This window comes from Gymnoscopelus braueri (assembly GCF_963280865.1).
Source record: "Gymnoscopelus braueri genome assembly, chromosome: 24".
In the NCBI taxonomy this organism is placed as follows: Eukaryota; Metazoa; Chordata; class Actinopteri; order Myctophiformes; family Myctophidae; genus Gymnoscopelus; species Gymnoscopelus braueri.
In genome coordinates, this window is record NC_137626.1 from 22,344,983 (window position 1) to 22,417,071 (window position 72,089).

General features: G+C 41.3%; 3 protein-coding genes across 5 annotated transcripts in view; 2 read left to right on the forward strand and 1 right to left on the reverse strand.

The window, feature by feature from the left end:
- LOC308080910 (protein unc-50 homolog) overlaps nucleotides 1–2,429 on the forward strand; it is a 6,254-nt gene extending 3,825 nt beyond the window's left edge. Inside the window, exons 3-6 of the mRNA XM_080423006.1 lie at nucleotides 310–430; nucleotides 812–951; nucleotides 1,468–1,575; nucleotides 1,795–2,429. Of these exons, the coding sequence (XP_080279132.1) occupies nucleotides 310–430; nucleotides 812–951; nucleotides 1,468–1,575; nucleotides 1,795–1,931 (506 nt within the window). The 3' untranslated portion in view covers nucleotides 1,932–2,429. The remainder of the gene's footprint in view (nucleotides 1–309; nucleotides 431–811; nucleotides 952–1,467; nucleotides 1,576–1,794) is intronic.
- Nucleotides 2,430–9,111: 6,682 nt separating this feature from the next.
- On the reverse strand, nucleotides 9,112–17,133 carry LOC308080909 (inosine-uridine preferring nucleoside hydrolase-like). 3 transcript variants are annotated; one of them, XM_080423003.1, is made up of 10 exons: nucleotides 17,032–17,133; nucleotides 16,646–16,684; nucleotides 14,377–14,469; nucleotides 14,055–14,239; nucleotides 13,259–13,462; nucleotides 13,021–13,132; nucleotides 12,658–12,794; nucleotides 11,405–11,482; nucleotides 10,894–11,010; nucleotides 9,112–10,064 (listed from the first exon to the last, which is right to left on the reverse strand). In XM_080423003.1, the coding sequence occupies exons 4-10, from the start codon at nucleotides 14,232–14,234 to the stop codon at nucleotides 9,912–9,914; spliced, it is 981 nt and encodes a 326-aa protein (XP_080279129.1). In that variant the 5' UTR covers nucleotides 14,235–14,239; nucleotides 14,377–14,469; nucleotides 16,646–16,684; nucleotides 17,032–17,133; the 3' UTR covers nucleotides 9,112–9,911. The 3 variants fall into 3 exon arrangements, with proteins under 3 accessions (XP_080279129.1, XP_080279130.1, XP_080279131.1); XM_080423005.1 differs by having other exon boundaries at nucleotides 9,158–10,064; nucleotides 13,259–13,438; XM_080423004.1 differs by lacking the exons at nucleotides 16,646–16,684; nucleotides 17,032–17,133 and having other exon boundaries at nucleotides 14,377–14,597.
- arhgap1 (Rho GTPase activating protein 1) lies at nucleotides 13,333–52,804 on the forward strand. The gene is made up of 15 exons (XM_080423001.1): nucleotides 13,333–13,426; nucleotides 24,274–24,410; nucleotides 25,036–25,207; nucleotides 36,993–37,287; nucleotides 37,850–37,945; nucleotides 38,095–38,182; nucleotides 40,691–40,822; nucleotides 41,167–41,253; nucleotides 41,766–41,864; nucleotides 43,078–43,185; nucleotides 43,726–43,802; nucleotides 46,781–46,858; nucleotides 47,286–47,414; nucleotides 48,008–48,111; nucleotides 48,969–52,804. Exons 4-15 carry the CDS (start codon nucleotides 37,170–37,172, stop codon nucleotides 49,134–49,136), a joined length of 1,284 nt encoding a protein of 427 aa, XP_080279127.1. The 5' UTR covers nucleotides 13,333–13,426; nucleotides 24,274–24,410; nucleotides 25,036–25,207; nucleotides 36,993–37,169; the 3' UTR covers nucleotides 49,137–52,804.
- The last annotated feature ends 19,285 nt before the right edge of the window (nucleotides 52,805–72,089 follow it).

The following is a 72,089-nucleotide window of genomic DNA, read 5'->3' on the forward strand; positions in this document are numbered from 1 at the left end:
GGTCACACAATGGACCATTGATATGCATGAAGCCATGGTCATTCCTATGTTAATTCACGCTGTTGACACTCTGCAGCTTTTGTAAGAGGTGCGTATGGTTGTTTTTGATCGATACGCGAGGTAGACTTACTCAGACGGGCGCCCGCACATGCATAGACATGCATGTGCGGGCGCTCCACCTCACCCCTGGATTTATCCATTATTTTCCTTTCTCTCGCCCTCTTTCTTCCTGTTTTAGTATTAGCCAAAGTCTTACATCTGCTTTTGGAGATGGCATTCATTAATCGTTCTGTTTGTCCTCCTATGCAGTGTCAACAATAGGGTTTGGCCTGGTGTTAGACATGGGGTTTGTGGAGACTCTGAAGCTGTTGCTGTGGGTGGTATTTATCGACTGTATTGGAGTCGGCCTTCTCATATCAACCATCATGTGGTGAGTACACAGTACAATGACTGTTTTCCAGGTGTTCTTGACATAATGGGTGATGGCATCAGAACACTGATGATAATACTAAGTAATAACATAAGCTTTTATTTATAAAACTGTTGATACTGATTGAATACTTCACTAGGCGTCATGCTAATAATACGAATGGAAGCAACGATGGCGGGCTCGTCTGAGGACGACCTAGTAGAGATTAGAGAGACACTCATCTTTTGCATGTGCAACGTTACACCAAACTTAAATTCAACCAAAAGCTTTTGTGCACACAGCCATAACGAGAATAGAGAATATACCACAGCATAATGCAACATGGGTCTCCACAGGTCGTGATCTTTAAGTATTTAGTGTTATTGATTTATCCTCTTTCAGGTTTGTCACGAACAAGTACCTGTTGAAACATCCCACCAGAGACTATGATGTGGAGTGGGGCTATGCATTTGATGTCCACCTCAATGCCTTCTACCCTCTCCTTGTCATCCTCCACTTCCTACAGCTCTTCTTCATAAACCGTAAGTATCTCTGTGTCTCACAAATTACATCTTTGGTTGTCCCACGTTATCCTATTTCCATTTATGTGTTTTAAAATGCTTGACACTCTTTTTTTTGTTATTTTATTAAATCTGGTTTTAACTCACTGAGTGCCAGAATTATTTCTGGCTATGTTGTCCCAGTGCCAGAGATTTTTTCAAAGTAAAAAAAATGTGCTTAGGAAGCGAGGTACAGCCTTTTTCAGTGTTTGGTACTTTAGTTAGTTATTCAGTGGATGGAGCTGCAAATCTTCAGATAATGATATCTTGGGTTCTGAACCTTTCCCCCCCCCTTTTTTTGTTTTCTTTCCTTTTTTTTCAAAAACACGTCAAACACGTCATTGGCACGTTGCGTCATAGCGGTAAAACACGTGAAACACGTCAATGGTACTCAATGAGTTAAGAGTGTACTAGTTTAATGGGTCATCAGCAGAGAAGACGTCCAAATATGGTGCTATTTGCAGTACTTATTGCCTCCTGTTCTGCCCTGTGTTTCAGATATCGTGGTGATAAACTCAGACTGGTTCCTGGGTTACTTTGTAGGGAATACCATGTGGCTGATAGCCATCGGCTATTACCTCTACATCACCTTCTTAGGGTACAATGGTGAGAACCCACTGCAATTTCTATCACTTTGGTCTCGGGTTTTGGGGTAAAAGAAAAATAAAGAACAAAGAGTACAGGCATCGAAAAGTGCCAGGGAGCCAATTTGTGTTGTTGCTATGAAGAATCATAGCCAAAATGGACAGTCAAATGATCTTAATCTGCTGCTGTCTCTCCCTCACCTCTTTTCTTCTTCTCCCCTCCTATTAATTTTTCCTACAGCACTACCGTTCCTGAATAACACAGTGGTGCTGTTGTATCCATTTGCTCTCCTGGTCCTGGTCTACATTCTGTCCATCTCACTGGGTTGGAATTTCACGCGTGGCCTTTGCTGGTTCTATAAATACAGAGTCCAGTAGGCCGCCAGATCGGCAGATCGCACGCGGGACATGGCTCGGCACTCCCCGGCTGACTCTCAGACAGGTAGCCGGATACGAAAGTTCCTTCCGACAGACCCCAATGTCAACATCTGTTCGATTAGTAGCTAACTCCTGGTCTGAGTAACCCTGGGTTGACTTTCAGTAAACGGTGGACTGATTAGACTGCTGATTGATAGTCTATTACGTGTTTGACCGGTTCACTGCGCGTTGGCTCTCTGTTTACTGTTAATCGACTCATTGCTGATCCCTGGTTGACTATTCAAATTGAGCTGGAGCTCAGTGGACAATGGAGTTGGGACTGGTTGCAGAAACAAGGGATGTAAAGTATGAAGATCCAGCCACGATTATTCTTTTTTTGTACAAGTTGTAAATAGTGTTAGGCTGGTTACGGCGTTAATATATACGAAAATCACTCTGAAGTGGAAAAGCTTGCCGTTATTTCTTTTGGTTTTTATTAAAAACAAAAACACAAAAAAATCTTTGAATCCTGCTTGTTGAAGAGAGAAAGAGAATGAGGGAAGAGAAGATGGTTGACTTGCTTTGGGGCATTTCTGTCCTCTTCAAATGTACATTCCATTCACTTTCATTAAAAAAAGGTTTTAACTGAAGCCAGAGTCACCTCAAGAAATGTAACATTTTCTCTGTTGTCACTCCTGTAGCAGGTAAAGTGAGAACAGTGACTGATGTAACTTCAATATGAATTGTGCGAAGTAGCCATGTGTGTGATGTTTGATACATTCAGTAAGACTTAAGCCTGCTGCTGAAGCAAGGGTGTAACCGGGGTATAGACAGTCCAAATGTCTGGGTTCTCTGTGTATGAGTACTGGTAGCACAGTTTGGGTAACAAAGACCAGATGTCATTATTTCACCAGAGAACAATGACTGGATAACAGGATCCTTTTCATTTGATACACACAAGATTTTGGATCAACACATATGCTTGTGGAGCGGCGCGTGTGAGCAGGGTCATTTGTCATCTCGCCCAATGCGTGAGAGTTGGCGGCTCTGCAGTTACCTGAAACTATATCGCCTTATCAAGCTAACTTGACCTATTTAGGTATCTAATTACTTACTGTCTGAAGTTTAATAATGGCGTTAACTCCGATGCGAAGCTCAGACTTCATGTGGCCAGTCTGTGACGTCAGTCTATGATGTATGACTCCATATTTGGGCAAAGTTTCAATCTGATCTGACTAATATGCGATTCCATTCTCCAAGTTAAATATGAAAAAAGGTGTGGGGGGAAAAGTACTTCCTTTGCCTACTGGCAGTGTGCATAAGACATTTGGCCCTGTTTCGTCCAGCGGTTTCTGAGATTAGCCCCAGACAAACAGTAGTCGGTTGTTATATAATTTATAAATTGAAGGATGTGTGCAGGATGTTTATGTGCAAGCAATTTGTGGGAACGGCACATTGCATATTGTGCGAGTACTTATACAGTATCTGTTGGAGACATGAAAGAACCCCTCTGTAGGATGATTTGTCACTTCTGACTTCTCAGCAGGCTTTTTTATGGGTTCACGAAGTTAATGGATAGTGAACGAATGTAGTCCGTTCAAATCAGTGGAATAGCCTTATAAGTCTGACTGATGTACAGTATATGCTTAATAACTTGATAATACGATGGTGAGTGGGGAAATTACCATGTGCAAAGTTAAGTGGTGTGCGTATTACACTATTGTGGTACACAAATATTTTCCCAAAGTTGGCAGGGTCTGGGAATGGTTTCATTCCTTTTCGTGGAATAAATTAATTCATGTTGCATCCTATTTTAGTGCGTCCATCAGCATGGTTTTGAACTTGTCCAGATCCACCTTCCTCATGACGGAAACCTTGTTTCTTCTGAAGCAGGTCAAAATAGTCCAGCACCATCATACCTCGGGTGTAGGTCCCAATCAGTTCCACTGTTACTGCAACCTGACAGATGGGAAGGATTTCAGTTCAGTCACAAGACGTCAGCATACCCCAAGTCACAGGGCTAGAAGAGCACTTACCCACTTGAACCTTATATACTTTGTTGACCACGGTCCCTCAGGGGTCAATACCTGGTCCCTTTTTCCCCTCTACACCAAATGTCGTTGGCGAAAATAGCCGATATACAAGCCCTGTAGATCTGCTATTTTTGCCAAATGTTTACATCAAATGTTTTGCCTGTTACCACATGCCCATAATTGAGACAGTAGAGTATTAGTGGTTAATTAACAATTCTAAAAGCCCCACAAGCAGTCGATTGACAGTTCTAACCAAAATGATGTACAGCAAATTCTATTACATGGCAATCCAGACCGTTTTCAAGATCCTTTGAGGTCCGCTGCTAGCAGTATGAAATGTGGACATCTTGAGGCAGAGCTATCACTGTCAGCACAAGAACAGGAGGGGAAAAGTTTTAAAATGTACACAATAGAAGACATTATTGTGTACATTTTCATATCAAGGACCCCCAAATGTTTTAGCTGCAGACCCCTGTCTGAAAAGATGCTAGGGACCTTCATAAGAGAAGATTTGTGTTGTTAAATCGTTTCTTTTTCAAATTGTATTTATTCACAGTGCAAACATTATGACAGCTCAAGTGTTGAAGCCCAATGCACCCTCTTTTTCCATTTTGAGTTGCCCAACAGACAAGTGTACAAAGCAGTGAGCTGAGGACGAGGCCACCATTAGCATAGACCAGGAGCCCAATATCATAAATAAGAAAGTACGAGTTGTTAAATCTTTCAAGATCTTTCCAAATGTTTTGAAAATAGCTTGTATACAAGCTCACAACATGTCTCAATGTAGATAGCTTGTAGAGTGGCTATTTTTGAATAGATAAGTATAAAATAGGGTTAAATTGGTTAAACTTTTACCCATTTTTCTGGGGACCCCCTCAAGGACCCCACTTTGAGAACAGCCCCACTCACACACACAAAGGTGATCTCACCTGTTCCTTTCTGTCACAAAAGTGTTGTCTATAGCCGCCCGCAGCTATGGCATAGGAGTCACGGGGTGAAACCGACTCCTACACACATCTCCTTCTGGTAGCTCTCCGTCACCTGAAGGAACACGACAGCACACAGCCCAGCACATGTCACAAAGTCACACATACTGGACAGTACATACGGCTAAACTGACCTGCAACATCAAAGACTGGCATTGGAAATGTATACTTATTAATGATAAGAGTCAAATTTGAAAAAACAGCTCAATGTGAAGAAAAATGTGTACCCAGATTCATGTTGATGCATTGGGCTCTATGGGTAGTGCATGTCTCATCAACACCCATTTCCAAGATGTACCAGTAGCACAAATAGGTACCAATACCTTCATATTACAGTTCACAGTATTATCACTCTCCTACCTTCATGGTGTGCTTGAAAATCTTCTTCAAAATGAGCCTTTTCAGTGTAAAAAAAAAAGAAGGTAAATGGTGCATTACATGCACCCATTCACACACACACACACACACACACACACACACACACACACACACACACACACACACACACACACACACACACACACACACACACACACACACACACACACACACACACACACACACACACACACTTCGTAAAACAAACAATATGTCAAAAACCACTGTCTGGATTTGTGGAATTTGCACCTTCATGCTCCCAGGAGGATGAACAAGACGGTTTTGGTGATCCTATAGCCTTTTCTCTAGCACCACCCTGAGGCCAAAATCTCCAAGAATCCACTAGGTTTCTTTTTCACACACACTGTGGTTGATATCATTCAGAGACAGAAATAAATACTCAAAGGCAGATGAGTATTATAGTGATAAAGTTGAAGACATTTAGACAAGTGAAAGCACTGCAGCATCCCAGCCTAAGCTGAATTTGTAAGTCTTTGGGCACAACATTTTGTAATTGTAACCACTAATAACAGACTAAAATAATATCCCTGATGTCACATTGGCACTTCCAGGAACATTCCTTTGGCAGTGTACACCATCTATCATTCAACATTCAATTCAAATAATTCAATTTGGCAGTACCCTTTACCTTGGCACCCAACATAATGAAACATATTGGAGTCTATTGTCATGGGTACACAGCTGTTTTCTTGGTTCCCTATAATCCTGCATCCAGAGTCCTAATGTCCTCTGTGCTAGGCATGAGTTAACTTCTGCTTCAGCTTGTTCTGGTGAAGTCATCCCATAGGACCATGAACATGGTGAAATCTCAGACCCAAGCACACACATGCACAATATGATGTTGGATACAGTTTATAGTATTGAAATGATATATGAACTGATATGAGAATACATTGACCTTATCAATACTTGTGTACCGATTACCATATTTGACCTATTTTCGCCCCCACATATCTGATTTGACGTATAAGTTCACAATGCATCACATCACGATGGATTGTGAGCTTGTAGATGTAGATCTGCTTAAAAATAAAACAAATTAATGTACATTTTAAACTCTAACCCTGGCCGCCAGGGTTAATGTGGTTAATATTCGAAAGGGTAACAGGACAGGTGGGCACCAAAACCATCTAAGCACTAGGGACAACTGGGCACCTGGACCAGTGGGCACTTAGGGGTGGAGATAACTAGGCACCTGGATGAGTGAGCACCTGAAGAGGTGAGCACCGCACCAAAACCATCTGGGCACTAGGGACATGTGGGCACCTGAATTAGGATTTGTGTCCACAAGTGTTTATTTTTAATTTTTTACTTTACATAGTATGCGGCTTTGTTGTTGGTAAGTGATATTTAACCCAGTGCTCTTTAAACCCGCAACACAAGCAACAACAAGGTCAAAAGTACAATATAAGAGTTTATTTGCCAAAATAGTACTGAGGTCAAAAGTACATTATAACAGAGTTTCAAAGTACAATATAAGAGTGTACTTGCCAAAATAGAAGTACTGTTAAAAAAAATAGAACAAATTGGGAAAATGGTAAAATACCAAAAATTAAGGATACCAAAAAATTGTCAAATGATCAATGTTAAGATAGAGGAAAACATAGCTAAACAGTACACTATAAAATGATAGAAAAACATATAGTAGCCTACTGTAAAAAAAAATAGAACAGTACACTAAAATGATGACAAAATAGAGGTAAATAGTAGTCTACTGTTAAAATACAAATGAGTAGCCTATACTGTATAATGTATAAGCCTACTGTACTTTTGACCTCAGTACTATTTTGGCAAATAAACTCTTATATTGTTCTTTTGACCTCGTTGTGTTGTGTTTGGGGGTTTAAAGAACAGTGGGTTAAATCTTACCAACAACAAAGCAGCATGCTATGTAACGTTAAAAAACACTTATGGACACAAATCCTAATTCAGGTGCCCACTCGTCCAGGTGCCCAGTTATCTCCACCCCTAAGTGCCCACTCGTACAACTCGTAACTTGTACAGCGTCGATGCAATGCGTTGTGAGCTTGTAGATCTGCTATTTTCTAAAGATTTTACATTTTATACATGATATACCTTCTGAAACGTGACATTCTGCATAATGAGTACTTTTTCTTTTGGTACTTTAAGTACATTTTGATGGCAATACTTTTGTACTTTTACTCAAGTAAATTTTGAATTGATCTGCATTGATCTGGTGGTCATTATAAAAGTAGCTCTCTGGGTAACCTTTTGTGTTGTGTGTGACGTCAGACGAGAGCACCGATCAGCCTTATATAATATGTTGAAGGACATTATATGGCACACTAGTGTTGTACAGAGAAAGAGGCAGATGTACCGAGACAGAGGAAACAGAGACACATAAGAGACAGAGAGGCATAGAGATAGAGGGAAAGATAGAGAGAGACAGACAGATGTTTTGCTGGACAGTGACCAAGGAGAAGTCAGGGCCAGCGGGTGTTGGTCATGCTGCTGTAGCCGTCAAACACAAGCTCTACTGCTTTGAAGTGTACTGTAACATGGAAACCTGCATGGACGACATGGTTCACATTGATGTGCACGTTTTCAACACAGTATCTTTAAGCTGGACACGGTTGCCTCCAGGGACACTTGGAAGAGGAGAACGTCCCTCTGAGGTTCACTACACAGCTGTGCTGATAGGAGATGTCATCTACATCTACATGTGTTTGGATCATGATTCAAATACATGTGGTAATATTCTTTATGCATTTGATGTCAACACCCACAGATTGTTCAAACCCAGGGTTTCTGGGGCTGTTCCAAAGGCGCACTTCCACTCAGCCTTTGTTTTGGGGAAGGCCATGTATATCTATGACGATGATCACACGTTGTACAAGCTGGACACCACCACAATGGTTTGGTCTTATATTAAAACCAGAGGTTACTCACCGCATAGTAACGTCATATGTCACTCCGCCACCATCGTTGGCACAAAGTTGTTTGTATTTTGGCACGATGACTGGGAACGCTACCCAATGCACTTTGACAGAATCGGAGTGTTAGACACAGAGACCAACCACTGGCGGACCATGCCTTCTACACGCCTTCCTCCAGAAGAATGCATTCTTCATTCAGCCTTTGCCTACAATGGAGAGCTGTACATATTTGGTGGTAAGAGATGGAACAGGCCCTTAAGTGATCTGTGGAAATTCAATCAAGAGACCTGTACCTGGAAGAATGTTGAGCCCAAGAGGAAATATGGGACGCCTGAGATGTGCTGCTTGGTGGGAGATCGCATCATCCTCTTTGGAGGATCACATCACAATTCGCTGTACATCTTAGACTTAAATCCTAGTCTGAAGGCGTTATGCAAGTTGGCAGTTATTCAGTATGGTCTGGAGCAGTCAGAACTCCCACACAACATCAGATGGGAACTGGCAGCCATAGGACAACAGAAGGGAAGAAAGAGAAGACGTGCCATGTTGTGAGCTTTTAGATTCAACATGTTTGATGTTTTCTACCCTAAATGTGTTGTGCAAACATGGACTTTGGGATCTATTTCAAACAGTCTGTTGTTAAACAAGGCAATGGACCTTTATAAAAGGAGGGAGGGTAGGATCCTTTTGCGACTGACGACCCGCCAACCGGGCTCGTCTCCTCGGTTGGCGACTTCGCCTCCTAGGTCGTTACGACGCCTCCTAGGTCGCCTCCTAGGTCGACTCTGTCGCCAGTCACAACCGCGTTGCGACGTGTCCAACCGCGTTGCGATCCGTTCGGCCAGGTTCTCGGACTGCGACTTCGCTTTCACTATGCGAAGAAACACACCTTTATGGAAAGTTTAAAGTTTTTATTGAATGAATAGAATGTAATGGAGGGAGGGGAAGAGGGTTCCGGGGGCCGGAGTCTTTGGGGAGGAGGTAATGAATAGAATGTAATGGAGGGAGGGGAAGAGGGTTCCGGGGGCCGGAGTCTTTGGGGAGGAGGTCGTTAGGAGGTCGTTAGCGTGGTCAGCACAGCACACGCGGACAGCCAATGGCGTAGTCAGCATGGCACTCATGGACTGATACCCCCAGCAGGAACCTGAGAAGTGGGAGGGAGAGAGAAGGAGGGAGAGAGAGAGAGAGAGACAGGGAGAGAGAGACAGGGAGGGACATAGAAGGAGAAAAGAGAGGAGTTGTGGAAAGCACAACCTGTGGAGGTGAAAGGGGTGGTGGAGGGATGATGAAAACGTTATAAGCTTGAGTACGGATGTATGAAAGCGAATAAGGGGTTTCTGGGTAGTTCTGACAGGATATAAATAGCGCCAGGTAGATTGGTGAGTGGGCGGAGTAAAGTTGTGTTTCTCCGCCTCCTGAACATCTGTTGTTCCAACGCCATTTCACTATGCGAAGAAACACACCTTTATGGAAAGTTTAAAGTTTTTATTGAATGAATATTCTCAGCGTGTGTGTGTGTGCGCGTTTGCACGCGGATGCATGCATGAGTGGGGAAATTACCATGTGCAAAGTTAAGTGGTGTGTGTATTACACTATTTTGTGGTACACAAATATTTTCCCAAAATTGGCAGGGTCTGGGAATGGTTTCATTCCTTTTGGTGGAATGAAATTAATTCATGTTGCATCCTATTTTAGTGCGTCCATCAGCATGGTTTTGAACTTGTCCAGATCCACCTTCCTCATGACGGAGGCCTTGTGTTTCTTCTTAAGCAGGTCAAGATAGTCCAGCACCATCATTCCTCGGGTGTAGGTCCCATCCAGTTCCACTGTTACTGCAACCTGACAGATGGGAAGGATTTCAGTTCAGTCACGTCAGCATACCCAAAGTCACAGGGCCAGAAGAGCGCTTAACCACTTGAACCCTGTATACTTTGTTGACCACGGTCCCTCAGGGGTCTATAAGGCCCCCCCCCACACCAAATCTCTGTAGATCTGCTATTTTTGCCAAATGTTTACACCAAATGTTTGCCTATTACCACATGCCCATAATTGAGACACAAGAGTATAGTGGTTAATTAACAAGATGCTGTGCCAGGGACCCCCATAAGAGAAGATTTGTGTATTTTTTTCCTTCACAGTGCAAACATTGACAGCTTATATACAAGCTCACATGTCTCAATGTGACACGTTAGCTTATAGATTGGCTATTTTCAAATAGATTAAGTATAAAATAGGGTTAAAGTGGTTAAACTTTTACCCATTTTTCTGCAGACCCCATTAAGGACCCCTGGGGGTCCCTGGACCCCACTTTGAGAATCACTGGCCTATACTCACTCACACTATATCATGCACAGTATAAGTATATCATGCACAGTATACATACATTGCTGCTATGCTCAGGCACCTTAGTTTTTTATTATCTCAGGTACTTTGTAAATATGTAGATAACTTGTCTGGCCTTCTGTTGTTCTCTTGTTTTTGATCTCCTTCCCACTTGCCCCCCCACCCCCCCCCCTCTTCTTTCTATGGAAATTAACGTTGCGATGGGAACGATGTACAAAAACGAATTTCACCCACTTTTTTACCTTGTAAACCTGTGATGTGACAATAAACCTGATTCTGATTCTACTCGCAACAGCCCCACTCACACACACAAAGGTGATCTCACCTGTTCGCTTTCTGTCACAAAAGTGTCGTCAATAGCCGCAGCTATGGCATAGGAGTCACAGGGGGTGAAACCGACTCCTGCACACATCTCCTTCTGGTAGCGCTCCGTCTCTGTCACCTGAAGGAACACGACAGCACACAGCCCAGCACATGTCACAAAGTGACACATACTGGACAGTACATACTGCTAAACTGACCTGCAACATCGAAGACTGGCATTGGAAATGAATACTTATTGATAAGGGTCAAATTAGAGAAAACAGTTGTTGAACTATATTATCAGCACTAAGTGAAGAAAAATGGGTACCCATGATAATCAGCACTAAGTGAAGAAATGTGTGTATTGTGTACCCAGATTCATGCTAATGCATTGGGCTCAGTACCTTACAGCCTTCTGTGGGTAGTGCATATCTCATCAACACTCCACTACCAAGATGTACCTGTAACTTTAGACACAAATGTGTACCAATACCTTCATATCACAGTTCACAGTATTATCTGCACTCTCCTACCTTCATGGTGTGTTTGAAAATCTTCTTCATGAAATGAGCCTTGTAAGTGTCTTGAGCCAACCAGGTGTCACAGAATGACTGACAGAAAAAAAGTTGAAAGGTTTAAAATGGTTATATTTACAGTATATGAATGATGATTTATTTGTTTGACTGAAACCTCTAGTGGCAGTTTTGGATAAGAATAGTTGCATTTTTAGCCCTGCTAGCAGCAGGGCACAAGGGATGGCGATATCAATCATCTGTCCCACACTTTGGGGGAAAAAAACTCTAAAAAATCTAAAATAACTACTGGCTGGATTGTGGATTCCCATGGAATTTGTTGTGCACCTTCATGCTCCCAGGAGGATGAGCACGTCTGTTTTTGGTGACCCTATATCCTTTTCTCTAGCACCACCCTGAGGCCAAAATCTCCAAGAATGCACTAGGTTTCTTTTTTACACACATTAATGATTGTGTGCACATTCAGGGAGCAATAACACGCATAGTCGTGGGCTGTGGTTGATATAATTCAGAGAGACAGAAATAAATACTCAAAGGCAGATGAGTATTATATTAATAAAGCTCAAGACATTTAGACAGAAGTGAAAGCACTGCAGCATTCCATCTTAAGCTGATTTTGTAACCTATAACCAATAACTGCTTTTATACAGACTAAAAGAATATCCCTGATGCATATTGGCTCTTCCAGGAACATTCCTTTGGTAGTATGTACCATCTATCATTCAATTCAAGTAATTCAATTTGGCAGTATCCCCTTTACCGTGGCACCCAAATGACCCAATATATTGAATCCTTTTTTATTGTCATCTGTGCTAGGCATGAGTTAATTTCTGCTTCAGCTTGTTCTGTTGAAGTCATCCCAGAGGACCATGAACATAGTGAAATCTCAGACCCAAGCACACACAGAATACATGCACAATCTGATGTTGGATACAGTTTGATAAGTGATATAATGATATATGAACTGATATGACAATACATGAATACATGATATATTGACCTTATCAATGCTTGTGTACTGATTACCATATTTGACCTATTTTCGCCCCCACAAACGCACTCTAATACACTGTGTCTGATCTGATGTATAAGTTCACAATGCATCACATCGTGATGGATTGTGAGCTTGTAGATGTAGATCTACTTTAAAAGAAAATACATATATATTGTCATTTTGAAACTATGCCCAAAATAGGGACACCAGGGCTATTGTGGTTAATAGTTTAAACAGCTGGGCGCGGTGGCAACCTCACCCATGGTAGATTGTTATGGCAGGCGAACTCCCAGCTGGCAATGTAGGTAGGACAGTAGAACCGGTTTAACACAATGTAGGCAGCCTCAGGGTCTGCTGCAAAGTTGAACTCCCCACACACTGTAGTGTTACCCCTGGCTACACACACACACACACACACACACACACACACACACACACACACACACACACACACACACACACACACACACACACACACACACACACACACACACACACACACACACACACACACACACACACACACACACACACACACACACACACACACACACGACTTAAGTAGGAAGAATATATTGTAGGGCACATCTAATCTGTTACACATCAAATACAAAAAACTTACAGTCAGTGTTGCCTCCCATTAAATAAAGTCCCTTCAGTTTCTCTGGGAAGGATGGGTCCAGCTTTACTGCCAGGGCCAGGTTAGTGAGAGGTGCCGTGGCTACCAGAGTCACCTATAGATAACAGATAAGTGAGCTTTTATTCTCCGTTCCAAGGAAGGCAGTTCAACAGTGACACTGAAAAAAGTATTTAACAGAACTTGACAAACTTATTTTCTTTTCATTTCTTCCTGGACTTACCTCACCAGGGTTGTCATTGACCATCCTGATCATGGCCCCCACAGCCCCTTCACTCTGCAGAAGCTCCAGGCCTGGTGCCTCTGGATCAGGGGCGTCTCCGAGGCCGTCCTTCCCATGGAATTCACCTGCACAGAGGATCCGGCCCAGCAGGGGCTCTGCACTGCCACGGTAAACTGGGATCTGGAGTTTCAAGAGCGGACTTGACTTAATTGCCAAGAATTGGTTAACTGACAATTAATCAATAATTATTATTAACTTAACTTTGAAAAAGTCACAATGACCTGTTTAGTTCAGTAGTGTAGTATATTGTAAAAGTGTGAAACATAGTTGGAAGGTCCAGACAAGTACAAGTTCCTTAAGTTGGTTTATTGGATAAAAACAGAGCACAGAGTACAGGAGTCAGCCTTGCTGCTACAGTACATGATGTGACCGGAGGAAGGGGCCGCGTAACAGAGACGAGGTTTCTTTGTCTTCACAGTATTTATATCTAGACGTGTGTGTGTGTGTGTGTGTGTGTGTGCTATGCATGTAACATAAGCAATGGTACGGGAAGGTTTGGATGAACTCCAGATGTTTGTAAGTGAGTCTGAGCCAGTTATTAATTGTACCTGTCACAATGTTCTACTCTGGCTGGAATGTACTTTCTGTGTACATCGTGAGGCCTTCCCGCTAAAGACAGTGTGTGTGTGTGTATTAAGGAGCAACAACATAATACTATGATAATGTATTGTCAGATACCACAGTAGCTCTGATTCTCTTTCTCCTTATGAATGTACAGTATGAGAAGTAAACTTACGTCCAGCCTCCTGCAGACTTGGAGAACACGCAGAGTGTTCTTGCAAACGTTCTCCAGGGCTGTGTTGCCGTGGGAACACGTGATCCCCAGGACCTCAACATTGGGTGCGGCGAGGGCCATCATGATGGCCTGAGCGTCATCCACGCCAGTGTCCACGTCAATCACCAACTTCTTCTTCATTTCCTCTGGTACAATAAAGAAATATACAGACATACATAGGTCGGTGAGAGCTACTGAGAGCTTCTAACTTTCGACAGTCGAAGACATCAAACAAAGTTATGGGAGAGAGTTGTGTGTGGAAAAAATCTGTGTGAATCTTTACCTGGTAACCCGAACTCAACAGGCAGATTTATTTTCCTGCTTTTCCTGCTTTTGTTGATAGAGCTGGCCTATTCCATGTAGCAGCACGCAATGCCTTTTAAAAGTTAGAACGAGTGAAGAGTAGAGTGAAGAAAAAGAGGGGTGGCTTATGCTAGAATGTTGTTTGGGTCCAATATGTAACTGTGCCAAAATAGCACTTCTGTACACGTTTCATCTGGAGATCTAAATAAGGAAACCAGTTTTCTTTATTGTTTTAATTTAGTCATTCGGTATCTGGGCTCCTGTTGGAAACTTTCAAACTCTTCACCCGTTTGGCATCTTTCAACCTCTTTCAATTACTTTATGTAGAATGGCCAGTTTAACCGGCTTCTCAACAGTACATACCTGAGAGGAAACCCAGCAACTACTGTTGCTTCTAGCCTTGTGGGGCTGCATATTCTCTGCAGAGTGTAGAAAAGAGAGTAACGACACGCTTTGATCTCACTGCAAAGCGGGCTCCTATGGGCTATAGTTCCAAACATTGGAACCATCTCAATGAGATACACAGAGCACTTCCGCATTCCATTCTTACAATGGGAGTCGATGCTAGTGTCAGAACGAAGGTTACGAAGGGTAACCACGGTTATGTGACCCTATTGGATCACTCCAATGTGGGTATCACTCCGCAGCGGAGGGATACATTCGAGGTAAGGATTAACCGATTCACTACCGTAGGCACCTGTGCGTGCGTGGGGGTGTGGCCTCCCCTATATAGGCACACCACACCCACGCGCGCCTGCTTGAAGAACATTTCGAGGCGCCTCAAGCACCACGACACCTCGCTGGCCTCCACTGAGAGAATGTCGTCTCCCTGGTCAGCGTCCACCTGCTGATGCCAGGCCTGCTCTCCACGCCCGCCTGCACTGCGGGCAGGACTACAGTGATGACGGCTCACCACACCAGAGGGAGGCAGAGATCTGCGGTCCTCAGCTGGAGCCAAGGCCTGAGCCACCCAGGCCCGCATGGCCCCCAGTCGGGCCACTCTCAGGCGCTCAGAGAAGACTGAGCAGTACAGGCAGCCATTAGGGCGCCTCACCGCCTCCTCTGCATGGGCCAGCACCAGGCAGTGCATGCAAGATGCATGCGCATCCCCAGGTGGGATGTCGTCTCTGCACCTGACACAAAGGGCTGACATCCTGTAGTGGACCGTGCACCTGGCACGCCGTGGCAGGGTCACCTCTCCCTATGCACTGCACCCGGTAAGGGAATAACCAGGGGAGAGGCCCAATGACAATGGCCGCCCCGTAAGGGTCTTACACCTGTGTCACGCTTGTAACTGAAAACAATACACTTATTTCTTAAACAGTAATAAATGTAGTCAGCAAACAACAGACTGACCAGGCGTCCAGGTTATGGAGATGCCTGTCAGCTAAGGGAGAATAACAGTCAGCACCAGGTTATGGTAAAACTGACTGAAAACACAAAACTTGAAATATAAAGCACAGACTGACCAGGCTTCCATGTTATGGAGATGCCTGTCAGCTAAGGGGAATAACAAGTCAGCACCAGGTTATGGTAAAACTGACTGAAAACACAAAACTTGAAATATAAAGCACAACAGACTGACCAGGCTTCCAGGTTATGGAGATGCCTGTCAGCTAAGGGGGAATAACAGTCAGCACCAGGTTATGGTAAAACTGACTGTAAATACAAACCTTGGAATATAAAGCAGAATTTCTTTTAATTGGGATTCCTGCAAAACAAGGAAAGGAAGCACAAAAAGACCTCAGAACAGCTAGCAAAGCTAGTACAAGCTGAGGCTTGGTTAGTGCAGCTGGCCAACAGCGCTACAAACATTTAGCAACCAGCATAAATGGTACACACGGCACAATAATCAAGAGTTCTCGTGAGGAGGGCTACAAAGTTAGCAGCTCCAGGCTAAACCTAGCCACTGAGAACACTTGGATGTGAAATAATTGAGCTATAGTAGAGGTTACATACCTTCTCTGCTCACTTACCGACCTTGAACCTGAATGTTCTGCCGAGAAATGAAAAAGCAGGCGCGTGGGTGTGGTGTGCTTATATAGGGGAGGCCACACCCCCACGCACGCACAGGTGCGCACGGTAGTGAATCAGTTAATCCTTACCTCGAATGTATCCCTCCGCTGCGGAGTGATACCCACATTGGAGTGATCCAATGAGGGGAAACATAACTCTCTTTATGGCTCTGATTCTCTGTAAGACAGGGGTCAGGTATTGGTCTGAGCATGGGGAGAGGCAGGCATACTCACCTTTGCTCAATTATCCCAACAGGTCTTTGAGAGGCAAGCCTGTATTGAGCACACAAGTATGAGTTTAGTTGTCAAAGCACTGAATCAAATGCCAAAATATTGAAGAAAGCTCAATGCTTTGCCAATAACTTTTAGAAAGCTAATCAATTCTTCAGCTATGCACCATTCTAGAGTCTGTGGGATATTATAATGAATAAATAGCCAGGTTTGAATGTGTTAAAAGCCACTGCTTCAGTGGAATAGGTTGATAAAAATGTTTTTTATACCTACAGTACTATCGTAGTTACACAGTTGAGTCAACATGGAGCATTAGAACTACTATTTTCCAGTGTTGTGATAGGCCTATTAAAGAATAAAAGTACAACTTTAAATCTTCCAACACTTACCTATTGTTCCATGGAGTTTACTTTAGCTTCTTTATTGCGAGACTGGTTACATTTTTAGTCTGCAGTCGAGAGATTTCAAAAGTCCTGTGGTGTGCAACTGGCCTTGCACTAAAATGTGTTTTAGAATCTATTGATAGCGAAACCACAGCCAAGCAAACAGGCTTGGCAGCCAGAATCTATTTTTGTTTATGTTCTTTGGTTCATCTATTCTAATCCAACCTACGAGATGAAAGGAGAGAGACCTGCAAAATAATCCATTATTATGATGTAACGGTGGCGTTTGTATTGGCATGTTACCTGCACATGTGGCCTTCTAGCGCCTTCCTGTATCTTATTTTCAGAATGTTTCAGGATATTTAGCCATAATAAGTACAAATATATGCAATTCTAAGAAGCTACAGCTGTGACTACACTATTGAAACCAGGGGACTTTGTACATGTCACATGAGAGTGTTGAGAGAGTTGATTGATTAGACCAGATAAGGACAGTAGCCACTGTTAAAGAACAGTTCTGGAGCCTGAGTTGCGTCATTTAAGACAGTACCAAGTCACATGATTAATCAACAGAATGTTACACCCACAAGGGTAGACCAAACCCATAATAATGCGTTCGTCATTTTCCATTGCGAGCTCTGAGAGACTGACGGTAAGAATTGAGTGTTTACATGACGATGACCTAGACCTTTTTTTTTTCTTCACTGGAGCGCCATGGAGAAAGGCTGCTTTCGTACACGCTCCGTAGCGTCGCCATATTTTTCCGTCTTTTTAGTATTTTTTAGCCTTCTCTTTTTTTCCTACACCGTCGGGTGTCTAAGGAGTTATGACAGACAAGCACTTATGGACATCAGCACAGCGATTACACACAGAATTCCGGACTTTTTTGCCGAAAACCCTCCACTCGGCTGGGTGGGGGGAGGGCCCCCTTTTGTCCCGGCTGGGACAAAGACACGGAAACGGCGAAGGAGACGGCCAGGTCGACGAGGGACAAGAGCGGGTCTCCTCGTAAGAACAACAAAATGTGGATATAAACCTGCACTGCCTTCAATCCTGCTAGCGAACGTTAGATCTCTGTGTGAATCAAGAACAGTGACCACTATGGACGACTTACTGGCGCGCGTTAAGTATAACACTGAGACGAGGAACACGTCGATTGTTGTGCTAACGGAGACGTGGCTAACGGAGTTAGCATCTGATTCTTCCATCACTCCTCCTGGCTTCACCGCATATAGGAAAGACAGAGACCCTTTACTAAGCGGTAAGCAACGTGGGGGGGGAGTTTGTGCCTTGATCAACAACAACTGGTGCAAAGATGTTAAAATCCTAGATAGTCACTGCTCACCAGACCTTGAACTTTTAATCATAGCCTGCCGTCCTTTCTACCTACCACGCGACTTCAGCATTGTGATTGTAGCCGTTGTTTACATTCATCCTGGAGCTAATAAGGACACAGCTATGAGGGAATTACACCAGGCGATCAGTGCACAAGAAAATCGCCACCCGGGACTGCGCAGCCATCTGCCTAGGCGACTTCAACCGGACAGACTTAAAAAAGGTCTTTCCCAAATTCCACCAGCATGTCACCTGCAGTACCCGTGGTGACAATATTCTTGACCACTGCTACACGCCCTTCAAGGATGGATACAAAGCTCTCCGCTGCCCACCGCTAGGAAGCTCTGACCACTACGCCATCCAGCTGCTACCTGCCTACAAACAGAGGCTAAAAAGGGAGCCGGTCGTTGAGAAGGAAATACGAATCTGGTCTGAGGACACAGACGCTATGCTACAATCCTGCTTCTACCAGACTGACTGGGGGATGTTTAAGAACGCCGCTGGGAATAACATCAACAAACTCTCAGACTCAGTCACTGGCTTTATCAGTAAATGCATAGATGATATAGTCCCAAAAAAGACGGATCTATCCCAATCAGAAACCATGGATGGACAGCGGAGTACGTGCACATCTGCATGAACGGGATGCCGGTTTCAAATCTGGCGACGTGGAAACGCGCAACACGACACGCGCGGCCCTAAACAGCGCCATCAGGAAGGCGAAAAAGGCCTACACAAAAAAGATGCAAGACCAACTCAGCAATGGCGACATCAGGAGCACGTGGCAGGGGGTACACACCTTGACAGACTGCAAAACAAGAACCAGAAGCGAGGTGAACCCGCCTGCCTCCCTCCCCAACGAACTGAACACTTTCTACGGCCGGTTTGAGATCAGCCCCAACCGCGGCAGCCAAGTGGGGCCATCAGCAGCACCAGCAGAGGAGAACCCTCTAATCATCTCGGAGAGAGAAGTGCGTACAGCCTTCGCACGGATCAACATCCACAAGGCAGCCGGACCTGATGGGATTCCAGGCCGGGTCCTTAAGGCATGTGCAGACCAGCTGGCGGGTGTCTTTGCTGACATCTTTAACCTCTCCCTCTCCCAGGCTGTGGTCCCTGCAGGGTTCAAAATGTCAACCATTGTGCCCATTCCCAAAAAGGCCAAAGTGACATGCCTGAACGACTGGAGACCTGTCGCTCTCACCCCGATCGTCAGCAAGTGCTTCGAGAAACTGGTGAGGGAATACATCAGCTCCACGCTTCCTGCCTCGCTGGATCCGTGGCAGTATGCATACCGCAAAAACAGATCCACCGACGACGCTATTGCCATGGCTCTCCACACCGTCCTCTCGCACATGGACAACAAGCTGCTGAAGGACAAATATGTACGTATGCTGTTCGTGGACTACAGCTCAGCATTCAACACCATTGTCCCAGCAATACTTGACAAAAAGCTCAGAGACCTAGGGCTACACCCAAGCATGTGCGACTGGATACAGGACTTCTTGTCCAACCGACATTAGGTGGTGAGAATGGGCAGCATCACATCCGACCCCCTGACCCTCAACACCGGAGCACCCCAGGGATGCGTGCTGAGCCCTCTCCTATACTCCCTGTACACGTATGACTGCATAGCCACACATGTCTCCAACACCATCATAAAGTACGCGGACGACACGACAGTGATAGGCCGAATCGTCAACAACGATGAGTCTGACTATAGAGAGGAGATCAACTCACTGGCACTCTGGTGCCGGGAGAACAACCTCGCTCTTAACGTCGACAAGACCAAAGAACTGATCGTGGACTTCAGGAGGCCGCGGAGAGACCATGCGCCCATCCTCATCGACAGTGCTGTAGTGGAAAGGGTCAGCGAGTTCAAGTTCGAGGAGTACACACCGAGGAGGACCTCAAATGGGAGACGCACACCACACACGTGAGGAAAAAGGCTCAGCAGCGACTGTACTGGCTCCGCCGCCTGAAGAAGCTCGGAGTAGGACATCGCATCCTCAGGCTGTATTACAACAGTTCTGTTGAAGGCATCCTAACAGGCTGTGTCACGGCCTGGTACGGGAACTGCACTGCCCGAGAAAAGATCAGCCTACAGCGAGTAGTGCGATCGGCAGAGCGGATAATGGGAGACGAGCTCCCAGCGCTCCAGGAACTGTACAAAAAGCGGTGCGTGGTCAAAGCCAAGCGCATCATCAAGGACAAGCACCACCCAAGTCACAAACTGTTCAAACCCCTACAACGACCGCGACCGGGCAAGGGGCTCTACCGCAGTATCAAGAGTTCCACCACCAGGTACTGGTGCAGTTTTAATCCGGCTGTTGTCAGAATGCTGAATGAGGCATAAGCCTTGTTCAGCAGCCTGACAACAGGCGGCACTGTCCAGCTGGTCGCAGACTTTTTCTGTCCAGCTGGTCGCAGACTTTTTCTGGCTCTTCCTGAACACACCTGTGGATTATACCAGGGACAAATGACTTGGATTTAGCTCCCCCTCGGACATACCTGTGGACTACACCAGGTACAAATGACTTTTTGTTGCACTCCCTCATGGAGCTACTTGCGGATTATACTAGGGTTAGTCCACCCTAGGTGGACACGCATTGACCTTTTGCACCTTAATCCCATGTATAACGCACTGACTTTTTTTTTTCTTTTTATTGTGCTCTTTTTTTCTTCTCTAAGCACCTTAACGTCCATAAGTATATCATGCACAGTATAAGTATATATCATGCACAGTATACATACATTGCTGCTATGCTCAGGCACCTTAGTTTTTTATTATCTCAGGTACTTTGTAAATATGTAGATAACTTCAGTTGTTCTCTTGTTTTGATCTCCTTCCGACTTGCCCCCCACCCCTCTTCTTCTCCCCCCCCTCTTCTTTCCATGGAATTAACGTTGCGACAAAAACGAATTTCACCCACTTTTTTTACCTTGTAAACCTGTGATGTGACAATAAAACTGATTCTGATTCTGACCTTGCTATTTGTTATAACCTATTGGCCTAGAAGTGTTAGAGTATGTTTGTATTGTAATGTTAGTATAATAAAATCTAATTAGTTGCAGTGCTTGTGTGACTAGCTAGATACTTATACAAGACCATTAAGGATTAGCCTACATGAGCCTTGCCAGACCATTCTCAGTGTGCTGAGAGCACAGGAGTCTAGTGGATGGTAGCCTAATGTACATACAATACAGACTACAGAGTCCAACGATGCAGGTTGTGACCACAAACATTTAAAATATTCTGTAGACCTTTGCCCATTGCCTCTGATTGTGTCTTCTCTCTCAATGTTTCCTTGATCAGAGTTGTGATCAAAATACTTTTAATGATTTGGTTTTGGACAGGAAAAGTAATTAACTTTTTTGTTTTGCATGCACACACAGTGTTAGTTTCTTGATTTCCACATTGTGAGATTAGACATCGAAGAGGACACATTTATAAAATTCTCTTCCCACCAGTGCATTTACAGATAAATGTGGAAGTGCATGCGTGTACTCTGTGGCTAATCTTGCAAACCACTGGAACAGTTAGCGGTTTTCCACTAAATCAATGGGTGTGTGGCTCACTTAAGGCAGGTACACATTGCAGGACCTTAAAGTGCTCGGGGGGTTATCTGATCGTTAAGCATAACACACTGCAGGAGTTTATTTCTTGAAATCGGCTGTCATAATATCGTTGTGGTCTTCACAACAGGATTGATCCCCGACAAGGGCTGACACACTGTAGGATAGTTCACTAGGATGCTATCTCCAGAGTCAGACCCAATACATACATTTGAGTTTATTCCAATTCATTTTAATCGACGTATCCCGTGATATGCCTCTCTCCCTCTCCCCCTCTCTCGCTCTTTCTCTCTCTCTCTCTCTCTCTCTCTCTCCCTCTCTCTCTCTCTCCCTCTCTCGCAGTCAAGTGCGCAGAAGCCGTCAGTGACAGCGTTGCCATGTCCGCTTATTATAAGCGACTTTGGGCTTGTTTTTCTGTAGAGTTGCTTGTAAATATTGGTTGTTGCGGGGTGCATTTTTTGGGCTTATTTGTGTAGTTGCTTATTTGGCCTTGTTTCCTAATGTTGTTTAAACCAGTGGTTTAAACAACACATAATATGTATTTGTCCGCAGACCCCCCTTCTGTAAATATGTTGTGCCATCACTGACCCCCATACAAGATTTGTGTGGATTTGGAAAATATTCCACAATTTTCTCAAGATTTTTATTTGAAAATAGCTGCGACGCGTTGTGAGCTTGTAGATCGGCTATTTTCAAATATCCAATGTATTTGTAAATAGGTTTAAAGTGCTCAAGTGGCCTTTTCTTGGGCTTGTTTTCATAGACCTGGTTGCTTATTTCTCTCGCAACATCTGGCAACGCTGTTCATAACAGCGTGCACATGCTGCACACTCACACACACACACACACACACACAGAGCTCGCTCTTGCTCTCACTCTCTGTCTGTCTCTCTCTCTCTCTCTCTCTCTGTACAATTCCTCTAAAATAAACAGCCCACCACCAGGCTCGCTCACTCTCTCATTTTGTTTTATAATGTTAACTTAATAACAGGACTGGACGGTAATATTGCGGTAGGGACTGTTTGTTGTGGTCAGATCCAGCGACGCTCCCCTGGCCACGGTGGCTGTAATGTGCTCTCATTGGCTGTAGCGTGGATCTCCTCGCAGACCCTTTCATAATGTATGATACTGTCCGATCTCCTGTCTGGGACAGAGCTGAATATCTAACATGGTAGTTATCTGAAAACGGTCGGAAAGCCGTCGCAGAGCGGATAATCGCGGCCACATCGTCTCGCGGAACCTTTCACACAGAGCGAGCATTATCTCGCAGATCAAAGGCCGATCTGCGTCAGATCGGGAGGTTTTGTCGGCGAGCGCCAAAAAATGTCGGCGACAGCAATCTCGGACCCAATCTCCTGCAGTGTGTACGGGCCCTTAGGCTCATCGCGAGTTCGAGTCCCATTCCCGGCGATCTTTGCTGCTTGTCTCTCCCCATCTCTCTCTCTCCCCGTTTCCTGTCAATCTCCACTGTACACTATCAATTATAAGTCAGACATTTTTAGATGATAATAATTAGGCTATATATGAGGCAGAAAAACTTTTTATTTAGTCAATTATTTTATTATTTATAAGCCTCCAGTGGTAACATGCAATCATCTGCACCATGCCATTGGCTGAAGGGTTAAAACAAAGTGTAATAATTGGCAGCAAGGTTATTAGAGTTAAAGGTGCACTATGTAACTTTCCTCTTCACCCCGATTTGACCCCGGTTTCCTGCGCAAGTGCTGAATTAATCTTGACAGATCATTGTCTAGGTGGTGAGACATGACCTTTGACACAATCTAAATGTCTCAATAGAAGAGCAGGGAGACAAAATACAAGTGTATTGTATTAACATACTCTACCATACAGATTGGACAAAATTAAAATGTATTTAAAAAAAGTTACATAGTGCTGCTTTAACGAAAACTGAAATAGGTGGATTTTTTATGTGTGAACTGAATTAAAATAAAAACTAGAATTTTAGAATTAATTAATCTAATTTCTGATATAAAAAGGCTCAATGGGGCCACTCAAGAGACAGACAGACAAAGCAGTTGTATTATTACAGGTAAGAATATTACATTTAAAACATTTCCATATGTTTTTGTAGGCCTAATAATAATTGGGTAGAATACTCAGCCTGTTGATGTATTTTGTAGACAGAAACCATTGAGCTGAAATTACATACTATACCACCACTAGAGAGCAGCACATACTTGTATTGGCCACATAAAGCAACAGTTCGTTTCTCTGGGTTTAGTCTCGTTGCTGTCGAGAGAGAGAGCGAGAGCGAGAGATGTACTTTTATTTTGAAAAAAGCGGAAGTGTTGACACGTGCCTTTATTTTGAAAGCAGGGGAAGTGGTAACCAGCTGCAGCGTCAGAAGCTTCCTCCTGTCAACAACATCCACATCAAAACCAACAGGACTCTGATCGTCTCTCGTCTAAAAAAACACCAGAAACACAACAACAAGCAGCACCAACACCTGTAAGGTAAAGAACACACTTAATAAACAACTATAGTGTAACATTATCCAGTATAACCTGGATTCAATCAGTTAATTTCTGTATTAAATCCCTATGATGGACGAATCGCTCTCTAACCTCCTGCGGTATACTGTACCATTAGGGTTGCCATGTCCGCTTATTATAAGCGACGTCGGGCTTGTTTTTCCTGTAAAGTTGCTTGTAAATACTGTGGTTGCGGTTTTTTTGGCTTGTTGTTTCTAAAGTGTATGTAGTTGCAATTACTTGGTATTGTTTCCTAAATGTTGTTTAAATCAGTGGTTCTTAAACATTTTCATGTCAAGGACCTAGCTGTAGTATACAACCCTCGTAGACGTATTTATGATTCTAACGTCTTCAATCTACGAGAGTTGTAGGGTTCACGCCCCATTGGAGACATGGACTTTCAGCACTATGCCCCATAGACACTCCAAACGTGTACAAATAAAAAATAGAAAATAAAGGTGCTAACCCCCAAGCCCCAAATGTTAACTGACTCTACGCGGTAGTAGTTTAATGTAATAATCCATATCTTTCAATAAAGAAGTGTTTTAATGCCGTCTGTGGCCGAACGCAATTTTTTCACCCTCGTTTACTTCCTGTTTACATTTAGTGTAATTCCGGGTTTCACCGGATGCGACCCGTCACTACCCGTCACTACCGCCCATTGGGAACTTCCGACAGAATCGGCCACAGACGGCATTAAAACACTTCTTTATTGAAAGATATGGATTATTACATTAAACTACTACCCCGTAGACCCAGTTAACATTTGCGGCTTGGGGGTAAGCACCTTTTATTTTAATTTTGTACATGTTTATAGTGTGTACGGGGTAGCTGTAGTATACAACCCTCGTAGACGTATTTATGATTCTGACGTTTTCAATCTACGAGAGTTGTAGGGTGCACTTCCTATAGTGCTTTGGACTTTCTGCACTATGCCCCGTAGACACTCCAAACATTGTACAAAATGAAAATAAAGGCGCTTACCGCCGAGCCCCAAATGTTAACTACTTCTACGGGGTAGTAGTGTAATGTAATAATCCATATCTTTCAATAAAGAAGTGTTTTAATGCCGTCTGTGGCCGAACGCCATTTTTTCACCCTCGTTTACTTCCTGTTTACATTTAGTGTAATTCCGGGTTCCACCGGATGCGCCCCCTCACTCACGTCACTACCGCCCATTGGGAACTTCCGACAGAATCGGCCACAGACGGCATTAAAACACTTCTTTATTGAAAGATATGGATTATTACATTACACTACTACCCCGTAGAAGTAGTTAACATTTGGGGCTCGGCGGTAAGCGCCTTTATTTTCATTTTGTACAATGTTTGGAGTGTCTACGGGGCATAGTGCAGAAAGTCCAAAGCACTATAGGAAGTGCACCCTACAACTCTCGTAGATTGAAAACGTCAGAATCATAAATACGTCTACGAGGGTTGTATACTACAGCTATGTACGGGGCATAGTGCAGAAAGTCCATGTCTCCATGGGGCGTGAACCCTACAACTCTCGTAGATTGAAGACGTCAGAATCATAAATACGTCTACGAGGGTTGTATACTACAGCTATCAAGGACCCACAAATTAATATGTATTTGTCCACAGACGGACCCCCCCCCCCTAAATATTTTGTGCCAGGGACCCCCATACAAGATTTGTGTTGTTTCCAAAATATTCCAAGATTACTATTTTCTTTTTAAAGATTATTTTCTTTTCTTTTCCCGTTTCTTTTTAAAGATTCTTTTACTTTTTTGTTGATGATTGCAGATCTACAAGCTCACAACGCGGCGCATCGTGACACGTTGTGAGCTTGTAGATCTGCTATTTTCAAATAGTTGCTTCTTTTGGGCCTGTTTTCATAGACCCTGTTGCTTATTTCTCTCGCAAAACCTGGCAACACTATACTGACTGCTAACATTCTATGCTATTAGTGCTTCAAACGTAGTCTTAATTATAATCTATTTTTTGTAGTAGGATTATTATTAATGTGATCAACAAATTAACACACATCATTCACATTCATAAAGGCGCATTTCACACAAAACGCAATTAATATCAATGTTGTTAGTCTTGATTCTGAGCTAACGTCCGTCTATTGTGGCATCATGGGCTTGTTGTGTGAGCAGCATAACGTTATATGAGCCTGTATGTGACTTTATTTTAAGCATTTATGTATTTATATTTATCATTATTATTATATATTATTATTTATTTGTTATTATTTATTTATGTATGTGACTGACTTTATTAAGCATTTATGTATTTATATTTATCATTATATATTATTTATTTATGTATGTGACTGACTATTAGGCATTTATATATTTATTATTTATTTATTTATTATATTTATTCACTTTATTAAGCATTTTTATATCCAAAATATGATTTGTTTTCGTTTCCACCTTTCCATGATCAGTTTTAAGGTTAGTCAGTCAATCAGTCAGTCAGTCAGTCAGTCACTGGTAGCTGGTGGTCAGTGAAGTGACACTTTAAGCCTTTTTAATACCTAAAAAAAAGTAAGTAAATCAAAAAGACCATCACTTCACAGCATCAAAAGTAATCAACAGACTATACTATCAAAACTGGTGAAACATTGGCCAAATTGTCAAATGATATAAGAAGGAGGCAAAAATTGTGAAAATGGCTGATCTACAAGCTCGGCTATTTTCACAATATTTATCCGTGGAACCACTACAACTCTCAGTGCTTGTCAGGGTGGGTGGTCCCCAGTTCAAATATGATTATTTTGGATTTTGGGGGGTCCCCAGTTCAAATATGTTTATTTTGGATTTTGGGGGGTCCCCAGTTCAAATATAATTATTTTGGGGGGTCGCACCCTGAAAAGGGTGCGACACTGTTATAGATCAGTGATTCTCAACCGTTTTAATACCCCCTCCCACCCCCCACCCCCCACCCCCCAGTTTAATAAGCTAGCCACAGGATTAATTTAACTCTGAGCGTGTACAAACCAAATGGACCATTTAAGTGTCTATTTGGTTCCATTTAGCCTACTCTGTCAGAGTTGGGCTAGTACAGACCTGTAAGGGTCCATTTGGTACCTAACAATCATTTAGCTGGGGACCTCCTGGAACCCCCTCAAGAACCCCTGGGATAAAGTGCATGTAACATGCAGCCCAAGGGAAACCACTAGAAGTTAGAGACACAATATTTAAACTTTACCCGCTCTCACACACTGCTTTGTGTATCCTTGCATCTAAGGCTGGACCTGTACTACTGTTCAGGAAGCTAATAGACTGTGACCGAGGAGCTATGTTCATGATTGAGTCAATACTATACTTTGTGAGTGGAAACGTACGCTAAATAAGCCGTTGATAATATTCAGCCACCGGACAGCACTGATTATGACACCTATATGGTCCCTACTCCCAGTCCCTACCTACGCTCAGTGCTGAAATAAATGACATGCGTCAGACACGTCAGTCCAAGCAGCAGGTTGCATCATGATGCAGCATTCACGAGCTGTGGGGCAAATTGCGTGAAAGTAAAACACATTTCACTCCTGTCATTTTTCATCTGTGAGACGTATTGGCAGAATCATTGATTCTAGTACTATCCCTCATCAAGGGACTCGTGAGAGAGGCAGAGGGAGAGGAAATGGCATAAAATCCATATAAGGACTGGAGCTTGCTCTTAATGTAGTAGACAGGACTGGGAATAGTCCTCTGAAATGTGGTTGAGATTGCCGCTGGCCCAGTGCCCTAGTTGTTGCTTGCTACTGGGAGGCTGATAATAACATGAAGGAAGTTTGAGCGAGCGGTTGTACTCTGGAGCCCTAAGAGGGCTGACTAGGGTTATGAGTCAGTCCTGAACCTTCTCTGTATTCATGTGTTCATTCATAGACTATCCTGTGCCCATGTAAAGGTTAGTGAAGCTGGCCTCCTGCAGCAGTGGTTCTCAAACCTTTTCATGTCATGGACCCCTAAAATGATTGTATTACTATGTATTTGGCTGCGGACCCCCATCTGAAAAATATATTGTGCCAGGGACCTCCAGAAGGAAAGGATTTGAGTTTAAAAAAGAAATTGCTTTATAAAAATGTACGTATATTCAAAGATTTGCACAAATTGCCACGATTTTTCAAAAATAGCAGATCTACAAGCTTGATATGTATATTGTATGTGTGAGCTTGTAGATCTCATGAGCTTGTATATCTCACTTCACTAAAGGCCAGTCCACACCAATGCAACTCCTTGCAACAAAAGACCATTTTAGAGACCGTCGCAGTGGTCTGGACTGACCAGTTGCAGACTGGTGCCATTTGTGGATAATGGTAAGTAGTTGCTTGAAAGGAGTTGCAGTTGCAAGGAGTTGCATTGGTGTGGACTGGCCTTTACGTGTCCATTTGGTTCCATTTGCACATACTCGCAGTTAAATTGACATTCGTGATTTTTACAGTGTAGATTGGGGTCCCAGAGATAGCACATTGTGGGTCCATGGCCTAAATAAAGCATATGATACTGGGTGTCCTTGAAATGAAAAAGATGTAAGAATCACTGCATGAGAACCAAAATGTTTTTCACAATAAGATCTAAAAAACCATTGCAATCTTTGAGGCCCCCATTCAGTCAGTGTGCCATAAGCCAGCCCTCCAGAACAAATGCTGAACATCATTTTGTTTTCTATAAGGCACTCGGCCTTTTTGCAACAAACTCATCATGTAAGGTTGCAGATTTATCAGGCTGCCAGTAGATTTGTCACATCATCATGTAGATCATAATTGCAATTATTTGAGATAATCGCAATTATTATTTATTAATTTTGATAATGGTCATCAGTCATTTTCTTCTACATTTAAGCCAAGGCTTTTGTCTGCCTCGTTGCATGCAGGTGTCGCACACCAAAAATAGCCAATCTACAAGCTCACACAACGCATCTCAGCCCGGCTCGTTGTGAGCTTGGAGATCTGCAGCAGTGGTCGTGCTGTTCAGTTGGCCTGAACTGCTTTGTCGTAAGTGGATTAGAAGAATGTTAATTTGTGACTCTGACTCTCTCGTGCTTCACTGCAGTTTTGAGCTGCACAGTTGTGTGTAAAAAAAATATAAATAAATTGTGTGGATCTAAAGCCCAGACCCCTGGAGGAGAATTTATCTAAGGCTCCTCTCCTATTTTTCTGTGCTCCTCCACAGTCCACCCTCCTTCGTTCTGCTAGGGAGAAGAGGAAGAGAAGGGGGGTGGGGTGCTGTTTTACTGCAGGATCTTTCTGTAAAGACCTTTTGTAGATGCTGTAGCCTAATGCTGCTGCATTGATTCAGAAAGCAGTACGCACGCACGTGTGTTTTCATCCAACACACGGTGACATGCGTATAGGCATGAGGGGTCCCTAGAAAAAGGATTTATAGTTAGAATTAGTAACCAAATGGATCCTCATGGGGCTGTAACTCACGAGTGTGTACGGGGACACCCAGGGTCCTTGAGTGTGTTCCAGGGGGTCCCTGGCTAAATTAGTTTATATATAAAAATCAGTTCAACCACTTTAATCCTATAAACATTACAGTAAGTTTATTTTCAACAAAAATCTTGAAAACGTTTGATTTTCTTAACACCACAAATCTTGTATGGTATCCTTGGCACAAAACATTTTCAGATGGGGGTCTGCAGCCAAATACACAATATTTAAGGGTCCTTGACAGGAAAAAGTTTGAGAACCAAACTATGTGGTTGGGGCAGCAGTCACCCTAGTCTCTGTGAACACAATTCTTGGGGAAGCAGTCTGAGTGTGAAATTTGTTTAAGTATCAGAGTTGACATAGTTAAATTAATGAAGCAGAAGTTTGTTGATTAACTTGGATCTAGGAGATTATTTGTCAGCTCACACCAAAATCTTGGGCTGTAACAATGACATCTAACGAGCTAGCCTTACATCCCTTAATGAATGAAGGATCGACTCAGTAACCGACTGGACACCTGATGGGGACATTGGGTAGGTAGGTAAAAGGCACAAATGTAAACAAAAGCGACAGTGAAAACCATGCAACAAGGTAGCATAGAGTAATGAATCAAAGTAGATAATCAGTAACTGCTGTAATGAGGAAATGGTTGTGCATGTGTTGCAGTGTAGAAATCTAGGCATTGCTGTATGAAATGGAGAGTAGTGTGTACAAATAAGCCTTGCAAAATTGTGTGTTAATTCAAAAAAAGACACAACTGAAATTGCATTCTAGATTTGTTAGAGTGCTTGGAAATGTCCGCCAGCCTACGTAAATGCGCTGAAACATGTCGTTTTATGAAGGCTGGAGGAGATTTTCCAGCGCCGTACACATTCATTGGGAAGTGGTATGTCATATTTTACAATTTTCATCATAATAGAACGATAGGGTTGGGCAGCAGCAATGAATAAACTTGAGTCTATGTTGGTTAGTAGAGATAGTTATTTAAAGCAACAAGCTGTCACCAAGCATAACATCACAACGAGAGAGAGGGAATGAGACTGAGAGAGAGAAAGGAAGGGAGAGATTGAAGATGGAGGAAATTACAGTGACTGCTCTAGAAACCGAGCTCGAATGATAAAATAAAATGTGCAGAGCTGAAAAAATGGGAGGTGAGAAAAATAAGCCAGAGAGCAAGTGCGAGAAGCAATTTGAAGAGAGAGGGAACCAGAGAGAGGGAGAGAGAGAGAGGAGGGAGTGACATTTGGCTGCTACATTACTCTGGAAACCACTAGGGCGCTGCAGTTGCACACCACATTTTCTGTTGCGGATGACATTAAGGCCTATCTGTCAGCAGTGTGGTCATGATGTGCTTTATGTGTTTGGCTAACAATCGCACACTATGCTTTAATGCTTAGTCTATCACACTGTATGATATACTACAGTGTTTCTTGTGTTTGTGCTGAGTCCAGTTGCACACGTGAACATTGATTGTACACATAATATACAATATATATTACAGTACAGTAGATGGTGTGTGTGTGTGTGTGTGTGTGTGTGTGTGTGTGTGTGTATGTAGTGTACTGTAAATATATACGGATATATATATACACACACACACACACACACACACACACACACACACACACACACACACACACACACACACACACACACACACACACACACACACACACACACACACACACACACACACACACACACACACACACAGTAAGGATAATAGGATAATTCCTTTTAACAGGACGTTCATGAAAGTCCTTGCGGGCTTGTTTCCAATGAGGGCCTGTGAGCAATTAGGGGTTGCTCAGGGACAAATTTCATTTCATCGACACATATGCTGGCGTGGCCTGGAATCGTACCTTGGGCAACCAGGGCCTCTGGCTCCCTAGGCGGGCTCACTAACCACTCAGCTATGGCCGCCCCAAGTATGTACTGTGCTACAGTATATTATGTGTGCAAATGTTCCCCTCTGTACAAACATCTTCCAGTGTTTGTGCTTCCAGTGTAGTGCTTAATGGCTGCACGTCACGTGCATATTTGGAATGTGTGACCATTATGTGCTGTCCTGTGTGTGTGTGTGTGTGTGTGTGTGTGTTGCAGGAAAGATCTTTTCTTTTTTTCAGTGCATGATGTGTTCATTTGCCGAATTAATCTCATCTCACGCATGATTTTGTGGTAGCACATTATTCCTTTTGATATTAGCCCCCTTCCCTCCCTCCCTCTTCATCTTTCTCTCTCTCTTCCTTAATATCTGCCTCTCAGGCTATTCTGTTGAACTAGAGTAGTACAGTATCCCTCTACTGGATTTTCTGTTGTTGCCTGTGACCCATCAGGTCACTTTTGGAACCTGACCCACTGGTTTAGAAACACTGCTCTAGGAGAAGATGCTCTAGGATACTTTTCCATCAAATGTTTGATATCAATCTCTCTGTTAAGTGTGGGTAATAAATCACAATAGAATTGCTTTACACCCTTAATAGCATTGCGAGTTGTGACAACTTAGAAGCATCTTTTGTAAAATTCAGAGTCACTCATGAGCTAAATGAGAACACTCAGTCAACTTTGGTGACTTGTAAATATTTGGGCTGTCTGTGTACGGTATATGGTTTGGCCAGAAGCAGAACAGCTCCACTAACAACAACAACAACAACAACAACGGCAAAGCCAGGCACTATACTGGAATTCCAGGTTTCCACAGGTTTCACAGGTTTCCATGTGTCATCCTCTATATCAGTGGGAGCCATCGCGTAGATTTACGCCAGCGCTACTCAACCCGCGGCCCGCGGGCCGCATGCGGCCCCAACGCAGCGTCTTGGCGGCCCCTCATGGTCAAACCAAAAAAAAAAAAAAAAAAAAAACATTTCCGTTCAAATATATGGGTTGCTATTTTTTTTTTCAAAAACAAACATCAATTGTTACAGGTATAATGCATAGTTTTCTATGCATTTCGTTTTTTTTGGGGGGTTTGACCCCCATTTTTTGTTCGCGTTGATTTCACCAAAAGTGCACTTTTGGATTTTTGTTATCCATTTCCGGTTTCGGTTTGACCACCGGAAACGGAATTATTTGGGATCCGGTTTTGCCGATCCCGTCGGCCCTCGTTCTAATGACGGAACTGAAACTCCATTTTCTCCTTGTAGTTTTTTCTCCTCGCATATCACTGTTTAACATAAACCGTTCTAACTACAACATGGAGGCACCGTTTGACACGTGGTCTTCACTGGTAGAATCAGTGAGATGTCTGCGATGTTTACAAACAGTGCACAGCTCAATCTTAAGGATTTTAACAAGGTCTATGGCGACGTGAAAAAAACTAAAAAACAACAATAACACGTTGGCACTGGTGAGTACATTATGAGATTAACGTCTGGCATGGAATGTGTTAAGGACAGATCGATTTGGTAGACTGACTGAGTTTCATGTGTGAGATGATAGTTTAACATTGGCTGAATTATTCTATGAAACAGTTTAAATATTGCTCAAGTAAAAATTTGCCGTAGCAATGTAGAAAGGCCGTTCTCTAGAATCTAGAGGATCCCAATCACCTGTGTTGTGAACCACGTTAATGCCTGAGTTATACTTATTTAAGTTAGTTGTGTGCCGGTGTCGTGCCCTGAAAATAGCAAATCTACAAGGCAAGCTTGCTATTTTTGGTGCACAACACACCTTTAGGGCATTCAGTATTGGGAGCTAGTATTTGACCACCCCACAATTCCTGAACTTTCTCTCAGCTTTCATTCAGTAGTTAATATTACCCTCTAAACTGAAATAATTTGATACATAATATAGTGGAGATTATTGGTATTGACTGATATAGAAACTAAAACTTTTTGGGCCATGTTGGCCAGTCCCTCTGCATCTCTGCCTTGTTGGAGCCAAGTGATCTGTTTCCCTGTGTGACCTGCCTGTTCCTGCTTGCCTGGTCATGCTCACTGAGGCCTATATCCTGTCTGAGATCTTCTTTTAAAATCTGTCGCTATAGGGATATTGCCTGCCGTAGTTTGAATCGCCGACACTGTTGTAAATGTTTGTGTGTAAATTAAATTAAAGTTCTTGATGATGAAATCTGGTTTCCTGATATATATATATATATATATATATATATATATATATATATATATATATATATATATATATATATATATATATATATATATATATATATATTTTGTTGTTGTTGTTGTTAGATCGCTACCAGTTTGTACATCATCTTGAAAAACGTTGCGTTGTGACTGACCACAGGGCTGACTTAACTGTTCCACGATTCTACAGAGTTAGGCTACATAAAGAGAATTTCACTTCCTGTTTTGGGAAGGAAACTTCCCCAAATGCAGTTTGTCTTTCTCTCTTTCTCTTGTATTTGTCTTGCTCTCTCTCCCCCCCACACCCACTCTGTGTCTGTGACTCATGTTTTTGCAGATGTGTGCACATTTTACTTTCTACATTTGCTGATGCAACATTATGACCTCACAGCAGTAGAATTGAAAATTGAATTTTCCTCTAAGTCTTAGACCAACACCAAACCTCTTTGCCGAAAATAGCCGATTTCTTAGACTCTAAGAAATCTATGAAAATACAATTTTATACTGTAGTGAGGGGTCCTGCTTCATCTCTCTTTCAGCTAGGGGGTCCTTGGGCTGAAAAACGTTGTAGACCCCTGGTCTAACCTACTAGTAATAAAGACATGCATCAGCTTTTCAGTATCAGCCTGAGAGAGAAACTGCTGCACCTGATCGCATCCTGCTTTTCAATAAGATGGCATATAGTGTACCACAAACCTGCAGGCCCACTCACAACATGGTGAGTTTGAATCTGGCCACAGACCTCTTGATATGCGACATCAGTTCTCTCTCTACCTCAACCAGAAATGACTAAAATAGCTTATAAAAGCAATATAGTATTATTTATAACAAAAGCAGCCCTGGCCTTTTTCTATCCCTGAGAGAGATGACAAAACAGGGTTCCCACAGTCAAGAAGGTCCTGGAATAGTTATGGAATTTGAAACTGTGTTTTCCAGGCCTTGAACAGTTTAGGAAAAGTCAGGGACATTTTTAAGAGACTCAAAATGATTAATGTTTTTTATTATTATTCATTTTGAAATATAATTAACTAAGCCAGCTGGTCACACAGAGGCGAGAAAACCGTCAGCCGTCAGGCACCTGGAACTAGTAGCGAGCAAACTGACACTGTGAGAGCCAACCCAGTGCAAAGCAAGGAAAGGCAAGAAGCTTCAGGAGCCCCGAGCTGGTGTTGGCTAGACCGCACTCTCGCGTCGCAGTCACAGGTGTGGAGCTGTGGACAGTGATAATCTGTCACGTATAAAACAACTCAGTGGATTAAGCAATCTCATGGTCAACCTGTGAGGGAGGCTTTAACTAGCTAGATACTGGTAGCTTGTCGTTATAGATTAGGCTATTTGTGAGAGTTTGAAATAAATCTCAAGGTTTGGTTGAACTTACACTCTCTATCAGATGTGTAAGTGTCCTTGTGCAAGAATGAAGTTGAACCCCTCACTGACGATCAGATTAGCCAACTCATGTGGTCAAGAATGATCAACTATTCTTTTCATATGCTTCAGACATAAAGGACGGCTAGATTTGACTGACTGACAGTGGCGTAACGCAGAATCGCGGGGCCTCCCCGCGGGAGTTTCACGTGAGGCCCACGTACATGCACAACCCCGCGCGCGAAAAATGTCTGGTCTAATTTGGGTCTAATTCGGTCTAATTCGGTTCTATTTGACCAATATAAATCAACTTTTTTCTTTTTTTTTGCTGTAAAAATATTTTTATCAGCGCAGGCGGGGCCCCCCCCTGCTGGTGGCCCCCCCGCACCGCAGCACTTGCGACCCCTCCGTTACGCCACTGCTGACTGACTGACAGGTAGTCAAGTTCCATGTTTAGGATAAAAGTTCAACATTGGCTTTATCTACCTATTAAACAGTTCATATATTGTTCAAGTTCAAATTTGCCTTAGCAATAAAGAAAAGCTGTTCTTCAATGTCGTCAACTGTCTTTTATTTTTTTTATTTTTTTGTAGTACCTTTTAAGCACCGGTACTATTTAAAAATATTGTTTTAGTACCAGTATCGGAAAAACCCCAACCCTATAGTGCCATTTCTCGAAGTTGTAACCACTGTGTTGTATTTACAATCAAACCACGTAGGCTGTGTTTTGAAAACAGTGTTGGTACTGTAGGTCTGGAGAGTGTGATACCATTCATCTAGATGCAATGTTGACTCTTAGTAATTTACAGTATTTACTCAGGCAACTATAGCAGTGGTTCCCAAACTTTTTAGCTTCAGACCCTAAAGAGAAATCTTGATGTCTCCCCTGGACCGACACTAGTAGCCGATCTACAAGCTCACAATGCATCGCATCTGCTATTCACTACTTCTTAAACGTTTTGTTTTTTAAAACATTTATGTATGAAATTCTTTTGAAAAGAATTTGAATTCTTTTTTCATTCATGAAAATTTTAATTCTTTTTGAAAATCTTTTGAAATAATACTTTTTTTTTTTACTTGCGACCCATAAAAATGGGTGGGAACCTGAGGACTAGAGAGCACAGCGCCATAGAGCATCGCAGTTCCCGCCCCTTCCGGGTTCCACTGCAAAATACTCAATGCATTTTTCCCATTGACATTTCCAAAAATATTTATATCAATTAATTTAAGCCTAGAATCAAGCCATCCAGGGTCCTGGTGAATCATGACCATAAAACGTTTGATTATGTGAAAAAACTTTTTTGAAAACGGCAAAACAAAGGGTATTTATTAAATTAAATATAAAATAAAAAAAATCACAGAAAAAAATGTTTTATGGTCATGATTCACCAGGACCCTGGATGGCTTGATTCTAGGCTTAAATTAATTGATATAAATATTTTTGGAAATGTCAATGGGAAAAACGCATTGAGTCTTTTGAAGTGGAACCAGGAAGTGGGCGGGAACTGCGATGCTCTATTCCCATAGTAGCTTTCCTATTCACACTGAACACAACATACTCACAGCATACTTGGCATCAATACATTGTCATTGTCTAGTCATGGCTTCATTCATAAACAAAGACCATTTTCATGTCAATGAGTTTAGTTTGAGATTCCGTTCATTTCCTTCAAGTAATCTAAATGGAGCTCTCCGTCTCTTCCAGGATCCCAGGTGCTACTCTGTGGACACCTCATCTGTGTGTGTGTGTGTGTGTATGTATGTATGTCTGTGCATGTAGCAGTAAGTGTGTGTATATGTGTTTAGTCTCTTATTGTGCAGTTTGTGTGTGAGCCTGTGTGTGTGTGTGTGTAGCATCACTGTGTGCACTGCAGTGAGCGTCATGTCATCGGACCTGCTGGTAGATCTGGCCGAGGACACCCCCACGCCTCAGATAGAGCAGCTCAAACTGTCCCCGCTAGATGACCCGCAATGGCCGCCCGATCTATCTACCATGTCAGGTACATAATATACTACTGCTACTGAGACGCACGCACGCACACACACACAACTTAAACTGTTTTGTATAGAGACAGGTCTCTTCTACTGAAACTTCACCTGTTTTGGCGTTAGATGTATGTTTTTTAGATATGTAACTGACAGTCTTGTGCAGAGATTTACAATGGGTGAGACTTGTTTGTCAAGCGTTAAAGGAGTAGTTCACCCAAAAAAAATCTATCAATTACACACGTTACAAATCAAGAAGAATTCAAGGCTTCATGGGGTGTGTAATTGATAGAAAATACGATTTTTGGGGGATGTACTACTCCTTTTTAAAGCGCCATTTTGCCTATGTCTTTCTTTTAACTTGAACCCTGTCGCTTGTTATAAGAAGAGACAAATCTCCATCCTGCGTAAAATGCGTCACCCAGATGCGTTTGATGTATGCTGGTGGAGTGTTTCGATTTTCACACAGGCTGGTGGATTTAGGCTCAAAATCTGTACAGTCGGGTCTTTTTCCTATGTAGAGTTATTTCGGCGTGCCTGTGTTTATTTGCGTGTGTGCTTTTTTTTTTCTTCCAGAGACGGACATCTCCCATCTAGATGCCGGCTCTCCTCACCTCCCGTGGAACCACGAGTTCTATGACATTGCCAGGCATCAGATCATTGAAGTGGCAGGTGAATCCGCACCAATCAGAAGTATCGATTCTTACCCCAAGTTTCCCTTGCAGGCACTTTACATGTAAGCGTCGACAATGACTTAGGCTGAGTAATGAAGGCGTTTAACCGCTGGCTCTGTCTCTTTCCCTTTCTGTCTGTGTCTCCAGGTGATGACAACTTCGGCAGAAAGGTCATTGTTTTTAACGCGTGCAGGATGCCGCCACATCACCAGTTGGACCATCAGAAGCTGTTGAAGTAAGTACAACCCTAGACCGCTTATCCACAGCGACACTGAAGCTGTTAGCTGGATTCCTCGGTACTCACTAGGGATGGGCAATATTATCGATATCACGATATATCGCGATATTTTATTTCGCGATACTGTATCGATACTCCAGTATCGATATCGCGATTAAAACTTTTTTTTTTTTTTTTCAGATACAGGCTTTATGAAAAAACATTCAAAGAACCTATCACAGATCTGCAGCTACTCAATATGTAGTGTATATATAAACAATATGTAGTTGTGATATATGTATATATCGCAATATATCGCAATATATCGCAATATATCACAATATATCGCAATATATCACAATATATCGCAATATATCGCAATATCGTGATACGACCCAAGTATCGTGATGCGTATCGCAATATAATCGTATCGTGACCCAAGTATCGTGATACGTATCGTATCGTGAGATTGTTGCCAATACCCATCCCTAGTACTCACAACAACTGGAAGGAAACATAACCTTCAGTGCACTAGGTGATGCATCAGTTAATGAAACTAATCGATTTACGGTAATTGTTATAAAAAAGAAACGATAATTTAATAAAATAATCAATTAATAATCTAGCTCTATTTTGGGCAGGTAAAGGAGAAAAGTTTCCAAAAAATCCCTAACTGAAATCTACAAGCTGAAATAGTGAAATCTACAAGCTTACGATGCGACGCGTTGTAAGCTAAGGCTATTGTCAATATTTTTGCACGAAATAAAATGGTTAATCGATTCGTTGATATAATTTTTTTTTTTTAAATGCGCATCTCGATTATTAGATTTTTAAACAAGTAATCGAATAATTGCTAAGAAAATAATCAATAGTTGACACCACCTGTCCAACCGTTAGATCATGTTAAGTTATGGCCTATTCGTAATAAAATGTAATATATATGTCAGTTACAGGGAAAAATATCATTTTTGTTTTTGCATGAATGTGAACACATGTAGAGGAATAAATGTTGACAAAATGTTGCCTACATAAAGATCAAAAGCAATAAATATACTACAAGACTACAAAATAACTGCATTGACATTGACAAATCTGTCTAAAGAAGGTTAGCCCTGGCTGAGGAGTGACAGGCATTATGATGATAAATACAAGTTCAACAGAATATGTATATGAAGGAGCATACTTTGTACTGTATGTGCCAAGGTACAGTATACGATGTGTGCATTTGGTAGAACCATTTGTACAAACTCAGTTAAATAAAAAATAATAATTGGGGGTTCTTGAAATTAAAAAGGTTAAGAATCACTGGGTTAAACTGTAGAATATAGTTAATTAACAAAGAAATTTAAAATGTAACTGCAAACAGGGCTTGGTTTAGAATAGCCTAAAATAATATTTAATAACATAAATGTAAAAAGTTGACTGTTCAAGGCTAGACTCTAGCCTTGTAAAGCTGAGGTGGACTGGTGAGATTTTCTTTGTGGCGCATTGCAGGATTCCTGAGATATTTACAGTCAACTAACAATATAACGTGAATGCCCAGTTTCATAAAGAGAAAACAGTGCCGTTTTAAGTTCATACCTGGTGTAAGTGCGTTATCTCCGGGGGAATCATGTCGTTATAAAGTAAGAAACTGCGATCATTATATAATTTTCAGTCTCTTTCCATACGCGACGCAAAAGTCAATGTGTTTGTTTTGGTACAAACATTGGCCATGCTGGTGCACGTTGGACAAAACTTGAAGCCGGACCAACGTTAATGTACGTAGGACCGCATTTTCAAACTACCGGCTCACTGGGATGGTAGTTTTTTCAGGTGATCATGGAAAACATTTGTACTAGTGATTCTCATTTAGGAGACGGATAGCTACACTCTACTAGCAGCATGTGGGCTAAGCTGTCTCTCTGTTTAGTGTTTAGTGTTTTGTGTGTGTGTGTGAGAGAGTGTCAAACCAGGGTAGGCACTTAAAGAACTTGTTGATTCAGACTGATGTCTGATTGCCGTCCTCAATTGATTACTGTAGACAAGTCTGGGACACAAACTCTTTTGTGCGCACAAACGTCCGGATGTAGGCGCACGCTACAGGGAACTTTGATCTTGACACGCCTGCTACAGTATGTGCATAGCGCCTCTGTATTGATGCCAGACAATTTTAAATTGTGATTAATATTATTATGGTAGCTTGATAGGGGTTGGGATCCGGAACCGGATCCAACATTGAGAAACAGGAATCGGTTCCATCACATTTGGAATCGTTTCCAGAACCCGTTTGTCACACTGTCAGAGCTGAGACTTCACAAGTCCACATACCAGACTTCATAACAGAACTAGTATGGTTCAAACGGCCTGCACGCCAGGCTGGATAGAAAACCAAGCCTGTGGTTCAAGGTTCAAAGATTTATTTATTGTTATTTATTGTCCTGATTGTTAATTTTGTTCTATTGATGTCTTATATTATTTCCTAACCTGGGATGTTAACGATTTAAGTTATTAATCTAGAATGTAATATCACTATATTTCCTGCAGGTATCTTAAAGAGACGTTGGATAAGTATGTTGAGAGCGACTACACTTTGATCTATTTCCATCATGGGTTGACCAGTGAGAACAAGCCCTCCCTGAGCTGGCTCCGAGACGCATACAGAGAATTTGACAGGAAGTAAGTTGGTAAACAGTTGTACGCGAGCGCACTTAGCCCATTAAAAACCGGGAACGCATCTGTGTAACCACTTTAACCATTATTTTATACTTTGGCTATTCAAAAATAGCAGATATACAAGCTCATAGCGCGGCACTGATGTCAAGGACCACCCAAAATCATATGCATTTGTCAAGCTCTATGAGCTTGTATATCTGCTATTTTTGAATAGCCAAAGAAATCTAAAATGACACAGATGCGTTCCCGGTCTTAATGGGTTAAATGTTGCGTTTGTTTGCGCTTTTGGAGACCCAACAGAAGAGAAACATGTGGTTTTGTGTATGAACACGCCTGTCTGTTTCCAGGTACAAGAAGAACATTAAGGCTCTGTACATCGTCCATCCCACCATGTTTATCAAGACGCTGCTGATCCTCTTCAAACCATTTATCAGGTTATTTTCATTATCATCTTTCATAATGTTATTAAAATACCCTCATAGTATTATTATTAATAGTAATTGTAGTAATTGCAGTACTACTAGTAGTATTAGCATCCGTTCTGTTGTTTAACCAAACAGTGGGCAGTTTGGTGGTGGAAAGAAGTACTCAGATTCTTTACTTAAAGTAAAAGTAGTACTGGAGTAAAAGTACAAATGTATTGGCATCAAAATGTGCTTACAGTACCAAGTGAAAGTTCTCGTGTTCCTCCAAATTTGTCAAACTTGCACGAAGCATTTATTAATACCCGTTGCTTGTCGTTATTAGCAGAATTAGCCTAGCTGAAACAACGGTAAACATCAGGCCATAAATGGCTGTGTTGTCAGACAGAACCTCTTTCCACCATTGACTGTGGGTTGATGGGTACATTCTATATACTGTACTGTAGGTTGTATAAATGTGTGTGTGTGTGTGTGTGTGTGTGTGTGTGTGTGTTTGTGCGTGTTTCCTGCATGTGTGTATGTAGCTTTAAGTTTGGCAGGAAGATCAACTACGTGAGCTATCTCAGTGAGCTGGAGGACGTTGTCAAGTGTGAGCAGTTGACCATCCCAGCCCGCGTCAGAGAGTAAGACATTACTGTGTTCTCACTCACAAACAAGTTAATGTAAAAAATTAAGTACATGAATTAAATCCAACAATTCTTTAAAAGCTTACTGCAATAGAGTACCTGACGCCACTCCCTCTACCCCTGGGTCACAGCGTTATTTTTTCTATTGGATTTCCCATAGGGTAATCTTAGATCGTGTCATACAGTATAAGAACTGTGTTCCAAAAATAAACAAACCACCCTGGCGATTTTGTCAGGTATGTGACTCTGTGTCGTTTATGATATTGAGTTACATTTGATGACATATTTCTTTTTCTTACAGTCACTTGATGCTTCATATCCATATGAGTATAATCGCCGGGGTGATTTGTTTATTTCTGGAACGCAGCTCTTATATGACGTGATCTAAGATTCCCCTATGGGAACTCCAATACAACAAATAACGGCGTGACCAGGGGGATAGCGCCCTCTAGCGGCATTGATGTCAAACTTGGGTGCTCTATACTAATAGCATGTAGATGGTTTCCACATTCTGTTGTGGCTAGTTGGAGATATACCGTATGAAAACCCTTTGTCACCACCCTGACTGCTGTTGAGGCCACAGAACATTTTAAACAACAAAAACAATAATCCTTCTACAAATACGGAAAATCTCTGCGTGTGTGAGTGAGTGTGTGTCCCCCCATATCTCTAGAACCACTCGACCGATCAACTTCATACTCCGCACGCGTAATAGTGAGAACCTGAGGGAGTGATGCGCCAAATGGGAAGTCTGTCAGATCGGTGGTTGTCCCAAAGATATCAATAAAGATGCAAATCCCCATATATGGAGTAACCTGATGTCATCAACATGACGTCATATTGCTGACGTCATAGATCATATTTGGTCATGGCTGACATGGAGTTCCACAGATGGGCATAAAAGGGACACAGATAGACAGATACTGAAATTTCCATATTGGCATAAGATTGACACAAACAGACAGACGGGTACAATGGGTACTCTGACAACGGGTACAATGAGTATTGCATCGTATTGCATAACTGGGTGGGGCATGCATTTCCAACTAGCATTGTTCCCAACTTGGTCTAGTAATATTGAATTTTTTTTTTAGCCTACCTATATAGCGATCTAACAGCGCTTTCTCATAGCAACAGCAGAAAAGTGGTGTCATGGTTTAGAGTCTGAAACGGTCTTCAGTATATATTAATAGTGTATTTATGTGTCCAGGTATGATAACAAGCTGAGATCCTCCATGAAGCCGTCATACCAGCCCCCCATGTCTCCTGCTCGAAGTCCCCCACTACCAGAACAGGTGTTCGGGGTCCCACTCCCACTGTAAGCCTGTCTGTCTGTCATCCAGTAACAAATGCAGTCTGAAACCTGCCTTGTTGTTTGTTGTTGGGACAGACTTCTGCAGCACAAAAAGAAAACGCAAAAACGTTTTATATTTTTCATTCATGATATTGGCAAACATTTCTATCAATGTACTGTGATCTTGTGTATTATAATTTATGGGATTTTTTTTTATGATTAAGCATGTAGTGCCTAGATTAGGCTGTTGATTGGACCAGTAAATTATGTGTGGTTATTTGTTAACATTGGGGATCAGTTGTGTGGAAGGAAGAGGAAGTCAAGTTCACCAAAGCACATTCTCTCAGTCTTATGGGCTGTCTACACCAAGCACAATAAATGAAACTATAAATATAAATATAACGTTTTCAAAACCATGCTAAATCAAGTGGATGTCAGAGTCCACACCACTGCTATCACATAAATATTGTTGTAATTGTAGTCAACATGCTTGGTGTGGACAGCCCTAGACTCTCAGATCTCAAGGGTCTTTTTAATTATTATATTTGTTGTGTTTGTGCTTAGGCTGAGACAGAGGAGTCCAGATGGTGATCCAGTTCCTGTGATCATGAAAGACACCATCGAGTTCCTTAAAGTACAAGGTGACTAAAACAACATAACTATTGCTGTCAATATTCTAGACTCACGCTGACTAATTTCAATACGAACTATCCTGAACTAAACAATTATCTAGCTTTTAGAGTAGGAAATCGGTCTTACACTGGCTCCCAGTTAATTCCAAGGTTCTTGTAATCACATACAGAGCCCTCCATGGTCAGGCACCCCCATATGTACAGCTTGTGACCTGCTCCATCCACCCTCATGTTCCCAGTAGGTCTCTGAGATCCTCATGCCAGGGCCTTCTGATTTTGTGCCTCACATAAGAAAGGTGATCGTGCCTTTGCGAGCTTCGCCCCTAGGCTATGGAATACTCTCCCCCCTAGACCACACAACCGTGGCCTCTGTGGACATCTTCAAAAGGCTGTTAAAGACTCACCTGTTCAAACAGGCTTTCACATAGCTTCTTGTGATTACAGCTCTGTGTGCTGCTGAGAGTTTGTTTTCTTTGACTCTTTTTGGTTGATTTGTTAAAGAAATATGGTTTGGGCTAGAAATTGAATAATTATCGTTATAGACCTACTGTGGTCTTGGACCAAGACTGTCAGAGATTTCTTTTACCGATTCTGATACAGTTCTTGTGTATATCAGCCTTGGCCACTTCCCCAAATAGAGTTGGAACTCTGTCTTCCGTGCCCGTATTTCTCCATATACTTACAAATTCTAAGTATAAAGTGCTTACCCTAATGTTGCCCTAGTGTTATCCGACCATACTTTGTGTGTAATATTCTGTATTGTTTGATACAGAAATGTTTTAATCCCGTCTGTGCCTGAATGCCATTGCATTTCCTCGTTTCCACCGAGTGTAATACCGGCTTCCACCTGCTGCACCACAACTTCTGACACAGTCCGATATAAGACCAGACTTTGCACAGACAGGATTAAAACACTTCTTTATGAAACAATACAGAATATTAAGGCCGCTCCTTAGAACTATCACTACTTGCAACTCCTTGCAACCATTATCCTCAAATGGCACCAGTCTGCAGCTGGTCAGTCCAGACCGCTGCAATTTCTTGCAACTGGTTGCAAGTTGCGACTAGTTGCATTGGTGTGGACTGGGCTTTACAGAACACAAAGGGTGCACATGGTCGAATGACACCTGTGGCATTAGGGTAAGTACTTTATAATTAGAATTTGTACATTAATAAAGTACGAGCATTAAACACATAATTCTAAACAATATTTGGGGTAGTGGCCAAGACTTTCGGAGTGTCGGAGATACACAAATGTCAGAATCGAATACAGGATACAATCCATCCATCCAGACCAGGGGTCATCACCATGCCAGCTTGTGATGGACATTTTGATCAATATTTTATTTTTGTCACGAACAGACAGAAAACTGGTCAATAATTTTACCAGAAACACAAATGACTATCCCTAAATGTAAACTAATGGACACTATGGCTAATTCAAATAATGCAAATAAAAGAGAAAAAGTCAAGTTAAAAAGTAGTTTAATATTAATTAAAAATGTGTTATGCACATCAAACAATAATACAAAATGATTTATGGGACTTAAAATCCTGATGATTTATATAGAAAAAAATTGTTGAAATTTCAGTTCCTAACTTTATTTATTTTTCTCAGTTCCCTGTCTGCTGGAAATGTTTAGTCAAATGGTTTGTCCGCAAGTGTCTTTCCAAGTTCCCTTTCTTCACCATCAGGTTGCTCAGATTATGGAAAACAACAGAATAAGTTACCATAGTTGTGCAGACGATACACAAATCTACATAACCATTATCACTAGAGGACTATGGTCCAATACAAACACTGAGTGAATGCATGGAACAAATCAACAATTGGATGTGCAATAAATTTCTTCAATTAAACAAAGGCAAAACTGAAATAATAGTTTTTGGAGCCAAGGAAAAAGTCAGTGCCCAACTCCAATCGGTAATGTTAAAAACCTCTAGCCAAGTCAAAAACCTTGCTTTAGCCATGGACTTAGACCTATGTATGGTACACCAATACATATGGCTGAGATTTCAGTTCCTTATTTATTTTTCTCAGTTCTCTGTCTGCTGGAAAGCTCTAGTCAAATGATATGTGATTTGTCAAAAAGTGTCTTTCCAAGTTCCCTTTCTTCACTATCACTGCATAGTTGCTGCTATTCATTTTCCCAAAAATAATTAGTTGTATACTATGTTTATACTTTTGTCTCATGACGTCTGTTCCCAAACTCATTCTACTCATGTCTCGTCTCATTAGTTGTGGTTGAAAAATACTATTAGCTTAATAAACAGGTAACACACCTGTACCATTGATATGCTGTCAGGGTCAATCCATGTGAAATGATTTATGTGTAACCATTTCTAAATCTAACTTTGACTGCCCTTACACCAGCCTCTATAACCTCCCGCCCCCATTTTGTAATCAAAATCAAGCTGCATTCATGCAAATCACTGGTTACCCACGGATTTATCATTGACATAAATATTATAGCATGCATACCCATCACTGCATCATTTATCAAGATCATTGCCTCGAGCATAGATGAGGACACTTTGAAAGTACCACAGCATCAACACACAATGGTTATGGATGCAATCTACATGATCATTGGTTTCTTTATGGCATTACTCTCAAACATTTTCTGTATTGTAAGTTATCTTTCACACAACAGTACTATCTATTCAACAGTCATCCACACCACAAAAAAACATTGAAAATGAAGACAATGAGTGCTATCATTACTTTCAACAAAAGCTACATGGTGACAAACACTGGAGACATTGGAGTTGTTGATGATGTTGAATGAATCACGTCATTGTTGTCTATGCTCTCTCTGTCTCTCTCTCTGTGTGTGTGTGTGTGTGTGTGTGTGTGTGTGTGTGTGTGTGTGTGTGTGTGTGTGTGTGTGTGTGTGTGTGTGTGTGTGTGTGTGTGTGTGTGTGTGTGTGTGTGTGTGTGTGTGTGTGTGTGTGTGTGTGTGTGTGTGTGTGTGTGTGTGTGTCAGGGCTGGAAATAGAGGGGATTTTCAGACGGTCTGCCAATGTCACACTGGTGAAACAGGTGCAACTAAGATACAACTCAGGTAGACAGCAAATTATTTAAAACCACGATTCACTTCAGCAACAACTGATGTTTTAACTTTATAATTAAGTTAAGGTTTGCTAAGATGGACATCATGTTAAATATGTTACTTTTTTTACTCTTGTATTATAAACCTATCCTGAACTTCACTGGAAGCCTAACTTTGTGGAGACATATTTCTGATCAATGATTTATGAAGATATAATGATTTTGACTTTGACGTTTCACCAAAAACCATACATCAGAGTGTTAGCTTTATGGGGGTTTTGAGGTTAGATGTGGTTGTGTTTAGGGTTAGGCTGGACCAGCAGGATAAGTAAAACATATATATGTGTGTGTGTGTGTGTGTGTGTGTGTGTGTGTGTGTGTGTGTGTGTGTGTGTGTGTGTGTGTGTGTGTGTGTGTGTGTGTGTGTGTGTGTTCTATAGGAGAGACAGTGAGTTTCACCGACATGGAAGACATCCACTTGGCTGCTGTTATCTTGAAGACATTCCTGAGGGAGCTTCCTGAGCCTCTGTTGACCTACGAACTCTACGACAGCATAGTGCAGTTCAGCTGTACGCCCTTATGCACCACACACAGGAAAAAAGTCTGGAATCATAGGGAACAACTCCATCAGACCTTCCCCTTTACTGTGCTCTTGTGATAGCGTAAACCAGTAGTTCTCAAACTTTTCCGTGCCAAATTTTGTGCCAGGGACCCCCAGAAGAAAAGATTTGTGTCAAAATGTCAAGATTTAAAAAGAAATGTTCAAAATTAGCAGATGTACACGCTTGCATCCTGTGAGCCTGTATATCTGCTATTTTTTACGTATAAATTGATAAAGTGCTTACAATTATTTTGATGCTGTATTAACACATTTAACTGGGGACCCCCTGGAACCCCCTCAAGGACCCCTGAGGGTCCCCGGACCCCACTGTGAGCACCACTGGCATAAACCATTAACGTCTGGACACTCCGCAAAGCAAAACTGTCAGCACTGGATCAAAGTCAGTGGATCTGGGACTGCAGACTGCTTGACTCCTGCTACCTTATCCCTATGATTCCAGTGCTTAGACCTTTTGGACGCTCTGTCTTATCTACATTTATACGAGTGCCGTGTCTTCCATTTGACAAGCCACTAAATGCTGTGCTGTATTCTCTCTTGCAGCTGTGTCCAGCGACGACCAGGCGGCTGAGATGAAGACGATGTTGGAGTCACTGCCAGAGGAAAACCGGGCCTGCCTGACATACCTCTTCACCTTCCTAGCACAGGTACAGTTCATATACATAATACTCATCACCTTCCTAGCACAGTTACTGTTAATATACAGTACATACACTCATCACCTTCCTAGCACTAGGTACAGTTCATATTATGTAACTCCTGGGTTCAACTGATAACAATCTGCACTCTGCAGTGTAGATTAAAATCATATTCTAAAGAAAAATATATTGTCTCACTGAGATAATCTATCGATAATATACCTCTCATTAGCTTTTTCAGGTCTAGGAAACAGTTGTTGTATGTCTCTTAATCTGCTTTTCAGTAATAACATTTTTTTTTGTTATCAATTGTTTTTATTATCATATCAGCAATACAATTTTGTTTGAATGGATACATTTTTCAACAAAAACAAGATACAAACACATACACAACTTAAAAACAACACAGAAGGTTAATTAAAATAATAATACAAATAATAATAAAAATAAACCCACCCACCCCTCCCCGGACCAACAATGTCTCTAGATGCAAGAGCCAAACACCGTGCCTATACCTGTGCAAGGTCACAACACTGTGTACAACACTTAAACCAAGCCTTTAAGCTTATCTGCGAAGTTAGACCACATATCAATGTTCCTCTCACTTGCTCCATGTAACCTCGCCGTTGACAGTTCTAAATAAACAATATCTAAAAACGTTAAAGCCCATTGGCGAAATGTTAAGGTATGAGGAGGTTTCCACCTCGTAGCTACCATTTTCTTTGCCGCTGTTAAGCCAGAAAAGAAGATGCGCTTGTGTGTGCAGTTCAGGTGTAGCCGAGACACATCATTTAAGATAAATACAGTGCTTTTCAGTAATAACATGACATAACGTGCGTGCGCTTGCTTGTATCGGCCTGTTTTAGGTATCTGCCAACAGTGAGGTGAACAAGATGACCAACAGTAATCTGGCTGTGGTGTTTGGTCCCAATCTGCTGTGGGGGCAGAATGCTTCCATGACACTCGCCGCCATCGGACCAATCAACACCTTCACCAGAAGCCTGCTGGACCAACAGCATCTGATCTTCACTTAAACCCGTCTCCTGGTGCCGTACCCTCCTCCTCGCCCGTTCCAGTTAGCTCCCACAACAGGAACTTCTCATCCTGTAGCAAGTTAGTCTTTATCCAGCCACAACTCTCGACCCGTCTTGACCCATGGAGAACTTCACCACAATACACCTTGACCTATGGAGTTCAAGCTTTACTCGGTTGCACTTCTATCTCCACATATCATCCTATTTGTGACCAATCATCACAAAAATCGTCTTGACGCATTTAGTAGTCGTCATTGTCCTTGCCATTTATGCTGACTGGTCCTCTAGTAGCTCCTGTTTCGTTCCAAGCGGCGTTGACTGCAGTCAGAATCCAAACCTTGCCATTCCGCGACTAGTCTTTTTCATGCCAGGCTAGTACCTCATTAGCCAGGCATTGAATGTGACCTGACTGCAGTGTAGCCGCTTGAGAATGTTGCCAGAGCATTCCCCTGACCCGTCCCGTCGACATGGTAAACTTTGACCTCCCCAGAGCTCCTTCCTATCCATCCTTCTAGCTCCATTCTTGCCTGGGTTACACCTCCACCCATTGAAACCTTGAGGCAAGGTTGGAATCTTAATTTTTCTGAACTACCTCTGAGGGTGGCTTAGGAAAATGACATGATTCTATTTCGATGTATCTGTTTCTGTGTATCTGTGGTGTGCTGTGGTTCAATCTGTCTCTCTGGTGTTTTCCTGTGTGGTGCCAAACACATGCCCTGCCCTCCAGCTTCGACAGACGAGGCGAGACAGAGAGAGGTGGCAATGGCTTAAAATGCGCAAAGGTTGATAAAGACAGAAAAGGATGCATTAACATGTGGGAGAGAGAGAGGGTGGGGGAGTTTTGACTATAGAAGTAAAAGATGAGTTGACGTGAGTAGAGGTATACTGTATGTTCACGTCTCAATGAAAGACTCAGGATAAATTTTGCAGGATAAACTTGGTACCAAACGTCTTGGACAATCTAGCAAATGCTGTAGTTGTTGCAGCTGGCAGTGTTGTGTGTGTGTTTTGCCTGTGGTTCCTCTGTAATGGTTCATGAATGGGGTTGAGGGTGTCTAGTATGTGTGTTAATCAGCCATTATGACAAAATAATTTGTGCTCTGAAATGCCCCACCCCTTTATCTATCTATGTCATTGATATCCTAATATTGTCATCATTCTTGCATTGTCCTCTTTTTGGTCCAGTATATCTTCTATTCATTCTGGTTCTGCAGCTCTGTCCTCAAGTACACAGTCATCATCAAAGCTCTTTTGTCACGTCCATCTATCTGGTGAAAGTAGCTTGCTTTTTTGTTGTTCGTTTTGCTTTGGAAACGGTACTGAAAATGCTGATAGCAGACACCATAGTCGCAAAGCACAAGTCAAGATCATCTATACTCGGCTGATAAGACACCCCAACAGACACAGTGTGTTTATGGAACAATGGTACAGTTTAAAACATTTAGACCTGAGGTCCATTCTTCAAAAATAGCAGATGTACAGCCTTGCAGCGCGGCACGCAGTGACGTGCTGTGAGCTTGTAGATCTGCTATTTTTGAATAGCCAATGCTAAAAATCTAAAATGTCACGGATGCTTTCCCGGTTTTAATGGGTTAAAAATGTACTGTAGTTTCCCAGCTAGAAGTCAAAAGTATACTATACCTGACATCTCTCAAAGCTAATTTATACTTCATCATACAGCGTTTTTCAGTTGAAAATCTGGCCCTTTTGGTAGTCATACGATGAAGTATACACTACAGTTCATATACGTAAACATACGCCTTGCTATGCATTATGTGTGAGAATAGATCTGTATATCTCTGCTGTCGGGCAGAAACCAGCTATCTCCTAAATGAAAATGGAAAATGGAAATGAAAAAACTAAATATAACATTTTCAGGAAATTAAGAAAACCTACAAAGTCACAATACCAATTTTGATGAGGCAGTATTGCTTTGTCATTATATTATCACCACTTTACCCAAATCCAGCTCAAGTGGAGTTAGGAGGTTTTGTTAGTTCAGAAGTGCTTTATAATACTTTTCATTGGTTCAATATTTTTTTTAACCAAGGGTGTTCTATAGCGTTGATTAATGAAAAAAAAAAATGTCTGAATAGCTGGTTTCTCCCCGACAGCAACGACAATGTAGCTGTTGGCTTCAGTTTTGTCTGGGTAAAATCAGCTGTGTGGACTGCTCTAGTTGCAGTAGATGGTAAGTTTTTATTTTGATTGCATGTCCATCCCAATTTGGGGGTTGTGCACGATGTGTGTAGCAGATGTTCTGATCTGGACTTGATAGCAGTGCAATTAGAGTATAAGGGCCTATACTTGTCAAATCACTTTATATTTTCAATAATTGTTAAGAAACCAGCATAGCACTGCTGAATTATTACAGTGATAGGGGTTTGGTTAACAAGTCTTATTTAGCCTTCTGGGTTTTTGTGTAGTCTTTGTAAAGATACTTTCAGAAAGGCTCAGAGGCCTGCGGATCCAAAAGCACTAAAGTGATACTATTTTTTTATATTGTTTGTCTATAAAGCCTTATTTACATTTACTCAAATCACATTTCTTATCTGAGGCCATTTTGTGGCAGGCATATTGCCTCTCGCAATCATTTCGCTTCATTCCGTACAGGGAAATATGGTTGATAAAAGACATTTGCCAATAAATGTTTCAGCTTAAGTACAAGGCAGAAGTTTGAGAAAATCCACCAAAGTCTAATATTTTTTGCACACTAATTACAAAAAAGTCCCCAAGATCCTGATTCTACAGCTGTCAAATGCTGTACTCCTCAGAGCATTTTAATCCAGTAGGTTCACAGAGTCCTGCAGGCAAAATGTTGTGAGTGAGGACAACATACATTTTGTGATATTTTCTCCCTTAATATTCTACAGTTTATCCATTGAAATACTGTATGTTACCAGCTAGCAGGTAGAGATAGTGATGTTATGATTACCTGTATGCATCTCTTTGGTTGCCTTGGGTTGTTGTTAAATGCCACATTCCTGTTCAAGAGCTTATTAGCTATAAATAGGGAACAGTGCCCTCTAAAGGATGATTCTGCAAATGATGGCATGAATTTGTCAGTCACTGGGTGGGTGATATTGGATGATAATGCAAATAGGCTGTTGTATGATTCTGCTGAACAGAGGTAAAAGTTAGTAATGTTGCAAGATGTCAGAAAACGGTCTTCATAATTTTGTTTATTCATTGTTTTTATACCTTGTTTTAGGTACTACTTTAGGTAGTGATAGACATGGCAACTTGTTGGGCATGTCTATTGTGTTGAGGGAGTTGCTTTACTATGATCATATCTAGTTTCAGGCGAATTGTGGACAGATTTTTGTATCTTTGTCTCAATGTAAAGGTTGATGGTGAAGGTTCATGACATTGTGCATTGTTTAAAAAATAATGCCATGTCTATAAACTCTCTGGAGTGACATTTAGACACAGGTGAAGGTTACTGTTTAATGGCAGGTCAGTGGAGGACATTTAAACAGACTGTGTCTGGTTATAGGTGTTATTGGAAGGTTTAAGCCGGGTCGATGTAATCTGTCTTTTGTCATGAGTTGTCCAACAAAACTTTTCACCCCTCTGTCCTTTTTAGGCAACACTTTACTATTAAATATCTGGTGATTTCTGTAATTATACAGCCAAATGATTAAACTTCTGCTGTTGTTTTTGTTGAATTTTGCGCTTGAATTGTTGTTGTGTCGCCACTTCCAAAGCCTTATTTTGATCAGTTCAATGTTAGTTTATTTTGTCCTTGGATTTAGATGACTTAAATCCCCTTGGGGACCCCCACTCAATGAAGTATACAGGGTTAAAGTGGTTAGCTTCCCTTCAGTATCTGGTTTCCCCTCAGATTTAGTTGGTTTTAACTTCCCATCAGCGGCTGGTTTCTCCTTAGATATTTCTCATCCAGTTCCAAATTCAAGCCAGCCAAAAACCTGTTGTATTGGGAACAAACACGTCACTCAGTGATATCTATCTAAAGCTGTCATCCAAATTTGTTGATGTGACTTGACCTGAATTTTCTGAGGAATAAAAAAATCAGAGCTTTTTCAACCTGGATCATGTCTTATCTCTTCAAATCCAACCCGTAAAGGGGTTAAAATACATGATCAAATTCTTGTTTTCATTGTCACCTAACCTTTTTTTATGACACCCCCACCCTACCCCCTGCCAAATCCAGTTGTAGAATCACTATTGCTGGCCAAACGAAAACCAACATAAAACTTAATGGCGATGTTGTGATATTGTTCTGATTGTCGTTGTGACTGAACTGCAGCAAACAAGCAGAGTTGTGAGATTGACTGAAATTGAAATGAACAGGGAACAAAAGAAAAAAACACTGATCTATATTGTTTACTGTTGTGACTCTCGGACATGTCAATGCCACTGCTATTGACATGGAGAAGTGTGTGTATCAGTATGTGTGTTAGAGCTTAGCATTTATGTCTGATCCCAGGTCGACCCAAAATTATTTGAACTTGACTTAAAGCTACGAGTTACGTCAAGTTAAAATATACTCGTTGCAAATGTTTGGATTTAGGTTAACAAAAAATCCCTATATCTTGGGCTTAGTTTGGTTTCAGACAAAAAATCAACACAGTTGAGCTCTGATGTGAGTGGCTGTGGTAAGTGTGCATGTGCGTGCCTTATTGTTTCCTCCCAAGTGATCATGTGATTAGCTGTCAAAGTGCCAGTGTGTCCATTATCCCATAGATTAACTCTACTGAGCTGCGTTCAACAAATGATGCTGTTTGCAAACTTGAGTCTGTGTTTTATTAGCGTAAACAATTGTCAGCCAAGATCATATAGACACAGACGGAGGATGCAGTGCCCAGCAAATATATGGGACTGTTTAGGGCCATAAAAACAATTTCCCTCCCAATACTTTGTTTCAAATGAATGCTGATAAACAATCTAAATGTAATTCATTAAAAACATTGTGTCTGTAGAATACTGACATAGTGTCCATTCAGTTGTTTAACTATGGCTCATTGTTCTAAGCAAACAAGAGTTGCTCACAAACAGCTTGACAGTTTGTCGAACGCAGCCCATTTGTAATCGGTGATCCACAGGGTTGGGAAAGTTACATTCAAATGTGTTAGGAATTATTAATTATCTTTTTTGTTTAGTTTTTTTGATAGAAATTACTTTGTAATGATATCCACTGGTAAGCTTGAAAGTCACCTGGTTGCTTTCAGTTACATTGCACCAAAAAAAAGAACTTGAATGTGCAGTGAACCAAACACAGACAGACGTTTGAATAATTTTTACCATTCACCTGTATAACCTGTATAACTATACAACTTGTATCAACAGCTCTTTTAACATGTGTATTTCAGAGTTCATTTCACCATTTAAATGTTTTTTTTTCTCCTTTCAAACATTTTGGATGGTATAAAAAACAATCAAATGTTTTCCTATAGTAATAATCTCAATGCTGTTTGACATGTAATCTGTTGCTACCCAACTCTGGTGGTCGATTACAGCCCATAATAATCTATGGTTCTTTTACTGTAATTCTGTTTCCATGGTGACGGTGAACAATGTTTCTCGGTAGTAGAAGTGATTTGCTTTATGAAGCGTTTTACTGCAACATGTAGCCTAGTGATATTTTCTGGATTGGTCTTGTTTGTTTTTCATCTTTTACTTTTTTATATGTTGTGGATATTTAGAATCTGTATGATACAGTATAATGGTGATAAAATATCAATATATTCAACCAATAAAGAATGGTGAAATGAAACACTCTCTTTCCCTCTTGCTACTGCATATAAAACTGCCTTCATGAGTTCAGTTATTTTTTTCAAGACAACACCTAACAACAGATGGCAGCAAACACCAATTAATGGATGGAAGATGGAGGCAGTCATCCAGATGTTCTATCCACCAAGCCAAATCATCACATTACATATAGCTATTAAATGCTATTAAATCCATCCGCTTTTATCTAACCTAACACTTTTGTAGGCTGCAGCTGCACGTCTTTGGTGGTTCCCTTGACTGACCCAAAGTAACGTCAAGTTATTCCATAAAACAAAATGACAGCGCCACACCAAACCTAAATCACTAGGAATAAAGTAATATCAAATAAAAGGATAAAGAATCGGAGGGCATGTCGGTAGATGACTAGTGCATTGACTACATAATGGCAATATCCCTGTTTTGATTCTGACTGGAGACCTGTGATGCTTGTAATTCACTCTTTGTCCTCGGTTTTGCTGTCTCTGCTATCCTGTCTACAGTATTATCGAACAAATGGATCTACTCTTCCATTGAGACATTTAGACCCTGGTGTCAGGTAACACCTGTTGGTTGACACTTGTATATACTGTATTTGGCCTGTCATGCTCGATACCCAGGTAGGACATAAAAGTTACGGATTGTAGCTTTAAAATTGCTAAATTACGAGACACTTGAACACAGTTCCAAGTGTCTTGTAATTTTGTTGATGCAGAGCTGTCTGCCATGTGTCTGATAGGCTCAGCTTATACTGGATGTTGCATTTTGTGTGCAAGACTGTTGATATATTGTGGTGCGTGTGTGTGCGGTGGGTTTGGGTGTGTGCGTGTGTTTGTTCTGTGAGCCATCTCTTGGGGCCTATATATAGTAGCCTCTTGTCTATCAGGATAACAGCCTGAGAAAATTGTCAATTTGTAGCAGGCAGAGACCAGAGCGCTGCGATTGTGAGAGTTGAGTGCTCAACAAACACACTCACTGTCTGATGAGTTTGGTTCTCTCCCTGTCATTTTCTTTCTCGGGCTACTGCCCAATTTATCTGCCCTGTGTGTCAGGCAAAAATGTGAGCTTGGGGCAGACTGGCTTGCTGTAGCTGTCAGAGAAGTAGCTAGTTGCCAGTACATGTACAGTATAGCCGGAAAACGGTGTTTTACCGTTTCTTTTCCTCAGTGTGTCTTAGGGGTGCAATATTTAATCGATTTAAGTGATTATAAGAAATAATTGATCATTTCATGAAATAATCAATGAATCCCTACTTGGGTCATTATATAGCGTGCCAACGTGTTGTCACCACGGGGGGGGGGGGGGGGGGGGGCGTGGCATTGGGCGTGGCATTGGGCAATGTTAAGTCAACCTGGTTTTTACCCCTCAAAGATGTCCGCCGCTACCAAAAGACACTTGTTGACGCCCCTTCAGGATTTTTGGCACGCTCTATAGACAAACGTTTTGACGTGTTGTGAGCTTGTAGGTCCTCTATTTTCTGCAAACGTTTTCCCCAGAATACGGACGCTGCGGTTTAAGTGCAAGTCTGGGATATAAAAGTGTTCAGCAGCAAGTAACAGTCTGGCCATTCTGTGCAGTTGCAGCATTCTAAAATGTTTTAACGTAAGTTCCGGATTGCAGCTTTAAAGCAGGAATTGTTCTGAAAAATAACCTTTAAAAACATGTGCTTGTTTCCACACTCAGGACTCATCCCACTCTTTATTCTTGACCGCGTGTGTGTGCGTGCGTGCGTGCGTGCGTGTGTGCGTGCGTGCGTGCGTGCGTGCGTGCGTGCGTGCGCGTGTGCGCGTTTAGAGTTGTGTCAGTGTGTAACGGAAACAGACAGCTGACATTTAATGGTATTTCAGGCATCAGGTGTGTTGGAAAAATCCCATCAAAAAGAATGACTTTGATTTTTCTTTCCTCCCCTCTGATCCAGCCCCCCCCCCTCACTATCCTTCTCTATCAGTCAGGTGGCAGGGGCAACTGGCAGTATGGTTACCTATTCACCCCTATTGCTTTCGAAGATTCATTTTAATGGCTTTTGACCTCAGTGCAGACAGCAAAAGAACATGGGCCATGTTTAAGGGACACAAAGAGGTTGGGGAGAATGGAGGAGGGGAGAAAAAAACAACGTCACCACACCACACAAAAGACAGAATCACTTTGGCCCTCCAAACCAACCCTATAACCCATCAGCTAGAGAGCAGTTTCAAAACACTTAGGAGCAATGGTGTTGTGCAGACTTTCATTCTTTTGAACTGTCACTCTGTGTCCAGCACCAGCAACGAACTGGATGTGTGCAACCCACTGTTCTTTTTCTTTTTTTAAACAATATATTTATTGATTTTTAATTGTTCCAAACATAACATTACAATACAGAAAACAAAATGGGCAATTACATTAAACATTACAAAACAATCACACAAAATAACAACAAAAGGACCACACATAATGACAATAACAACATCGGCACTACTCCTCTCCAGGTTTTTCCATTAAATGTGACAGATTCTTATTTTTGAAATATTGTTTAAAGCGACCCCACACCTCCTGAACATATCTTGTTTGTCCTTAAGAATATATGTATTTTTTTCCAGGTAGACAAAGCCAGTTCCCTGAACCACTGTGCTATGCTTGGTTTGTCCGGCCTCTTCCAGGATTATGCTACAATATTACTCTTTTAGCTTGTAAACTATAGCTATAGCTATAAACATTTTTTTATCGCGCCTTATTGTTCATCGCGCCTTATATGGTGTCCAACTGGATAGAGGCCAAGCAGAAAGAATTTTGGTTCTGGTACAATATTAATTAACAAGATCCTCTGTATTGCAACCCACTGTTCTGAACCAGTGTAAAAACAGCCACTTCTTCTCGCAAACTTGAGCCCCAAGGCCCTTGAGCAGCTATCAACTGCAGTAAACGGTGAAGAGTTAATTGTGCACAGGTGATGAGCCAGCCCTTCCTCTCACCAAGACAGTCAACATGCACTCTAACACAGTGGTTCTCAAACGTTCATCTCGAGGACCCCCAAATTAATATGTATTTGGCTGCGGACCCCCTTCTGAAAATCTGTAAATCAGTCACTGCCAGAGACCCTCATACAAGATGTGTGTTGTTAAATTGTTTAAAAAATATTATTTTCCACATTGTTTCCAGATTTTTTTAAAACAGAATATATATGAGCTTGTAGATCTGTTATTTTCAAATAGCCGATGTATACAGGGTTAAAGGGGTTAAACTGATTGTGATGCTATATTAACCAATTTTGCTGGGGACCCCCCTGGAACCACCTCAAGGACCCCTGGGGATTCCCGGATCCCACTTTGAGAACCACTGCTCCAACACACTGGTCTACGTCATTGTGAAAATAGCTTTTCAATGTTGACTTGTAACTGTTAACCCTAGCCCTAGCTTAGACAGACAGACAGACCTGTGTTGATCCCCGTGGGGGAATTCTGGTTTTACAACAAGCAAGAAACACAGGATAGGTAGTAGAGAGATAAGAAATATAATAATAATATAATAAGAATAAAATTATAGAGTCTGAACCTGCAAATAGTTTTATTAGTAGTTGTAGCAGCCTAGTAGTAGTTCTACGATATGTTATAATTGCCATGACTGATTGTACATCATTTATTAGCATAGTACCACATTTTGCACAAATAAGACATTAAGGGGGCTAGGGGGAAGGGCGCCCTGACCTCTCGGTTATGCAATAACCATTTTACATTGTACCCATTGTGTGTGTGTACCCAAAGTCTTGTACCCATTATCATTGTAATTGGAGGCCAGTCTTTGATGTAAGTACTGTGACATATTACATAGACAGACATACAGACCACCTTCAACTCCATATAGTTATGCCAATTAGTTCCTCCCCACACACATTTGTGTCTTCACTGCTGTTGTACCCTACTGACTCACCTGCCAGTGACGAGCCTCCACCGGGAGGACGTAGAGCCTCCATCTACTCCTCCCGGCCTACATTTCATTACAATTACACATTGATTGCTGAAATTATCAGACATTGACAAGACAACAAACTGGTAAGGTTAGTACTTGGCCTCACACCCAGAATTCACCTAAGCCCTGCTCATTATGCTGGGGTGGGATGGCTCAGGGTAGAAGAGGACGGAGTAAAGCAACTTGCAATGGGCCTGGTCTTCAAGATACGCAAAGAAACAGGGATACCCATGTACCTGTCAGACTACTTCAATAAGGTAAAAGACACACACAGGCACAACACATGAGGGAGTTCCACTGATATCACTCAACCCAGATTCGGTACAAACATGGGGTCAAATTCGTTCTATGTCATTGTCACCAAAATATGGAATGCCCTTCCAACAAACATCAAAAAGTGTGACTCCTTACCCTCCTTCAAAACCGCCATAAAAGAGCACCTGTCTGCAATTTGTAAATGGTCATAGAAAAGCCCCCCCCCCCCCCCCCCCCCAATGTTTACTGTTCATTTATGTTCATTCATTGCTACTAGTGTTGATTATGTCTTGTTATTGTATATTATTGTATGTCTTTAAATGTCTTAATGAAATGAATGCAGAACCACAATGGAAACAAGCCCCTAGGGCTTTTTGTGTAATCGTTTTAACAATCATTGTAAACCGTACCTCTGAATTTGCAAACTGTTAATAAAGTATTCAATCAATCAAAAAAATGCCTTAATCTGAAAGGTGTGAGTGCTGTAAATAGCTTCCAGAATCATAATAAAAGCTTTGTATTTGCCCAGTGTGCACTGTATTTCCTTTTATGAAATAATGTCCAACAAATGCTGCCTTTTTCTAAAATTACGACTTGTACAATTAGGATGCATGCAACCCAGTAGATAGAAAATACCTGTTTAATATGAATTAAAACACAGAACATAGAATTCATCAAACAAGAAACATACCAGAGAACTGTCAAAAGGAGGTCAATTATGTAAAAAGATAAAGGAAAAAAAGGAAAGAAAACACCACCCAAACCATGAACATTATACAGTATCATATCCTTATCATAGCTATCTGTTTCCTTTCAATCTTCTGAATCTCATCAAACTTCTTTCTCCTTCCTTCTACAAATCCTGCTCTCCTGTCTCCTTCATCCTCCCTCATTTGAAGAACATCTGAAGAATGGAAGTGAGCGATGGCATGGAGTCTGCTCAGGTCATCAAACTGGTTTCCTAGAAACACCCGATTCTCATGAATACAACTTTAATAACTACACGATAGGTATGGACCTATTCTGGAACGAACATTAAGCAAATATATCAGATCTTGAATCTGATCTTGGATCTTGTAGAACGGCTATTTTCAACAAAGATATTTGATGTAGAGGGAAAATAGGAGTGAGTAGGTGTGTTTGCTTTCTTGCAGAAAATAAGTATTGGCATCTGGTACTGTGTTTATGCTGATTGATGTCCCATGCTTGTCCTACTTGTCCTACCTTCTGTATAGGTTTTGTTTTGTGTTAGTTTTTTTGGTGAATTTAGATGTTTTTGTTTGTTTATTTGTTTATGTTATGGCGTTTTGTTTCGCTGTTTTGAATGTGTATTGCGTGTGTTGTGTGTTTGTTTAATTTCTCGGGTGATTGGGAGGATGTTGACGGATTGTTTGTTTGTATTTATTATCTTACAGTATGTACAATAATAGTACAGTTGTTTTCCTCAAAATGAGAATGCAATAAAACATAAGTTGAAAAAAGGAAAGAAGAAAAGAAAATAAATCTACTGTAACACACCCCTTATTAATTTGATCAGACAGTGTATTGGTAAATGGTGCATAATGCATTTATATAGCGCTTTTATCCAAAGCGCTTTACATACAACAATGGACAGCAGGCATCTTGTCTTGATGAGAGTGCCTGTTGTGAATATGAACAGTCTGGATAATACAATATCATGATGAGACTTTTATATTCTGATTTGATTTGAGTAACAATGTGCCCAATGATAATGTAGTAGAGTAAAAGAATATTTGTTTTATTTATCAAGTTGTGATGAATAGGCTACTATACTAAAGTATAAAAGTAAGTACTTGTACTTTGCTACTTTACACCACTATTTCTGCATGACAGATACATGGATGAAAGAGATCGACGGGAGGAAAATGGTGGGAGCAGTACTATTAGATTATAGCGCTGCCTTTGATGTGATAGATCATAGAATTTTACGTCCTAATTCACGTCCTTTACTCTTCTCAATTTTTACAAATGATTTTCCATTGGCTCTTGAAAAAGCACAAGTTTCTATGTACTCTGATGACACGACAATATATACACAGGCTCACACAATCGATGAGATAACTGAGATTTTGAACAAATAAGGTAATGGAATGGGTGACCAGCAACAAATTAGTGCTCAACATTCAAAAAACAAAAAGCCTGTATTTGGCACAAATCGTGTAAAGTTCTAAACCGCAGTTGAATCTGATGTTGAATAATGTAAAAGGTTGAGCAGGTGGAGGAAACAAAGCTCTTGGGAGTCATCCTAGTGAACAATCTATCATGGACCAGAGACTGATTCATCGGTGCCAAAGATGGGGAGGAATATATCTGTTATAAGAGGTGTTGGGTGTTTTTGCCACCGCAACTGACAAAACAAGTCATTGAGACTCGAGTCCTTTCACATCTGGACTATATTTTGGTCAGGGGCAAACAAGAGGGACCTGGGAAAGCTGAAACTGGTTCAAAACAGAGCAGCTCGGCTTGCCCTTAGGTGTACACCAGGGTGTAATGTACAGTAAACAAAATGCATGTCAAGCTCTCCTGGACGATAGTCACGGAGAGGCTGACAGTATCACTCCTTGTTTTCTTGAGAAATATCAATGTGCAGAAACATCCTACCTGTCTACAGTATATAATCAACTTACACCTAGCTCATAATAACCATACATATAAGACGAGACATGCCACAAGAGGTTGCTATCAAATCCCTAAAGTCAAAACAGGGTCTATGAAGCGCACAGAGCTGTATAGAGCCATGGCTGCATGGAACACACTGCCAGATCAGATTGCTAAAGAAAAAACAAAATCAAGTTTCAAAAGACAATCTAGAGGGCATCTAGAAACCCAAAGGTTGTAATTACACAAGTTGCAGACAGGTTATATGGTAATCACACAGTAGCTCACACATTCATACAGGTAGCTTTTAAACATACAGTATGCAGGACCATGGCACATTCTCTCACACACACACACCCTTTCACAGTTATGATCAGGATTTTATTTATTTATTTTCTTGTTTGTTTTTACTTTACTAGAATTTAAGGTAGGCATTTGTAGAAAATAAGTTTCCATTTTCCTTCGAACAGTGACTTTCCTATCCATCATATGATGGATATGAAAGTCATTGTTTGAAGGAAAATGGACGTTGTACATTTTTTATATCATTGTCCTGTAATGTCTTGTCGAATGTCATGTGTTTGTTATGTGTGGACCCCAGGAAGATTAGCTGTTATGCACCAGCTAATGGGGATCAATAACTCAATAAATTAAATCAGTGTCCTACCTATTCTGAAGAAAACCTGGAGACTGGCAAGTCAGTCACTGTATACTGGCTCTAATATTTGTATTTTTTAAATCAAAGATTTGCCGTGGACATGGACAAGTCTTGCCACGGACAATGTGTCCGTGTATGGACACTTTGATGACCCCCTCTATAGCAATTATCTGAGTAGTTTTAACCCTTTCACACGCAAAACAAACATTTAACCAAACATCACTTACACTACCTTTAAATTATGTTACCATCGCCTGTTGGTGCATTTGTATCTAGAGGCATGCAGTACAGATAGTTTGAGTTTAATATCATCAAGGCTTCCCATGAATAGACTGATATCTTGTTATTGTTAGCACTGTCTGTGGAGCATGTCACAACATTTCGCTGCTTGTACTTGTCGGAGTGAGTGACACGTAAATCCTCTTGTATCTTTGTGGGAATGCTTGCAATAAAGCAATAACATTTCATGGCAAATATCACAAGGCACGCATTTGAACAAGTTGGGGCATGAATTTACTGGGAATCTGTTCCGTGGAACATAGAGCAAGTGTAAAAAATAAAACATAAATACAGAGTACATTGTATGTCATTGTACAGTATGTCCCCCATTGTAACGCTCATAAAATACTTTTTTTTAAAACAAGGATGTATAACATCCATTCAGACTTAAAAATACAGTACAACTGTGACATTTATGGACACTATCCATTAAAGTATATACACAGCAAATCTTGTGTTAACTGACCCTTACAGGTCAATTTCTGCAGTTAAATTAACACTCTGGATTTCTCTGTGCAAGCATTGCTGTAAAGTTGATGTTTTTTGTCAATCAAATAAAAAACAAAAATTGATAATTCTAAAGTCTAACATGCTCTTTTACTTAATCCTGAGGTTTCAAAAAGGTTCTCTTTGTGTTCGTTTCTGCGATATTGTGGTTGACATCTTCCTCTTCCTCTTCAATGGCTGACCTCTCCCTCTTCTTGGCAAACTTCTTCTTCATGGTTTTTACAAGACTCTCAATCTCTCATACCTGCAAAGAAAAGGACAGCATAGCAATAAATAATTGCTAATTAATACATATATATTTTCAACCTCCAAACTACAGCCCCCCCCCCATACTTCCTTTTGATTGTCATTTGTTTTAAACTGTATACTTTTTTGTATATTTGTGCATTGTACGGTTGTTTGAGTGTTGAATGTTTCATGATGTTAAAAAAAATCATGATGGATGGATTTCTAGCTAAACCTTGTGCAAGTTTTTGGCCCTGAAGGAGGAAACTTGACAGTGAATGAAGACAAGAGTGTGTGTTTGTGTGCGTGTGTGGTGTGGTGTGGTGTGTGGTGTGGTGTGGTGTGTGGTGTGTGGTGTGTGGTGTGTGTGGTGTGTGTGTGTGTGTGTGTGTGTGTGTGTGTGTGTGTGTGTGTGTGTGTGTGTGTGTGTGTGTGTGTGTGTGTGTGTGTGTGTGTGTGTGTGTGTGTGTGTGTGTGTGTGTGTGTGTGTGTGTTGCCTTCACCCTTCCTCACTCACCTTCCTCCTCACCTTAAAACAGGCAGAAGTGGATGATGAAGTAGATGAAGAGGATGAAGGGAGCCGGTATCCCGGTATTATCAAAATATCCTCCGAGGACGAGGCAGAACAGCAAACGGTAGGTGAAAAAGATAAGAGAAAGGTCCCACTCTGGGTTCTCTTCATCCACTTCATCTGCTTCCCATTCATTCATCTCCTCCTCCTCCTCCTCCTGGATGAGTGGTAGAAGTGGTAGGCCTATGGGCCCTATCTCCCACCTCTCTAGCTTCAGGTCTAGCTTCATTCTGCCAAATAAATCAGACATGTCTTGACATTTTATTGCCTATTATTATTGGGTTATTGGCTGTGAAAACCTGCCACACCAACTAACTACAGTAGCTGGCTACTGGTTACATGGCGGTGGGAAGTATGAGTGCTGAGGTTATGTTCCACATTGGCAGAGCAGTTGTTTGAGAAATGACTAAGTTTAAGACTACTGTAGCTCTCACGTGACACCACAAACAAAACTATCTACCGGCTGTACTTCTTTATGAATCCATTATAAGAGCAAAACCTCAGTGTTGGAAGAAGTACTCAGGTTTTGGACTTAAAGGGCAAGACCACTTTGTTAGAGGTTTGGATTGTGTAGTTACCTTGCCATTATGTAACAAGAAATCAAAAATAATTGCTCCATTGATTAGAAATTGATAATTCAAAATATGCTCCTCATTGACTTACATTGTACAGTGAAACAGCTCTCAAAGTCACTCTTTTAGCACGTAATGGACAGAAACAAAGTTGATTCAGACAATATAGAACATCACCAAACCCAGTACTGTTTTTTTTTAAATAAAAATGTTAGCTTCCTGTTGATTTTGCTATTTTTATTTAGAAGAAAACCCGGACTGGATCCGCGGATCCGGATCCGGATCTTCAAATAGTAAAATCAACAGGAAGTTGAATTTTTTATTAAAAAAACAAACAGTACTGGTTTTGGTGATGTTCTATATTCTCTGAATCAGCTTTGTTTGTGTTAGTTTATGTGCTAAAAGAGTGACTTTGAGAGCTGTTTCACCGTACAATGTAAGTCAAGGAGGAGCATATTTTTGAATTATCAATTTCTAATCAATGGAGCAATTATTTTGATTTGTTGTCCACCTTTGGAGTTACACCATGGCAAGGTAAATACACAACCCAAACCTCTACCAAAGTGGTCTTTTAAGTAAAAGTAACAAATCAACAATAACACAGTGTTGCAAGTAAAAGTCTTGCATTCAAAAGCTTACTTAAGTCGAAGTACAAAAGTATTAGCACCAAAATATAATTAAAAGTACTCATTATGCAGAATGCCCATTTCATAATCATGGACTATAATTATTGATAATTAACGACTTAAGTAAATCATCTGAGTACTTTTTCCACCACTGCTAGCTGTCAACAGACTAACTAATAGGCCATACTTCATCGTACAACGGTGTCACACACCGAAAATAGCACCTCGATCTACAAGCTCACAACACAGCAATGCTTTGTGAGCTTGTAGATCTCATTTTGGTGCGACCGACGACGACGGTGTGAACTGTGAATCGACTCATTCAACAACATACCCAGTCAGAATTATAGGCAGTTAGTTAACCTTGATCTGGTGAGGTGAGGTCAACAAGTTACAACTATATAACTCAGTGACAATTATAAGCCATCTCGTCTTTTTAATTCAAATAAAACACTTAGACTCACCTTTTGATTGTTATTTGTTAATGTGATTAAGTTTGTGTACTGTGATTCGGTTCAGTGTTGTCTGGAGAGAACGACAAAAAACTTTCATTGGAGATTATAACCAAGAGAGATATAGCTCGTGCACAGAAAAGATCGCTTCTGCGTTGTGAGTAGTAGGATACATTTACTCAAGTACTGTAGGCCTACTTAGGTATTTCTTACTTGTATACTTGAGTGGCTAAATCCAATTTCCAGTAGGCCTACTTTTACTTCTACTCCACTAGAGACAAATATTGTATTTTACTCCACTATTATTTGAAAACTTTAGTTAGTTACTTTGTAGGTTTTGATTACAAAACATACGTAGGCCTATACGTTTTACCCACTATACCCATATACCCACTTGGATCAGCCTATAGCCTACATTTCGGCCATTTGAAAATAGCAGATCTACAAGCTCACAATGCCCAGGATGCCACATGAGGTAGATCGACTATTTTCAAAAGATTTTTATACATTTGAAAACTTGTGAAATGGGACATTCTGTATAATTACTTTTTGTACATTTTGATAAATACTTTTGTACTCAAGTACATTTTTAATTCCGGACTTTTAACAGAGTATTTCTACATAGGCCTATTGATATTTTTACTTCAATAATCTCCTTTACTTCAATCTCCACCAAGAGATAGCTCTACGTGCACAGAAAATAGTGCTTCGCTTTGTGAGTTAATAGTGCTTGTGTGTGTGCGCTCGCGAGCGTGCGTGTGGTGCTTTACAGTTATCATACACAAAAAGTTAGATAACTTCACATTGTTTTGGGAAATCGCATAGCCTATACTACTATTTAGACTGTTGACTGGTGCTAACTTCCCCCCTTTAGATCACAAAAGCCAGATAAAGAGAGCATCATCACAATTAATCAAAGTAAGTGAGATCTGTCATTTTATTCTGTAACATGTCATTGAATTAAAAAGACGAGAACGTTTTTTGTCACTTGTCTAATCGTTGACCATCTGACTTTGACTAACGGACACAAGGCTATATACATAACCCAGACATATACTTCGTCGCGCGCTGGTGTCGGAAATCGGCCGATCTACAAAATATATCACAATGTGTTATCTTGAGGATATCTCGTCGTGATGGAGCATAATGACCTATACGTCCTTTGACAGTTAAGGGGGGGGGGGGCGGGCTGTATGAATGGGCTTTTATGGCCCTGCATGGGCTTATATGGTTCTTAAAAATAACTATACTTTAGTTGATTAACATCATTTGTCTCAGAAAGGAATGGAATCATGTGTAATGAATATTATGTGTAGGCCTATGGAATACAAGTATGGAATATTAAGCCATTTAGCACAACCATAAATATAACATAACTTATAAGCCTTTGGTTGTTGAACTAAATATGTTGTACTAAATATCTGGTTGATGAGACCATCAACCATAGATCATCAAACTAATAGTTCATTAATAATGCAAAGTAGATCTACAGTATATGCCTGCAGACATGATTACTTACTATTTAACACATTGTTGAGTGTGTTAGTCCTGGGGTTCTCAAAACCTGAGTACTTCTTCCAACACTGAGGTTTTCTCCTTTTAAAGGATTCATAAAGAAGTACAGTGTATTGTCATGTGAGAGCTACAGTAGGCTTAAACTTAGTCATTTCTCAATAACTGCTCTGCCAATGTGGAACATAACCTCAGCACTCATACTTCCCACCGCCATGTAACCAGTAGCCATAGTTAGTTGGTGTGGCAGGTTTTCACAGCCAATAACCCAATAATAATATAAACTTAAATTTCAAGATATTTGAACCATGTCTGATTTGCTTGGCAGAATGAAGCTAGACCCAGAGAGGTGGGAGATAGGGCCCATAGGCCTACCACTCCTACCACTCATCCAGGAGGAGGAGGAGGAGATGAATGAATGGGAAGCAGATGCAGTGGATGAAGAGAACCTAGAGTGGGACCCTTCTCTTTTCTTTTTCACCTACCGTTTGCTGTTCTGCCTCCTCCTTGGGAGATATTTTGACAATATCGGGGACGACGGGGAGGAGGACGAACTGCTATCACTGGCTCCCTTCATCCTGTTCATCTTCTTCATCATCCACTTCTGCTTGTTTAAGGTGAGGAGGATGAGGAGGGGTGAAGGCAACACACGCACGCACGCGCGCACACGCACGCACGCACGCACGCACTATGCATGTACACACGCACAAATAGCACAAACAGCACACACACAGCCTAAATCACAAATGATTTAATACATTACGTGACCCCAGACGCATTTAAAATTCTCATAATTGATGTGCCGTGGCAGACCTGTCACTCACAAATGATTTAATACATTACGTGACCCCAGACGCATTTAAAATTCTCATAATACTGTAGGTAAGAATGAGCTGTACCATCTTTCTCCCACCTTGAGTGCCCCTCCCACCTTTAGTGTGCCACCCTCATCAAGGAATGCATTGAGGGGACATGGTTTGTGGGATGGCAGTGCAACTCTCTTGCCCATTAGCTCCAACTCCTCTTCATACAAACGACAAACTCATTAGGCACCAACTGTATAACTGCAAAGTGGCAAAGGTGCCACACTGCATTCTCTTCTTCCATAACCTTTGTGTCCTGATCCGTGAACCTATTCCATCCTTAAATCGTTTCCTTGGGTGGTCAAGTTGCTTAGTAGCCTGCTGATTATTTGGTGAACTGGGTCTCTCCTTGGGCAGAGGCATTTCATTATGGCCGCCCGTGACTGATTTTGTGTGCAGTCTCACTCCTTGTGTTGGGGAAGACATCTGGATGAGAATCTGATGTGACATTGGAGTGGTGAATCAAACTGGGGGACCCATCCTCTCAGGGGATGTGGGTTTTGGCAGCATTGTCGTCGTCAGCCTGGATGACAGCATCCTTTTGGATTGCCTGGTTGTGGAGCTCCAACTCAGCTCGAGCTGCCCTTTTATCTTTCTCCGCTTGCAGCCGCTCCAGCTCATCCTTCCTGGCCTCCAGAGCCATCCTCTGCTGCTCTTCCAGCTCCCGTATTTGTTCCTTACATTCTGCTTCCTTTACTAGCTCCGCTGCTGCTGCCTTCACATGGTTGGCTGCCACCAATGCAGGTTCATAATGAAGGCCAGACCTGGAACTGGTTTGTGATGGAGGGCCAAATAAGGAGTGAGACGGATCACAGCCAAACAGTTCATAAAAATGATTCTGCACTTCTGTTCCATCATATTCATCTTTTGAGAAGATCCATCGAGACGGATTCACATGCATCAACACGAACACGTCGTTTTAAATCAATATCTGGAGTGATGCTGGAAAATTCAGCAGCCCTTATATGCGCTTATGAGCTACTGAGAAAATGCAATGTCCGTAGAAGTCCTTATTTTGTTTTGTTCCTGACCTTGTGTGTTCCGTCTTGTATCAGTAGTGTTTGTGTGTATGCAATTGTTCACCAGATCCATGCAACAGGCTTAGTGTAGTCGAGTTCAGTTGATGCCTCAGAGAAGTTCATTTTATTGCGGACCCAGCTGGCCATTAAGGTTGAAGTCTGACTGATGAGTTTTGAACTTATTCGATTCTCAACGTAGAAACTAGTGACATAAAAATGCATAAAATACACATCAACGATCAAATGAATACAATACATAAACGTGATCAAATAGCACAACACATTTGTCCAAAAACCCATACATCACTAAATGACTAACTTGTTGTTATGTGAGCCTTGCCTTTCCTGCATTGAGGCAGTCAGTCTGTGGTTTAACTTCAGTGCACTGATCCTAAAATTCTACCATACCCTTTTCTGGTTATTGTAGGAATGACAGCAGTGGACCAGAGCTGTGAAGCATATTTAAATACTCCAGAATGAAGCCCCCCCCCCTCTAATGACTGTCTACCTGTACCTAATGACTGTACGTACCTAATGACTCAGGGTCTGCGTTGTTGTTGCACTTTGAAGTCTTGACCTGTAGTTGGAGGGTGATCAATTTATTGCTTTATGTCTGGAGACTTATGATATTATTAAATATATTTTTGTATGTAAAATGTTTTTACTATTTATATAGTATTCATATAACATCATATTATACTGTTTGTATTTATTCTATTCTATTTATTTTGTACCTATTTTGCAAAACGTAAAAGGCCTTCTTTAGCCATATATGTTTTATTTAATCTAATAAAGCTGTTCCCTTTCTGTGTCTGATACATGAATTTCTTGGATGAGTTTTAGACACATATTAAACCAGCATTTTCTGTCTACTGGGTTGCATCATATTTGTCTTCACTTTTTTCAATTTCAGTACAGTACAGTACAGATTTTAATTGTAGAAAAGGGCAGGTCTCAAATTTGTTAGACCTTATTTCATAAAAGGAAATACAGGGTGCACTAGTAAAATTGTATTGTTATTCTGGCAGAAATCTACAGCACTCACACTTTTCAGATTAAGTTCATGTCTGAAATTGCAGCAATTAATTTGTAATTGTAATAAAATGCAGGTCTCAATCACAGCATTTGCTTTTATCAAAGGTAGGCCTACTAAGGTTTTTTTTGTATCTCATTGTCAAGTCTGCAAGACTTTTCATCCATACTCATACCCCAAAAATGATGCTATGGACAGACCAAATGTGTCAGTTACATAATAATGGCATATCAAATTCATTAGTAGAGAATGGATGGTTTGTGTGTATGTTTTAGAGTAAGCAGCGCTCTTATGCTGCCAGCTTCACTCTGCTCTTTGACAAAGACCTCAAAGTACGGGTGGATGGTGGTCAAAACCAGGATTATTCCTGTACCAGAGCCAATGGCACCCATTAAGTCGGCCATATGACACATAGTGCTCCTATGCAAACGCCACCAAAGGCAGCAGCTGTGGGGATGTACCTGTTGAGCTCATTCACCATATTTGTCTCTCGATGTCCGCTCAACACCATTTGTTCACTCAAACATATTGAGTTACCATGGTGACCTAGTATCAACAAACCTGGATAGCGTGAAAGCCCAATGATGATGCCTTCCACAAGTTTGGAGTTGTTTGGTAGGACTGTTCTCGAGATATGCAGGTGTCACAAGAATGGACGGACTTGCACACAGAGATTTCACACATTTATATAATATAATATAGATGATGCCTTCTTCATCCTTGCACATTCCCTATGCTGGTTTATAATACCTGCAGTTTTACCTGTACTTGAAATATAGGCCTATTTGTATTTTTACTTCATTACATCCAGTTTGTATTATCTTGTTGTATTGTTGTCTCATACAGGTACAACATTAACATTTTGTTGCTTGTACCTGTATGATTGAGTGACAAATGAACTCTTCTTGAATCTTGTTGATTCTCAGTGTCACACAAAGTATACTCCGCTTCTGAACATGCTATTTTCATATCATTTGTCTATACCTTGGTTTTCTAGGGTGTTATTTAACATACAGCCATCAGACACAGCCAACACATTATTTTCCCCATGAAAACCACGCAGATTGAAACTTTAAATGAGACCAAGCTTGAAACATGGCTTGACAGTTTGTCCTAAATGTAATCTTTACTCCATGTCCTCAACCAAATGGTGTGCCTTACATAACTGTTTGAATACATCATTGAACTTAACAATATTAATATATTTTTGTTGTCGTCGCTTGGTTTACATTTTCAGTCTTGTTTGAAGTATTGCATAGCCAATATTCTGTATTAATCATTATTGCACTGTTTGCCCACCACAGATCTTCCACGGCTGTATGAACGCATGCACAATATGCATGTATGCACACAGTAGTTGAAGTTTAATTAAGTGCTGCTGATGTTAAAGTAATTGAGCAAATCAAAGAACAAAACAAGTCAATATAACCTAACCAATATAACCACAGGTAACAATATTTTACTGCAGTTAACTCTGACTCGCATGCAGATGACTTTAATATCATAACTTCAACAGTACTGATCTTGATGTCACCTATTTATTCATGCAGCTGTGGGAGTTCTGTGAGATAATAGTAAAAGATATAAGTCATTAGATTACAAAATATTTTCCTGATTGAATATGTGATGCATCGAACAATATGTATGGACACATTGAAACATTGAATATTGAACAATTGATAATCATTATATACGAGAGATTAGGCAATTTTTTATTTGATGAAAAACACTGCCCTACTCCATCCATCCATTTAATATTACCATTAAATTATCCTTCTGCTCCCTAACTCAGTGGTTCTCAACCTTTTCAGGCCACGACCCCCCAAAATAATCATATTTGAAAAAATGAAAGCAACATGCGATTACCGTGAAATTTCACACGCACATTCCCACTAGGCAGAGGAAGAAATTCCACTTGAAAATGTTCAAATCAGCCTCATGGTGGCGCTATAAAAGGCCGATTTGCGTTTTTAACTATAACTGCACCGATCTGCGTGAAACTTTGCACGCATACTACCATAGAGGCCAAGGAAAAACATCTGCCCTGCATTTTTCACATTAGCCTTTTATGGCGCCACCAGGAG

Bases quoted from the DNA above. Each gene is read 5' to 3' on its own strand.
- arhgap1 (XM_080423001.1), top strand. From the start codon at position 37,170: ATGTCATCGGACCTGCTGGTAGATCTGGCCGAGGACACCCCCACGCCT. The intron at 41,254-41,765 runs GTTATTTTCATT...GTGTGTATGTAG, and splicing joins CTCTTCAAACCATTTATCAG to CTTTAAGTTTGGCAGGAAGA. The intron at 43,186-43,725 runs GTAAGCCTGTCT...GTTTGTGCTTAG, and splicing joins TTCGGGGTCCCACTCCCACT to GCTGAGACAGAGGAGTCCAG.
- LOC308080909 (XM_080423003.1), bottom strand. From the start codon at position 14,234: ATGAAGAAGAAGTTGGTGATTGACGTGGACACTGGCGTGGATGACGCT. The intron at 12,795-13,020 runs GTAAGTTTTTTG...GTGTGTGTGTAG, and splicing joins AATGGGAGGCAACACTGACT to CCAGGGGTAACACTACAGTG. The intron at 11,011-11,404 runs GTAGGAGAGTGC...GTGTTCCTTCAG, and splicing joins TTTTCAAACACACCATGAAG to GTGACAGAGACGGAGCGCTA.